Source organism: Papaver somniferum, chromosome 4 (genome assembly GCF_003573695.1).
Source record: "Papaver somniferum cultivar HN1 chromosome 4, ASM357369v1, whole genome shotgun sequence".
Classification (NCBI taxonomy): domain Eukaryota; kingdom Viridiplantae; phylum Streptophyta; class Magnoliopsida; order Ranunculales; family Papaveraceae; genus Papaver; species Papaver somniferum.
Window position 1 is genome coordinate 140,386,350 of NC_039361.1, and position 60,948 is coordinate 140,447,297.

Genomic DNA, 60,948 nt, shown 5'->3' on the forward strand with positions numbered 1-60,948 from the left:
TATTACTAACCCATGGAATTCTGCTGGGAAACCATAAATTAAAGTAATGAAACATTTGAAGAATCGTAGAATATAGTTGAATATTCATCTACGATTAGAGATAATTAATTGAGGGTTCTATACTAGCAGGGCTTCCTATCTAGGAGCATTAATTATCTGAGAGTTGAGCAACATGAACTTTCTGGAGTGTCATATTTCTCCTATATAGTAAGGGAAAACCTGGTTGCATCCTGAAGATGTTGTTGCTCTATACTAGCAGGCATGCTATCAAGGAGCCATCCAATCTTTCGATTCTATACAGAAATAATTACTGAAATTGCTCAGTATTCATGAGATGTGCCGAGGCCTCAGCTGGGAGACTACACATCTACATATACTCTGAGATACGGCCTTCTCAGTCAGAGGTTTTATAACATGAGCTTTCACGCTTTATTGAGAGACATGAGTCTCAATACTCATCTGATTGCCAGATTCGGAGTATGTATAATTATGGTTTTACGATTTTGCCCTTGTCGAAAATCCACCATCTACATTAAGTCCTCTGCTTAGTGAGGGAAAGTCATGTTCCTCAGTCAGCACTGGATGGTGATTTTCTAGTTAAGGACGAAATAAGTAATTGAAATTAGTCATAAGATAGAATGTTACCGGATTTTCGATTGCTCGAACGAACCATGGCTTGAACGAAGATCCCAGTAGCATGATAGAGCATCGAGCGCAAGTTGGTGTAGCACTGCTGATTTGGTGATGGGACCTTGGTCGATTTAGGATTCACGGGTCCGGGCCCATGAAAAGAAATCCTTGTCTTAGGAACAGACGCTCGCTCGTTTGTTAGTTTAGGATTCACGGGTCCGGTCCCATGATATAAAATTTTGTCTATGAGCTTTCTCGAAAACCAAAATTTTATTTTTTCTAAATATGTGAGATTTCACAAAGTGGAATAAACTCTCATTTCAAAGGTGGATGCTCGTACGGTGAATTTTTTTTTTAATAGACGTGCGTCTGTTAGTAATAAAATTTTGTTTATGAGCTTTCATGAATTTTTTTTATCTTCGAGCTTTCAGAAATCTTTGAAAATATACTCTCGCTTTAAAGACAGATGCTCGTGCGAGGGAGCAAAAATATATAGATATATTTTTCAAATTTACGTGAGTTTCACGTTAAATATTTATATATTTTATAAAATCATGTTTTGATTTTGAACAACTGTTGAAAGTAGACCATTATACCTGGTGAAATAATGTTTGTATGTGAGTTTTCACAATTGCAGAATGGACGTCTGTCTAGTTTTTGAAAAACCAGTGGATGTTAAAATTCACGTAGGTTGTTCACGGTTTTATGAAAATCAAATCATGATTTTGAATAATGAATTTTGCTCGTCTTTGCAGGTTTGAGGGAACGAGCAAATTTTCGAAATTCTGACGTTATAATCACTACAGCTAGTGAAATTTTAAATAGGTAAGAGTTGGATTGTTACCATTTTGTTAAGCGTTTGTTACGGGTATATCCATGACTCCATGTCTTTTGGTTCAGATAGTGGTGACTTCTGGTTACAACCACTCTTCTGGCCCTTCCGGGGAACTCTCCAGAAATATCAAGTCAAAGATGAAGACTTCTGCAGATGTTCATGCCAAGGTGAATCAACCTTTCAGAGATGCTGGAAAGCTAATGAATTGTATGTCTCTCGATCATCTGGGAGTCGTCCGTGGTGGAATCAACGCTTTCTTAGCCTTAGCGGATGCAGAAGAGAAGCAGGGACGATATGATTTATTACTAAGAAGGAAAGCTGAAGATGAAAGGCTTGCAGCTTATCAGCAAAACGCCACCGGCTTCAGCAAATGAGACTAGCATCTGAAGATGAAGTCTGATCTAGCGCGGAAGGCGTAGCTTCTGATTCAGATGTAGATGAATGAAGAATTTCGTCATAATTCGTCATCAGAAAATTCATAAGTCAGGTCTTCAGTAAAAATGCTATAGAATCTTCGTCCGATGTCGGATTTTCGTGATCTACCTTTGTTTCTTCATCCTCAGAAAATTTCCAAGATTTATCTAAGGAGATTTTTGGATTTTGAGAACGTTTAAGGGCCGAAATTGACGAAACAGTAAACTTCCAGGAGACTTCCAGAAAAGTTTCAGCTGGTATATAGTCCAATGTTTTGGCCACATCTTTTTGCTGGTTTCTCCAATTGCTATGAATTTTGAATATGTTGTAGAGGAAATCCATACGAAGAGAATGGTATATGACCCATCCTTAGATTCTTCACCAATTTCTCCCTGATCGCTGCTTTGTGCGTGACAGTGTAAAATCATCTCAGGCGAGCTTGTTTAAAACAGTCATGTTGTGTCTTTAGGCCATTCGCTTGTGTCTGGAACGGTTGGTGAAGGATTTTAATGTCATTGATTCATTTGAGATCAGGACCCCTTGATTTATGCATGAGCATGGTGCTTGAAGTGTCATCTTGTTTCTGTCAGTCGTAGAAACATCACTTCTGAAACCCTGGTCATGGGACCATAACTAAGGTTGCTCTCAAGGAATGATGTAATGACCATGATTGCCTGTCCTGGTGGTAGCATTCCTTTCATGATGGATGATTAGCACATGAGAGTCTGGTGCCAAGGGTCTTGGACTGTGAAACTGGCCTCCATGATCAGTGGACCGTCAGTCCCCAATATTTTGTTAAGTCTCTCCTTTTCGTATTCCCTTCTTCTGGAAAGACCTAGATAGAAGAACCGGGTACAAAAAACTTGATGTAAACTTCTAGGTAGTCAAAGTTGGAGGTACCTTGATGAAGAACTTAGCGAAAAGACCTGGTGGACATCAATCGACTGTAGAGGTTATGAATCTCGTACATGAATTTCTGCTTGCATGTTGTATGCTCTGGAAGCTGTAGGAACCTCATACGACGTTGGAATTTGGTGATTGACCCAAACTTTTGAATCTAAGAGACTAGGTTATCACATGAGAAAACAATCACTCAATTTGGAGTTGTAGAGGTCAGCCAACGAAGCGAGCACATTTGTAACTTGTAATCCCGTACAGATTTTTCAGATATCATAGACCTGACAGTAAAGGCCATATCTTTCAGATCGTATGTCCGACTGATGCGCCCTTTTGGTATGTTGTAGAAGAGACATAGACGAACATATTTCGTTGAGGAAGCATTATGCCATTCCTCACCCATTGGTACGTTTTTGTAAACCCACGGGCTGAAGTATGTTGTATCTCATTTGTAGAGGTGATGAGAACATATTGTAGAAGACTTGGGATTGTGCCCGCCCGTTGTGCAAGCTTCGGAAAGACTTTCATGTGAACATATTTCATGTATACACACTTTGACATGAATCATTAGTGCTTGGAGAAGTCCGCTTCATCAAGCAATACTTTAGAGAATGGTTAATTGATGAAGCCATGTCATGAGGATGTTGTTATTGAGACCGTTGTTGATGCTGGATCACGATAGAATTTTCTGCAGAAATGCTTGTTGAGGCCGATACTATGGTCGGAGTTGCTCTAGAGACCGAAAAGGCTAGATCCATGATTATTGACATAGTCTTTACTCCTTCATCCAGTGAGCCTTTACATTCACGAACTAATTAATGAGTTGAGCGTCCCTAAGATGAGGGTGTAGGGTTTAACCCAAATTCTCCCGAACTTTTACTGTGAAGTGCCTTTTCAGGGAATCGATGTTGTTGCGGTAGATAGCAGCGGCAGTTTCCATTCTGGATGTGATCGGTGAAGAGCTCAGTCGTGCAGGGGCTTGCGATGTAGAGAGACCCGTTGATGAAGTTTCATGGAATCACGTCAGGTCGCAATAACTTGTTATGTGGATAACATTTATTGAAATAGAATTGATTTCTCCAATAAGATCAAGTCCCCGGTGTATATTGAAGGAGTTTGTGCCATCGATGGATGAATGATGTTGCATCTGCATCAGAAGTCTTATGGGATAATGAAGACTTACGATTGTAGTTCAGTTGCACTTCGATCGTGCTATTGTTGAATCAGTGTGTCATCGTCGAGATATTTGTGCTGAAGCCAGATGCGCCATTATCGAAGGTGTACTCTTTGATTGGGAGTACAATTTGAAGGCTTCTTAGATGCTTGAGCGTTGAAGCGTACAATCCTTGAGCATCGAATTCCTTAGGGGATTGATCATCTCGGCCTTGGAGTATCTTCTGTTGATTCAGCATCCCTTTCGTTGCGGTAGTGGGATTCGACACTTGTGTAGACATTGGATCTTTCTGATTTTGTGGAACACATGGACTTGCAGGAGAAACTCCCAAAGTGTTCTTTGCCATGTTTGGACATCATCTCAGTAATGAATGTTCCAGTGCTTGATTCAGAGAAACGTCAGATTCAACCACTTGGTAAAATACTAATGCGGTGAAGCTACCATTCATAATGTCTTGGGGAGTTGCTAGCAGAATTGAGTCCCCATGTTAGGATAACATGTGAGGAAATAAATGACATAGACATGAAATGAGACTTGCCTGAGTGTGGAACCTCTTGATGAATTTCTATGCATCTTTTGCAGGTTCTTTCTTCAATCCCATCAAAGTTTGAAATTCCTCCAAGTACTCTAATGATGGAATGTCTGTCAAATCTTCTGGATCAGAACTTTCTTCGTTGGAGATATGTGCAACCAAAGGCGCTTCGTCAGTACCCATCTTTTCAGCGTGGATCCACGCTCGTCTGAATGACATGTCATATCCTGGATCTTCCTGATTATGTGAAACTTGGTTTCTGTCCAGGTTGAACTTGTGTTCACTTTGAGAGTGATGTAGCCATAAGTATTTCCGAGCGTTCCTTCAAGGTCTCTGATTGAGATGGGAGCATGAGTAGCTTCTTTTCGAGTGATGCCTGTGGACCGATGTTTTTCAGTGGAATGTTGTTGATGGTGGTGCCAACATGTTCTTCCAAATTCGTTTCTTCTGATATTGAATGTGGTAAGCAATCCCCAGCCGTACATCTCTTGGTCAGTGGCTGGAGGCTCAATAAGTATTTCCGGAATGGACTTCTTGACATTCTGTGTTGTTAACATGTCTCTCCTTTGTGCCTTCGACAGATAGAGAAATTCACGTTCGAAGAAGGATTGAACTGTCTCTTTGATAGGTTGTTCAGAGAGTGTAAAGGTTCTGATTGGGAGACGATTCTTGTGTACTCCTTCAGTCCCCAGTTGAATCTATTGTGGATCAACCTTCTCTTTGAAAATGTTCTTCAAAATATTGCAGTTGCTTGTTGGATGATTGATGAATTTATGAAGGTGACAGTACCTGGGATTCTCCATTTATTCTTCAGTTGACTCTCTCCTGATGATCAAAAATTTGATTGCACCATCTTGAACCCAGACTTCCAGTAACTCGATCACTCCTTCATGATAAGAGAGAAGTTTGAGTATGTCCGATCATTTCCCCATTCGTTGATGTCGGGTCAAGGTTTGTGCATTTCAAGATTGGTTATCTTTCTTTGGTGCTTTCACAGGAGCTGGAGAAGCGTGCTTGCGTTGTGACTCAGCTTTGAATTTGCTCCCTTATGCAACAACACTTGTGGAAGATTCGAGGTTATACTGTTTGTTGATCAAACGTCCGTTACCTCGAGTTTCTCGTGGTTCCTCAGTTTTTGTAGATTGATCTTTCCAGTAAAGAGGTGCAGTAGTTGATGATCGCTTAGCTGCTTCATGAAGTTCTGAAAAAGTCTGGAACCGGAGATTTTCCAGTAAAGATCTGTAGACCGGGATCGTTCCGTTGATGCATAAGTCTACAAGTTGATGCTCTGTGACATCTGGATTGTGGCAATCCAAGGCTTGAACTCTGAATATTTTCACATAGTCATTGGGATGTTCATTGATCCTCTGAAACATTCTTCCCAGATCATAGAGAGTAATTTGCTCTGACATGAAGAAGTACTTTCTGTAGAAGGCGTTAATCATTTCTCCCTAACTAGTGATGCTTCCTAGCGCGATGTTGTTGTACCAGGTATATGCCCTGCCTTTCAGGGATTTTTAAAATTCCTTTAGACGGACGACATGATTGTGCTCATGTTCGCCCAATGCTTCCAGAAACCGAGAGACGTGCTCTCGAGCATTGCCTGTTCTATCATACAAAGTGAAGGTTAGAGAGGTATAGCCTTTTGGAAGAGGAATTTTTTTGCATAGCAACAGGATATGGAGGCTGGTGCCGATGGACATGTGGTGTCCTGTCTTTTCCACGGTTCTCCAATAGGCGTTCCAAATCTTCCCGAGTAATGAAATTTGGTGATTCTTTCGCTAATGAATCGTCTGCAGCTTTGCGGACTTCATTGTCATCCATCGTATGAACTGGAACGACTTCAGGATCAGCATCCGAAGATGTTTCTTTTCCTTTTCCCTTTTCTTGAGTTTTCTCTGACATCTTGTCAGTGAGCGTTTTGAGATAATTGCACAGCTCCTTCTGTGTTGCAGACATGTCCATCTGATTCTTGGCAAGAGTCTCTTGCACATTCATGAGATCGCCTATGGTAGGTGGATTTTCTCTGACTTCTTCGAGATACCGGCCGAAGAGAGGATGACTTCCGGTGTTGGGTTAAGGAGGCAATGTCACCACCATTGTTGGAAGCAGGAATGGTTTCTGGGATACCATTATTGTCATTGTTTCTAGTGCTAGCGTCGTTTGTATTCGTAACTAACCCAGACCTAAGATCAAACATTTTGTGAAAGTTGAGACTGCAACCGAGAGATTAATCTCCCACTGTGGTCGCCAATCTGTATATGGGGAAAAACGATTTTCATGTTTTTACGGAATTGAAGAGACGTCCGTGTGGAGAATCCTTGAACCGAGCGAAATATTGAACCTCACACAGATACACTGCAAAAAGGGAGTGCTTTAAGTTCGAGAGATCAATCTGTAGGATTCCGGCCTAAACCAAGAACAATGGCCGTTCCAGAGTCAATTCGGTCACAAGAGAGGATGGGTTTATCTGTAAGAGGGAAGATGAGAAATGTGTGAGATCAATGGTGATCTGAGATTGTAGGTGTGTTGTGAATTCGGCGTAAGAACGCTTTGAATGATTGAATTTTACTCAATTGAGAGTGATTACTCAGACGATGAGTTCGTGTAGACGAAAGATTGTCTGTATGAACTTTGCCGAGAAATTCCCTTGTTTTTTCAATCATGATTCAGAGGTATTTTATATTGCTAAGTTGAAAACACCATGATCCCATGAAATATGACAGTTGTTGGAATCATAGAATTGGGAAGTGGGAAATCATGACAAAACCAGTTGCTCATCGTGCGGAGACTTGGTTAACTTTCCACCCACTACTTTTCTGACTCTTCCAACTGATTGCACAAATTTCTCACATTCTCGTCATGTGTATGAACACACGTGCTGTAGACCGCCAGACCAAAACCCTAGTTATTATCCCCCCTATGACACGATTGATGTCTCGTGATTGTTGAGTCAGTTGCTGACTTTATGGGACAATGAGTCCCTGTATTGCTGAGTTGAACATGATTTGCAAATGTTCTGAAACTCATGAATTAAATGTGTGCTAAGACGAGGTATTATTATGTAGATAACCTAAGACGAGCAAGTGTTGCTGAATTGTTGAATATTTATAGTTGAACCAATATTCTGAGCAAATATTGCTGGTCTGAGCAAATATTGCTAGTCTGAGCAAATATTGCTAGTCTGAGCAAATATTGGTAGCAGGGCCAAATAAAATATTAATTTAAGATACTGACTTCTGGGTCGAGTATAATAAATAAAAGTGTTGATCATGGGATTAATATAAAATTATCAGTATTTAAATCTGCTCCGAATCACGTTTTTGCAGAGCTCTGGACCCAAAAACCCTAATTTTAATTAAATTGATGATTTATTGAAAATCAACCGCACAGAGCGAAGGGACCGGCTACCTGGGATGATAATTCCACCATGTAATGTCCAGATGCTCGAATGAGAAAAATACCAAAGTCTCTTGGGGACCAGTTGGTGAAAGAATGATTAAATGCTGGTTTAATCATTTATTGAAATAATGCTCGTGTGAGCGTCAGATAATAAAATGTAGTCATGAAAAGATGAGGGACTGACCAAGAGGTCATGAGACCGGCTCTTGGTGGCCGTGGAACCAATTGATGGTCGTTTGAGCAAACCCTCAATTGTTTGAAAAGAGTTTGATCCTAATATGAGCAATTGAGCAAATTAGGTTAAAATCATTAAAACATGTGGGACCGGATGTTTTCAAGCCTTAGGGACACCCTTGGTCGGTCAATGGGATGTGGCCGTGTCACCATAGTGTTCTTGTCTCAGTCCTGAGAGTTTCAATATTTTTCGATAACAACATTTTGAGAAAATATGCAGAATCCAGGGTTTTGCTGAAACTAGGAAAATACATGAGATGATGAAAAATATTAAATAAAACGGGGAATTGCAAGGCGTGGGACCGGTCACGTCTAGGGCATGGCTGGCTGACAAGCACGGTCCCACACATTTTTCCCAGTTTTATGTAATTTTATGTATTTTCTATGAATTGAGGGAAATTCCATGAAACTAGAGAGTTTTATGAAATTAGGGAACTTTCATGAGATGAGAGAAATAAAATAATAATAAAATAGGAAATGATGGATTGTGGGACCGGCAATGGACAAGGGCATGGCCGGCCGGCCAACGGGCACGGTCCCAGGGCACTCTTCCCAATTTTATGTAATATTCATGATTTTAGGGAATTTTCATAAAATCAAAGAGATTTGTTGAAACCAAGGTATTTTGTTGAAATCAGTGAGTTTTCATGGAATGAGGAAAACAAAACAAGTACTAATAATAAAATAAGGGGTGTGTGGGACCGACTAGGGCATGACCGGCCGGCTAGAGCCCGGTCCCACGGTTTCCCTAGTTTTACAATAATTTTCATGAGTTTAGGGAAAATTCATGAAGTCAGGGAATTTCATGGGATGAGGAAAATAATAAAATAATAAGGAACCGTGAGGTGTGGGACCGACCACGGACAGGGTATGGCCAGCCGACTAGTGGGCTTGGTCCCGCGACACCTTTCCTAATTTTATTATTTCTTTGACATAAGGAAATATCATGAGATTAGGGAATTTCCTTGAAACAAAGGAAATTTGCTCAAATGAAAGGATTTTCATGAGATCAGAGAAAAATAATAAAATATAAAATTGAGCGTGGGACTGGTCACGGCATGACTGGCCGGCTTGTGAGCGCAGTCCCCTGACGCCTTTGTAAATATTTTCTTATTATTATTTTTCTTCCTATTTTGCATAGGTTCATCATTCCTTCGTGTTCTGAAATGCTCGTTCGCGCATTCAGATGCTGGTCTGTGCATTATTGCTAAACACACTTGCACTATTTAGTCAGGGCTTATTCGATGCTCAGATGCCTGTACGTTGGATATCTATTACTAACCCATGAATTCTGCTGGGAAAACCATAAATTGAAGTAACGAAACATTCGAAGAATTGTAGAATATAGTTGAATATTCAGCTACGATTAGAGATCCGGAGTATGTATAATTATGGTTTTATGATTTTTCCCTTGTCGAAAATCCACCATCTACATAATTTTAAAACGGAAAGCTTAGAACATCTGTTTACTGAATGCATATTTTCAGAGGCAATCTGGAGAGGTATGTCTTGCACCTCTATATTTTATAATGTTGCCAACTTGAATTATAAGAATTGGTGTATTCAATGGACGGAAGACAAGGAAACTAGAGATTTATATGTCTACATTATGTGGCATATATGGAAATACAGATGTTGAGTGGTCTTTGATAAAATAAAACCAAACCCAGTGAACCTGATAAACCAGATAGAGATGCCGAATTACTTAGACAACTGTAAATATTCAAAAGTCAAACAGAAGGAAAAAGCCAAATGTGAAATCTATTTTCCAGCTTGCAAGATGGGAGTGAATAGAATAATAAACTGATGTAATTTTATTTTATTTGATGCTGCTTATAAGAAAGAAACAAAGGAATTTGTTTATGGTATTATGTTGATAAACATTAATGGTGAGATTTGCGATTTTGCAGGAGGAACAGGTAGATGTTGCAGCTCAAATGAGGCTGGGGCAAGAGCCTGTAGATAAGCAACCAGATGGGCAAGAAGAAATAATCTAGATAACCTAGTCTTTCTCAACGATAACCAAAATGTAATCAATGGAACGAAACATAAGTATTTTACTTTAAAATGGAGGAGTAAAGCTTGCGTGGTTAAAGCCTTGGAAGACAAAGAACTTTTTGCTAGTGCTTCCTATCACTTTATAAATAGAAGTTGTAACTTTCTTGCCAATAAGTTAGCGAAGTACTTGTTCAATCATAATAGAAATGTAATAGACTTTAGAAACATGGATGATCAGAGTAGCGCTACTTGGATAGCTAAACTCAATGATCATAGGCTTGTATTTTTCTTTCCTTAGTTTTTAATATATTTCCTTTTATCAAAAAAAAGGAAAGAAAAGAAAGAAAAAAAAGACTATCATTGATTAGTTACCACGTTTTCTATGCCCACGTGATGGTAAAGTTAAATCCACATTTTGGATTGACACAAAACTTAACAGATGGACTTCTCATCTTAGTGCCACTTATAGGCACACGTGGAGATTTCTCCCATCGGACGAACCTAGTAAACCTGAGAGGAAATATAATCGGATGTGATAAAAGGCAACGAAATAAAAAGGATACAAAGTGATTGAGATACAACACCTAGTGAACCTGGTGTTTATGCTAATGCCACTTATTGTCTATCTTTCTTATAGACTTGGTTGTTATATATTTTTTGTATCACCCACTTACTACCATTAATGTACAGCTGCTCTAACATGATGGTTGAGATACAACACCGGACTTTTTGTCTGTTAACGGATCATTTCAAAATGAAAGTTCCGCTAGCAAAATGTTAGACTCCAAGTAGCCGAACATCTCACTGTACAACCAAAATTTCAAGTTCGGCTAGAGATTTTGCAGAACTGGTAACCGAACTTAAACCAGTGCACCATCAAATCTGGGTTCGGTTATCTGTTCTTCAATTTTATAGCCGAACTCCAAAAATTTACTTTCAAAAATTTTCATTTTCACTAAATTTTAACCAAATTACGTAACAAAATGAGCTTAATATCATGCTTGAGTTTACGAATAGTTCGGAGCTATCACCGACTCCCTCATTTTGATTCAAAAATCGTGAAGTGTAATTTTCCAAAATTCTTCTCCCCCTTCTTCTCTCCCAATAATTCTAATTCTAAAATTAACACCAATTCACATCACTTATCCAACTCACTCGATCAATAATCTAATCTAATCTAATCTGATCTGATTAAAGTAAACTTAAATACTTGATAGAGAGTATCTTGGCCATTAACATAAATAGCTAGATAAGGGGCACTAAAATTTACTTCATGACCTTAGTCAAAATTGAGGAATTGTCCCCTCAAAAAAGGGATGGTCCCCAAAAAATAGTTCTGTAGAAATGTAGACTAAAAACTTTAATATTGACGAAGCCCACTAGTCACGATGAAGGCATTGCCCCCATCCTATCCATGGCAACAGTTTTTTTTTTTCTTGATCGGTAAAGAATTTGATGCTGGTGAGTTTCGAACTCAGGTCATTGATATTATGATCCAGAGACTTTACCACTGTATTACAGTGACACCGGCTTCATGTAGCAGTTGATCAAGAAACTTCCCCGATGGCTTTGAAAAATAGTGGTGGTACATTCCCCTCAAGGTTTTGAAATATCATATCATCTGGTTGTCTGATATCCTCCACTGCATTATTTGCCCTATAGAGTTGAAACTAGATTGTAATGTGGGGTACTTCTACTAGTTTGTAATGTGGGGTGTATACAGAAGAATTAAGCTAATACAACCACCTTTGGAACCAGCAGTTTATTAAGTTCCCCAGTCATGTTTAGCTTTATTCGTTGAAACTTTGGCGTGATATTATAAAAATTAAGTTAATACAACCACCTTGGTGGCGGTAGTAGGTAATGCTATATTAGCCAACATGTTTCTTTCAGTTGTGAAGTCAGCTTAGTTTGGTGGTACCCAATTAAAACAAAGATTATGAGTTTTCTATAGTATTAGGGGGTTGGTAAGCGTAACACATTTGACTCTTTTTTCAAACTTACGTTTAAATATTATTCTTTATTCTTCTTTAGCTGTTACAATTATATAGTTTGTCCTGTGTTCATCTGATTTGATCGCATTTGATGACATGGTTGTAATTGGTATAGAAAAATCAATCAAGTTGTGGCTGCCTATGTAGGAGAAGCTCGTTCTAATATCACATCGACCACTCGTATCGTAGATTCCAAATAATATTTTATGCGGGTTGAAACTGCTTAGCGGGGATGGTGAGATACAAAATGTTTCGAATATTGAATTTTATTTTGGAAGGAAAGGGGGAATCATTGGACCGGTGAAATTGTTAGTGGAATGCGATTCTTATCAACTTATGGATGGAAGTAACAATCGAGTCAATTGACGACTTAGTTTCAGGACCAATTATGTTAATTTTTAGTGGTTCTAAAAGAGTTAAAGGCACTTATGATACTCGTCATTTCTACTTATTCACCAACCAACAAAATGATCTTACAAGGCACTCATAAATGGTTTTGAAAGGCATTTTCAGGGCACACAGATGAAATGATTCAAGGGATGTGCTACTGATTTGATACTAGTATCAGAACATCTGGAGAGCGATTCCTCGATGAATCACTGGGACAATACATATCAATATCGGATATCGGTTTATTTCGGTCGGGACCGATGCATTAGTACAACTTTGTATCAGGGATATTAGCGATGAAATATCGGCGCAATATCGGTTCTAAATGTTATATCTATAATTTTTATAACAAACATTCTTTTCGCACATTTTATGTTAAGATATTATAAATACCATCAACTTTAGGAAAAAAAAAACAATTATTCATTAAAAACACAAGAATTGTCATACGAAGTTCAAACGGGAAATAGAAGAGCAACTTTAACAAGTAAAATTCGATTGGGATTTAGGGATTTATCCATTCCCTCCACCTAAAAGACCTGAAATATCTCATTCTTCGCCTAAAATGCTTAAAATATCCTCATATCGAAAATTTCGGTTGACTCATATCGGTGCATATAGCCCGATATTATCTGACACATTTCGAGACGCGGTATTCTTGTTTTAGTATCGCTCAAGTGACGATACCGATATTATCGGCCGATGCGGCCGATATTGATTACACTGCATTGAACTTTGAATCGTTCAATAATGGTTAGTACTTCTTGAATGATACTCCCTCCGTCCTCGTATAGGAGGAATTTGCTAATTCCCTTTGAATAACAAAAAATATGAACTTTATAAATATTTTTAAGTTTTCCTGTGATACGCATTATCTTATTTCCATGACAAGAAACATTAAATTATTTGTTGTATTACCTATGCATAATAAATAAGGGTATATATAGAAAAAGTAAGGATGCAGAAGAATAAGCCCAGAACCGGTATATCGGACAAGAATCGAAAAAACCAGTCCAGAACCGGTGTATGTGGTAAAGGGAATGAGATTGAAAATGAGAACCGGTAGAGAAGTGGGTACATGGATCGGTTCCATACCTATTTCAGGCTAGTACTGGACCAAAAAAACGGGTGATTAATAGCCTTTGATATATATTAATCCTAGCCATTTGTGCTAGGCCTTATATACCAACTGTCATCTTTTCTATTATCTTTTCTATTCAGCTTCTCTCGTTCTTATTTTTCTTTTTCCTCTCAACTGAAGTCTGAAGAACATGTTGAAGAGAAATCAGTTCACCAGCACTACCACCTTCTTCTTCACCACCACCACCACCTTCTTCTCCACCACCACCACTTACCATCATCGAAAAGAAATTAATTACTTCTTCTTCTTCAATGAACAACAATAAGTCAAGGTAAATCACTAATCTGACATTGGGTAATTTGTTTGATGAACTCTGGATTTTTAATAATAAACTGCAAGATTTTTTAATTGCATGTTTGAACATGATATAGGGTTTTATTTGAGATGGATTTGGATTGATTTGTTGTTGCAGGGTGTAGATGGTGAAATTTGGATAAGGGGAAAAGTATCATTTCAACCCTATAGACAGAATCCAACTCTCACGGGAGATATTAAGCCCTTGTCCCTCAAGGAATCCTTAACCACGATTTCTAGTATATGTCCCCGCGAGACACTGCTGGTCGTGATGTCGTGATTCCTAGCGCACATCCTCGACGAGAACTGCTGATCACGTAGGTTCTGTAGAGCGTAAAACGTCCCGGCAGACTTATGAACCAGAACAACCACAATTCCAGCATGTCTTCGCGAGAACAGCTGATTCTGATGTCATGATTCCTGATAGACACATTTTTGTGTCTAATTTGTCCTCAATGTCCGTATTGTTGGAACTCTATTTTTGTACTAAGATTGTGTTTTTATGTATTTTTAGAAAAATAAACATTTTTGGAAAATTCGGCTCGAAAAGTTGATTTTGGCACCCGGAGGACAAGTGTTATTCGGAATCTCGCTTTTGGATAAGGGGTAACCTAATTACTAAGGGGCACCCCGAGGTCACCCCCAAGGCAGCTGATATTCGCGCCCCTACTCTGGATAGGGGGATACCAGTTTCTTCCCCATTTGAAACGATTTTGGCGGGAAATTTCTAAACAGTTCTGGCAGAATTTCGATCGTCAAAATGAAGGGGTTATGGGTCGATTCAATGGCTGAAATTTGGTATAGAGATGTGATATAGGTTAAGGAACATAGTATGGGTGACATGATCGATCAAATTTGGCTGGAATTTTCGGTATGATTCACACACCCAAAACAGAGCATGTGGACTGTAACACGAGCAAAATTGAAGTTCTTGTGTGCATGGAGGAGTTCTGCTGGCGTTGGAAGAGTGTTGAGGCGTGAATAAGTCGAATTGGAGCGTGATGGACCAGAGAAAACGCGTGAAAAGCTAAAACAGGAAAGAAAATATCCGAAAATATTTTCTTTCACTGCCGAGGATTTGTGGAGTTATGGAGGAGATTCGATGCATGCTTCGGGTTTAAATAGAGTCCTTGGAGGTCAGAGAAAGGTTGTCGAGAGTCTGGGGGGCTGAGGAGAGCCAGATAAGAAGAAATTCGAGTTTTCCCAAACTCGGTTTCTGCTGCTGTTGCTGCTGATGAACATGAAGAACGCGAAGAACGGACCTGCAACAACAGTCGTTTTTCTACAAAAGTAACGACTAACACCTGTGGGTCGTAATCAGGCAGTCTTATTTTCCACAGCGTTTGCGACAGGGCTTCAACAGTCTTATTTTGTCACTGAGGGTCGTAGTTCTCTGGTTTTATTGTATTTCTCATATTCTCATCATTTATAAACCATTTTTGAGCCATAATAAATTATTTTGAGAGTATTTTTACTATGATGAGTTAAACCCCAACACTGGGACGACGGAGGAGGCCGAGCTTCATACATGGGTAATTTTATTAATTCTTTTTAAGACTTTTGCATTAAAAATTAATTGAAATATGATTTGATTAAATTGGGTGTTATTTGATTAGATGGGTCATGCTTAGCTTAGGTGATTTGATGTTCCATGCTTAACATTTACAATCAATGTTTTGAGAATCTACTTTGCAAAATAAGAGTCCATATATGTTTGGAGCGATTATTGTTGAGAATAAATCATTGACCCCTATGTTATGAAGATTGGCCGAATCATTAGTCACAGTACCTCTCACCATTGTTAATATTTTTGTATATATATTTTTATTAAATCTAAAAATTACATTTCCTTCACAAGTCTGAAACGAATCCTATTTACTACAACCCCAGAAAATCATTAATTAGAGGTCTATCTAGGACACTGAAAACTCTAAGTTTGGGGGTGATTATCACTTCCCTATTGCCTTACCTTTAACTCTCAGAAAGTCCCCACACTTAGGACTTGATATTTGTGCCTCGACCATTTTACAAGATTACCTTCATACTCGTTTCCCCGAGCCTAATGATGTCCATGAAGGAGTTCAGTTATTAGAAACCCATCCTCTGGTTGATGAGGTTTTCCCAGGCTATGATACCCAGATTGACTTTGTTTTCCCACCAAATAGTTTTCTTCCAACTGTGGGAACGTTTCAAATGAGTCGAATATTAAGTTCTGAGACTAAGTCTAAGTACTTTAGGTTAATAGAATCGACACATTTTCCTAAGAATGACCACTACTCTCACTGTGGTCAACTATGTAAGTCATATCTGATTGACTTAGAGGATCCGCAATTATTTAGGTTATTACTTCGTGATTCTAAGTTCGTATTTGAGTTTTTACAGACTCTAAGAACTAGTGATTCAGATCCCATCTATGAAGAAACGCAGCCAATGAAAATATTCTATTTAGACCCTTTCATAGAACCTGAACCTGAACCGCAATTACTGATATTTTTCAGGAAACTAGGTAAGGGAATGCTATTCTTGTCCTCTTTCTTGGTTCATTGCAGTTTCCTTTGGTCAGCTCTATTTAGTTTTGAAGACCCACAGTTATTTCGACTGTTACTTTATGGTTCGAGTTGACTAATCCTTTCCTAAGTCTGTCTGAAGACTTTAAACTTAGCACTTCTTGGGAGGTATCCCATGCTCATGCAACACGGTAATATCTTTCCTTAACTCTTTCGCTTCAAATGGTAACAGTTTCTCCTTATTCATGCTTTTAGTTTCATCTTTAGAACATTGAGGACAATGTTAGATTTAAGTTTGGGGGTATGGGAGAAACATTTTAGTTGCAATTAGTAAACTCCAGAGCCTAGAAATTTATGCCTATTAAGGTTTGCACTAACCAATCTAAGTGGATGGGAACATCTTGGTTGTAGGAGTTGAGGAACCAATCTGATTAGATGGAAACATCTATAGAGTCTATTCATAAAAGCACAGAGCTCAGGTGTTAGAAATAACATGATAGTTGCACCATATCTCGTTGAGTCCTTTTCATTTTATTTTTTTCATTTTAAACTATGTTTCTCTAAGTGATTAGGTGGGGCACACGATTCAAGTTGTTACCACTGCTAGGGTGAATTAAAGTGACTGAGTTACTAAAAAAAAAAGTTAGACCAATCAGAATAAGTATTAACACTTGGATAGAAATATGCGTGTGTTCTCCCTGTTTCCGTCGCCTAAGCAAGCGTGGAATGCAGGACCCGTGGGAACTATCGTGTAATCTGCTGACAAGAAGCATGCGGTTGGATCAAAAAGATCTATTCATGACGTTAAGTTAAAAATAAAAAATAAAAAAATGGTTATTGTTCTGTGTAGTCAACTGCTGGTTCCCTTGTATTTGCCAGTTGTGTTGATATTAGTCAGACCGGTATCTCAGTCCATTAGGATAGGTTCATTCTGGCAGTGGCCTTCAGACAGATATGTGAAACATCGATCATTTGGTTAACATCAAAACCATCTACATTTTTCTATTTCCATCTCCTTTTTCTATCCATATGATTAGCTTGACTCCGAATATGATGTCCATAGTGCAACTATCTTAGTAGAGCTCTGTCACTTTATATGAATTTTAGTATGCTTGAGTGCAAACTCGTGTACAACAATTGGAATTTCGCATCAGGGTACTTCCTCCTGTAGTCAGTGATTGTAAGCCAACCAAGGAGATTCTTTAGTGCCTTCCAAGGTTCTGCATAGATAAGCTAGGGTCTGGAGTAATGGTTTTGTGGGCACACCTCTGGTAAACCCTCCCGAGATTAACTCGGTTTTTTTTTTATTAGTTTTGCTCGAGGACTAGCAAATAATAAGTTTGGGGGTATTTGATAGACACATTTTTGTGTCTAATTTGTCCTCAATGTCTGTATTGTTGGAACTCTATTTTTGTACTAATATTGTGTTTTTATGTATTTTTAGGAAATAAACATTTTTGGAAAATTCGGCTCGAAAAGTTGATTTTGGCACCCGGAGGACAAGTGTTATTCGGACTCTCGCTTTTGTATAAGGGGTAACCTAATTACTAAGGGTCACCCCCAAGGCAACTGTTATTCGCACCCCTACTCTGGATAGGGGGATACCAATTTCTTCCCCATTTGAAACGATTTTGGCGGGAAATTTCTAAACAGTTCTGGCAGAATTTCGATCGTCAAAATGAAGGGGTTATGGGTCGATTCAATGGTTGAAATTTGGTATAGAGATGTGATATAGGTTAAGGAACATAGTATGGGTGACATGATCGATCAAATTTGGCTGGAATTTTCGGTATGATTCACACACCCAAAACAGAGCACACGAGCAAAATTGAAGTTCTTGTGTGCATGGGGGAGTTCTTCTGGCGTTGGAAGAGTGTTGAGGCCTGAATAAGTCGAATTGGAGCGTGCTGGACCAGAGAAAACGCGTGAAAAGCTAAAACCGGAAAGAAAATATCCGAAAATATTTTATTTCACTGCCGAGGATTTGTGGAGTTATGGAGGAGATTCTATGCATGCTTCGGGTTTAAATAGAGTCCTTGGAGGTCAGAGAAAGGTTGTCGAGAGTCTGGGGGGCTGAGGAGAGCCAGATAAGAAGAAATTCGAGTTTTCCCAAACTCGGTTTCTGCTGCTGTTGCTGCTGATGAACATGAAGAACGCGAAGAACGGACCTGCAGCAGTCGTTTTTCTACAATAGTAACGACTAACACCCGTGGGTCGTAATCAGGCAGTCTTATTTTCCACAGCGTTTGCGACAGGGCTTCAGCAGTCTTATTTTGTCACTGAGGGTCGTAGTTCTCTGGTTTTATTGTATTTCTCATATTCTCATCATTTGTAAACCATTTTTGAGCCATAATAAATTATTTTGAGAGCATTTTTACTATGATGAGTTAAACCCCAACACTGGGACGACGGAGGAGGACGAGCTTCATACATGGGTAATTTTATTAATTATTTTTAAGACTTTTGCATTAAAAATTAATTGAAATATGATTTGATTAAATTGGGTGTTATTTGATTAGATGGGTCATGCTTAGCTTAGGTGATTTGATGTTCCATGCTTAACATTTACAATCAATGTTTTGAGAATCTACTTTGGCAACATAAGAGTCCATATATGTTTTGAGCGATTATTGTTGAGAATAAATCATTGAGCCCTATGTTATGAAGATTGGCCGAATCATTAGTCACAGTACCTCTCACCATTGTTAATATTTTTGTATATATATTTTTATTAAATCTAAAAATTTCATTTCCTTCACAAGTCTGAAACGAATCCTATTTACTACAACCCCAGAAAATCATTAATCAATTCCTAGTATACATCCTCAACGAGATGCTTCTGGTCCTGTAAGCTCTGCATGATGTTTCAATAACGATCCAAGAGATATCATCAAAACACTTGAAGGAATTGTTGCTAAATAGGTCTGGATTCCAAGTTCAACTTCATATGGACATATCACCAGAAAAAAAGATCAAAAACCTAATTTTTCTCCAATATATGAAGGTTGAGTCTTTTCTGTTCGATAGTTGGGGTCAACCACTGAAATCAGACATCAAACGAAGTTTTTACAGCCTCTGGAGTCAGGATCGCGCAAGGAAGGAACTTATATTACGAATTTAACTTAGGGTTTTCACTTACTCTCATACCCGATGGAGAAATCTAGGTTTTTCATCAAGTTCGAACTCATGAGGGTCCCATTCATTTACCAGATGCATATGGAAAAGGTTCAGAGAGAGAAAATATCAACCCTGGAGAAATCTTCCAACAGAGCCCCCTAGAGAAAATCCCTTTCTTCATGTTCCTATGCTTCACTTTGGCCTCTGTATCTCGAGCCACCATCTTAGCATGTTCCAGATCTTCATTTACCATGCTTCATTCCAGATTAATAAACTCTCTAAAATACGAGGACCTGAACTCAACTCACCCCGACGGATCCTAACAGAATTTAGTCCAAAGATTCTTACGGGTTGTCACCAAGTTTCCCAGGTTTACAAAATCATCAGAAGCAAGACCGTTCGGAGTTATCATCATCATGATATAATCCATCATAAGTGTCTCATCCGAAATCAAGATATGGGTTCTGTGAAATTACCCTCATGCCGGTCAGTTGTCTCTGCACCCGAATCTCTTCCTGAAATCCCTTTGAAAAATTGTTGAAACCCGCCTCATCCGCATTCTACCAAGATCTAACTCGTTCTCACCATGAAGAGGACTCTACAAATAAATAGAAGATCATATATGGATGCAAAGTTCAAATTACATAAGTTAAAATCAAGGGAGCAACAACACAGGACTAGGGTTTGATTTACATGAGGACTGGCCTTTCTCCCTAAAACCTTGTTCTCCTACAATCCTTTCAAGCCTTGTCTTCTCATATTCCCTTCAAGCATAACCTCATGCCTAGAGTCCTATACTTATCAATAAGTCCATCTCACATCTCATGAGATGCTCGTGGAATTTTTTGGGTCCACACTTTAACAGGGGATCAAGCAAAATACGTTTTCTGGAAACCAAAGAGTAAAAACGACTAATCACCACAGACGTGTCTCTGGCCTAAGAATACAAAATTCACGACCTAAACCAAGATAAGGAAAGTTATTTAAGTCATAATACTCCAAGGGGTTGTGCTTGAAGCAAGAGAACGTTAAGAATCCAACTGAAACAAGGATTTCTTAGGTAATTCAGATTGATGAACATTGCATCACGAAAACTTGGAAACTGATGACAATTCATAAGGAATTTTGGGGTACTTTCTAAAGGAAATGTGTTCCTCTATGTCTTCCCAACAACATACCAAAAGTGCGTTTCATATGGACAAACGAGCTAGGATATGTGGTCCAAACATCAAAGTAAGTGCAATATGAAAAGTCCTGAAATTTTTATACGGGATTTCTGAAGTCAAAAGTATGCATGGATTTGATTGTCCAAACGAACTCGGAATCGAGTCATTCTTTTTGTGTTAGAAATCCTATCTCATTTTATTTCAAATTTTGGGTTGGGGACTCAAATCGGAGTCCATATATAGGTTTTACATCCATTCTCCCCAAGTGTCTTAAATCTGAAGTTTTATGACGAACAACTAAACGACGAGAATCCTTGAAAAATATGACTACTTCTATTCATTCAATGATTCAAGAAGTATGCATCAGAGATGATTAAAGAGAGATAAAGTTCATGACTTACCGAGGATTCCTCAATGAAGAAAGAACGATGGGTATCTACATCAGAAAATGCAAGATCGTTAACTATTAGTTTCTACATCATCAATTTGAAGATTAATATCATTCTGAAAGACGAACAAAGCTATCATCTAAGCAAGAGGAATATGTTCATCACATTCATGCCACGCTTATAATTCATTGGTCAAGAATTAAATTCAAACATTAAGTATACTAAAACGGTTTTCTGCAATACCGGTTATACTTCGAACAGAAATAGGAATTCCGCTCAAACAAGGAATTTCAATGCAAGTAGAATTCGTGGGAGGAGGTGGACCGGTTTATATATATTATCACATGTAAAAATACTTCTATTTTTCAATATTATTTCAAAAAGGAAGCGTTGAAGCGAAAGGAAAGGAATTAGAGCAAAAAGAGGAAATTAAGAGGAATTTGGATCAAACAAGGAAACTGAGGGTATTTATTTCTTCTAAAATACCTCCAAGACATGGCCAAGATCTTCCCTTGCGTAAGAATTCTCTCCTAATCTAGTGGGACGTCACTTATTCTCTCAGATTTTTTTCAGAGAGATCAAAGTCGAAGAGAATTAGGGTTTTGAGGAAAATAGCCCTAATTTGGCTCAAATAAGGAAACCAAGGTCTTTTCTTCTTCTAAAAATTCCCCCAAGCCGTGGACAAGCCCTTTTCATGCGTGAATATGCTCTCCTAGGCCAGTGCGACGTGATTTATTTTGTTGGAATTTTTTCAGAGGGACCAAAGTCGAAGAGAATTAGGGTTTTGACGAAAAGCCCTAATTTTAAGAATTTTGTGAAAAGGGAATTATTCTAAAAGAGAGAAGACCGAGACTCTCCCATTATCTTAAACGGTTCTCTAAGACTCTCTCATTCCCTTTTAGCTCATTACTCTTCAACAAAAACGAGCTCATAAGGGATTTTGACCAAAATACCCTTATATTACGATTTTGAGTATTTTCAAAGAATGGTGCCTTAATACGGCTAGGGACCGACCAAGATCTCATATACTCATTCCAAAGCCCTCATGCACGTGAAAATTGAGTTCTATAAGTGTCCGAAGAAGAACGGGATTGAAACGGAATCCAGAAAAACAGAATTTCAGGGAAAATAAAGGGAATCTGGCTCAAAACAGGGAATTCGGGTTCATGATTTCCAAAAGCAGAACCAGAAGCGCCAACCTCTCTTTCAAGACGTGAATATTCCTTGGGAAGTTACATGCCTCTCTCATTCTAAAGAAAAATCAAGCTCACAGTGGTTTTTGATGAAAATACCCTTAGTTTCAAAAGTATGTATTTTCTCTAATAAAAAGGATCCTGATTGGTACACAAGCTCTCATCACGCAAGGTTCCGAACCCACAAGATAGATTCATACCTTCCAAGCCTCGTCAAGCCTCTCCGGAGTGTCTGAAGGAGTCATACGCGAAGAAAAGAGAAATTAGGGTTTAGGTACAATACAAGCGTGAATACAGAATTTACATGGGATATGGACTCCGTAACTTCAAAAGTAAGTACCTACCTTTTCTCATGGACCTTCACCAACATCAAGGCCATCTAGGAGACCGTTCAAATATTCTCTCTTCCCCAAGCTATAAATAGGTCCTCTATTTTTCCGAGCTACGATCATCTTTCTTATAACCTCTCAGAGCAATAACTGGTTCTATGATCTCTCTCTTCATCTGCTTCCCTCCCTAAAACCAGCCCTAATCATTTTTCCCCGTGACTGAAGCAGCATTTGAACTGCCACTGTGCGTGGTTTAGGCGAAGACTGTTCGTGCTCAACCTCTCGTAACTCACTTTCAGAAACCCTAGAATCCCACTTCTAATCTCTCTCATATTTTAGGTAACTACACAGGGAAATTAGGGAATTGAGTTGTTGAATTGCTGATAGAGGATTAAAATAACAAGGAAGAAGAAATGGAGACTTTAAACAGTGTATTGAATCTGTTAGTCGTGATTGGGATGTGGTTTATTTGAGTAACAAATGGAAATTAGGGTTTTTAGGGATGATTTGTGCTGAAATTGAAGAATTGGGTTACGATACTTGTATTGAAAGAAGCAGGAGATCGAGTGTAACAGTTTTGTTGAAATGGTAGCTTGTTTAGCTTGAAGTTAGTGGTGCTGAGATATGTGTAACTGGTGTTGGTTGGTTGTGATGGAAATTATGGTTAAGGGATGATTTGTGTTGATATTGAAGTTATTGGGTTCCGATGGTTGTTGGTTGTGTATGTTACATTGTGAAAACATTGTTAATATGAAAATTAGGGTTCTTGCTACTGATTTTTTAATTTGTTTGATGATATTGATTACTAAAATTATCTATTTTTGTGATTTCGGATCCATTATTCTGTATACTTTGAAAACATTTTTGTAATAGATAATAACCCGATATTGGAGTGGAACCAGACTGGTCTTACAGGTACAGGTACAGACACCGATATAGGTACTTAAATGAGAGAACCGGCCAGTAGGAGGTACAATTACCGGGTTCATAAGAAAACTGGACTATACCGGCCCATATGCAGCCTTAGAAAAAGTCATCTTAAAATTGTAGTAACACCTATCTAATTGGACAATCAAAATCCAAAACTCCCAATTTGTATATGGGAAAAAGGGAATACTTATTGATAATAAAAATATAGCTAACATACATGTGAAAATTCACAGATTTTATTATCTTGAACGAAATATTTTTTTTTACCAAGAGAAAATCCCAGAAATTACTCCAAAAAAGACAAGCAGAGGTTCCACTTTGCCTAACATCTACTCACTTTATAGAAGGGTTGTCCAAACTACCATCTGATTTCCTTTTGGAAGTTTCCTCGAAAATTTCCGCGTTAGGTCTAACAACACCGATTTTATTTTGGGAATTTCCCTCGCCAGCAGTAAGTCTAACAACACCGTATCTAAACCAATTCTTAGAGAAAGGGCTATGGAATAGTGTGTTTTAGCACACTAACTCTTTATAAGTGGAGCAGAGAAAAGAGGTGAAATAATGTAAAATTAGGGTTGTCAATGGACCTGGTTCCTCCCAGGTACTTGTGGACCCAGAATTAAAGCATATAAGAAAAAGTGGGTCTGACTCCTAACCGTTTCAGGTCCTAATTTAATGGAACCGAAACCGGACCCGATAAAAAACTAAATATCAGTTGGGTTCGGGTATCCGTTGGGTTTTGAAAATTGATTATACTTTTTTCTAAATTTCTTTTATCTTATTCATGTTGGCTGGACTTAAGGCTGCGCATTGCTCGGTTCATCTCAATTTTTGAAAAAATCAGAACCGAAACCACTACTCTTGGTTATTGGTTTTTTTTATCTACACCGTTTTAGCTGAGCCAACTCAGATGGTGTATCCACTCGGATCCAAATAACCGACTGTTCTGTTAGTTTTATATAATTAACAGTTCAAAAAAAAATACCCTGCATAGTAACTGACACATAGAAAAAAAATCACATTAAAAGAGTACTTACATTTTACATGTTGCACCGTGGTTTACAACTTGACAAAATTCAATGCTATACGCTCATCCCTTAGTAAACCCAAGCTTCCTGATGGCATCAGTACCACCTACTTATAGGGTATCAGCTGGAGTTGAAAGAAGTTCCAGGCATTCCAAGATAAGCACCTTCAAAACCACACGTTTCCAGTGACCTGTTCAACATATATAATATTATTAAAACATCTCCAATTAGTCTCCTCTTCCTCCTGACGAAAACCAATTCTTCTTACAAATTGAGCACCTTAAGTTGCTTCAAACAAGCATTATCCATCTGCAAACTGAAAAAGATACAAACCCAATCAACGATTAATAAAGAAGATCTACTCCTTAGATACAAAATAAATACATACCCAAATCAATATATTTTGGTAATTAATCAAATAAAACTCTCAAACTTCCAAAACAGTTTCTCAAATTTTGAAAGCCTAGCTTTCAATTATTTCAGTTTCTAAGCAAAAGAAGTAAAATTGAAAAATAATTTATTAATAGCTTTGTTGAAAACACCTAATCAACCTTCAAATTTATCTTATTACGATCATACATTCTCGTGATGGTGATGGTGATGGTGGGGGGTGGAAGACAAATGGAGAGGATGTGATGGTGGTGAAGTTTTCTCCCTGATGATGGAGTGGAGGTGGTGGTGCTGCAAATAATTAGACAAGAAGAAGTGTAGAATTATAACTATTCGACGATATATTATAAAAATAAGAAAACTTATAAGTGGTATAAACGATAGGGATTAAATTATGGATATTACATCCTATGAACAATATAATCTGTTAACCGTTGGTTTTTCAGTACGGTTATATATCAAACCACAACCGAAACCATAAATATATCTTGATTTCTAATATATTAAAGTCAAGCCTCGAACTAGGTATAAAGGTTGGTAGTTGAGTAATAGACATCCCTGAGTAATCTTCGAAGACTGAAGATCGACGAATACATTTGGAGAATGATATGATTTTCAATTGAGTTGTAGTAATAAGTTCGTTGAGACTTGTGAAAGCAATGGATTTTAGACTTATAAAGCTTAAAAATATAGCAAACTTAAAATGAAAAGTGATTTCAAGATTTAAAAATAGACCAAGGCTCCGGACTCCACTATTCCTCCCAATTGATTGGTTTATAATGATATTTCAAGAGTTATTATTTAGCTCTTTTTCTCATTAATTCACTATTAATCTACAAGGTGTACAAACATTAAATTGTAATCCCTAAGCACGAATTATCAAAGAATTGATTCTAAGCATAACACATCGAATTGATTCACAACTAATTAAGTTTATCTTTATGTTGATCCTAATGAATTAAACAAAATAAATAATTAAAGAAATTGTAAAAGAGATTACCAATCAAGCATGAGTGAATAGTTTCCTCCGTTGCCTTAGTCACCGGGTATTTAGACTCTTATCATGTTGGGAACACGCTCAAAAGTGGATTTCATTGCTCAAAGTGTTTACAATTGATGGAAAATGGGAGAAAATGATAAAAACCGGTTTGTAACAAATATATCTGTTACAAACCGAACGGTTACAGAGAACGATAAATGATAAATGTCACTGACATTGTAGCATAAACGACAGTTGCATGTGCGTCTTATGTTCTTGGTGTTCTTCACAGCAGCAAAAATGGTGATTCTGCAACTTGATTTTCTCAGCTCTGTAATGTACTAAGTATCTCCCAAAACCTTCGTAACCCACTCTATTACTCCTCCACACCTTATATAGCCTCTCGTGCACAAAAAATATCCTCCATAACTCCAAATAATTCTCCATTACTCGACAGTAAAGGGAAAAAAATATTCAGATATTTTCTTCCCTGAATTAACATTTCACGCGCTAAAATGATGCATAAACATTCCAAACATGATCGTACACGCTGTAGGATTGATTCAACACGCCTCAGACACATATAATCTTTCCAAAACAACAAGATATCCCGTGAATACCTCTCGCCTGAACGTGTTACCCTGTTTTCTTCTCGCGGAATATCCAGCCAAACTGGATCGAACCAAAGGCCTTTACCAAGCCTGATAAGCCCAATCACGTCATCCCAAAGAGTTTCAGCCGTTGAGTCTCTTTCTAGCACTCCCACAAATCAAACCCTAATCTGCCAGTTGACTGCTCCATTTTCCCGCCAAAAACTCGAATTTGAAATGTAGAGGATGAAGTGCCCTGATCCAAATCACGGGCGCCTTTAACATCTGTGGTGCCTGGCGATGCCCTTATCCAAAATGGGGTGCCTTTAGTATTTTTCTCCGAGGGTCCAAAAAGCATTTTCGAGCAAAATTTTCCGCACAAGTGTTTATTTCCAAAAATACCTAAAAATACATAAAAACACAATATTAGTACAAAAATCGAGTTCCAACAATACAGACAGTGAGGACAACTTAGACACAAAAATGTGTCTATCAGAGAACTTAATAAACAAAGAGGTACGTGAAGACTAAACCATTCTATTTACTCACATGTATTACCATTCTGTCTTTGTAAGACTATCTCGTATGACTTCTATCTAGTATATTCAATGTTACAAAGAAAAAATTTCGAGTCAAACTTGTCTTGTTACACATCTCGAAATATGATTAAGCAATGGATGTTCGTTGGTATTTAGAAATCTTTGTTCGAAACAATTACTGTTCAAGAACTATTTTTATGTTATATGGACCATTTGAAAATTTCCCACACAATGATATTTAATATCCGCAGAAAATGGGAATGTTTTCAACATCTAAATTGAGTGTATCAGAACTGCTGAAATATGGACTCAGGGCATATTAGCAAACCATCTCGCAAACCATGGACATGTGAAGTTTCAGAATATAAGTAGGTTTGTGAACCTAGTTCGCGAACCGTAGAGCTCTAAATGAGACAGTTCACGAACCCATTTCACGAAATATGGTGATCTTAATTTGTGAAATAACCAACGGTTTACGAACCCAATTCAAGAACCGTAGACATCTTAGTTCGGGAATAGATGAAAGGTTCATCAACCGTAGCGCTCTGAATTCACAAACTGACTACCGGTTCATAAACCGTTTCACAAACCGTACAAGTACGTATTAACATGTGCTCAAAGACTATTTTCATAAATATGTTTAGCATTTATCTGACTCTCATAAACAACTCTAATACATCCATGATCATTAAAAACGCCTAGTGTATGTGCATCATGATTTGATTCTTAAGTATTTAAATGAACACAATATTTCTTACAAGTTCGAAAGGCATATTTGAAAAGAACTATCATTGTACATGGTTCCATAACTCGAACCACAGTGTATATTTTTCTATGTGATTTAAAGACAAGTTTCTCACATTCTTACTTGAAACCCTAACTAGAGTTTCATCTAAACAAAGGAAGTATTTGCTTGATTCTCAAGTTATCTTAGCATTAATTCTAAACCTCCGATCTTGAAAATATATAAATAGAGAGACTTACTCAATTAGGAAATTCAGTCCCTGACACTTCTGTGCCGTAGTAGATTGATAGAGTCGTCCTCTATTGACCTAGGTTTCCCCGAGAAATATAATTAGGTCTACGACTGAAATACATCACTTAGAGATTTGTGAAGCAAGATCCAACTAGCTTTACCAGGATAGTTCGTATATCTTGATATTTTTCTTTCTATTATCGAGGTTTAATTAATCTGTTTCGGGAACAAGATAGAAAGATATTAAAAAGTTCTCTTTATCTCAGACTTTGTGATTCCTCAAGATAGATATTTAAAAACTATTATTAGTTGATTAGTTCACGGTCGTTCTTGAGATGTGGTTAACAATCCTGGATCCCCAGATAACTGAGTGTAAGTATTACGGATTTGTGAGGTTTGCTAGCTTTGTCTATCGCAAACATATTTCCAAGCCTTGATCCATTCGATCTAAAGGAAAATCAAATAGGCTTATATGTTAGAGGAAGATTGGTATCAAAAGTCTTCACTTAGGATTTTGATATCAGCTAAGAGAATCAATTGTGTAGAGCCTTTCGAGGTTCAAGATATGTAAGGAACACGACTGCAACTGAATTGGTTGGAGGGTGAATTTTATCTCAACTACATTCATGTTCGAAGTCGGTTAGTAGGCTAGTGTTTATATCAGCTTAATACAGTTAGGTAATAAAATATGGACGAGGTCCCAGGTTTTTTTTTCTTTTTTCCATTGTGGTTTCCTCATTAACAACACTTTTGGCGTCTTATATGTTTCTATTTTATGTATTATATTGTTTATCTTTATAATAAAAATAGAACAAGTAATACACACTTAATTCTTGCAGATAAGCCTATATTAATTGTAATCGATTATGAGACATGTTTATTGTAGAATTCGTATCTTGAAAGATAGATAACAAGTTTCATACTTGGAAGAATTATGATTTAATTATTTGAATACAACTACATTGATCTTGGATATTGATTTTTGAGGTCATCCAAGTAATCTTCTTAATAATCAGGTTCACAGACCCTTGAGTCTAGACATTCTGATTTGGCAGAGATAAAGATATAAACTCTACATACATATTGTCAAGGATCATTAAGTTGATCTACTTGCAATTTTATTAGGTTTGGTCCATACAGGTTGTCAAACGAAAAAGTTGTTGGTATACTTGGTACCTTTTCCTTTCGACAAACTATAAAAAACAAGTGGAATAATTTATAGTTTTAGTTCTGTTGTGAATCGAAATCGACTGAGGGGTGAATCAATGCTGAAGTTGTATTGAGAGCTCGGGAGGAATTGCGAAGATGAAAAAGAACAAAAAAATAAATTATGAATCTCATTAAGCAATCTTAAAGGATTTTTTTTATAGCATGTGTGCGATGTTAAAAATTAGACAACTACTCGAGAAATATGTTGTTCTAAATTTTAATTGAATGTTAAATATTATTTAATATTAAATTCCTTTTCTTTCCTTTCATTAGTTAGTTATAATTATATAACATAGTCTTAATCTCAATTCCAGTTACAAATAATGAAAATAAAACATAATTATAACTACTTAGTTCCACTTCAACTCCGCCGTATGAACGTGCTCGTTGCTTCAATCTCCCAAATCCATGATATGATCCTGTAGCTTGAGACCATTCACCAGCAAATACTTCACTTTGATTTCCAATCCATGGACATGTTCCTTCATCTAGAGAGCCATCGAAGTTTGACGATCTTCTATAATCTTGATAACCTTGAGGAGGTTGTTGACTGGCCTGACGATATGGAGACTGTTGCACTGGAACCGCCATATAATATGAATATTATGGCCGAAGAGGTAGTTGTAAGTGTAGCACTACTTTTTGGAAATGTGGAGTTGTTGAATGGTGAGAAAAATACGGATTGAAGCTCATGAACTCCTTTTTTATGTGAATATATTGTAGGTACACAAGTATAGTTTTAGTAACTTTTAACTCCATTCGATTCAATTGTTCTATCAATTGTGTTTGACTTGCCGATATGCCTGTATAAAAATTTGGATGGTCGAGACCTTGTGAGACAATGGAAAGCATCTGACGCTCTCCGGAAAGATTAAAAGTCTCTAGTTTCCAACTTAAACTACCAAATCATACCCCGATGATGAAGGAGAAGATCTAGACCACTGTCCTTTTGAAAGGGACGATGAAGAAGAAGCTCCTGCTGAAGGATAACTGGCCAAAGTTGGAATCACTGGTGGTGGATGTGTTGGAAAATATAATTTCGGTAATGCTTTACCTAGTACGACAAAATCCAGCCTATATATATATATATATTTAAAACTTCTTCACCAATTATCGGATTTGTGACCGATTTACACCATTGGCCATATTGGTTTTCGTCACAAGGGGTGAATAATGTCTCATATATTTTCCAGCCTCTTCTCTGCGGTGATTTGTATGCCGACCCATAAACGGTAGCTAAACGTGGATGGTTCTTTGACTCTCCAACTCGACGAATTAACTATCTAGCACATCTCTCCCAAAAATAATTTAGACCAATACTATTCTGCAACACGGCTGGTTCTTTGGGCCTTCTCAGTATTGAAGTCCTCAAAATCCACATATGGCATCCAAATAACATTATGTTTGTTCCTAATCATGAGTTAGTATCTCCACACATGAATGTTATCTCGCTCAGACTTGTTTGTTTTGGGTGTCAATTACTGTCTTCATACCTTACTATGATTGGATAAAATTTTGTCGTGTAGTCAAAAAGTCTTGGTAAACCAATGATGAAATATGTATTCCACCAAAGCTGAAGTAAAAGACACATAAAAGAAAGTAAACAATACTCCTTCCGTCCCACTAATAGATGACCTATTCATTTTTATTTTTTGCCTCAAGGAGATATTTTCAAAACTACCCTTTTAGTTGATTATTATTAGTATAAAAAAAACATGTACAATTTAATAGAGATGTTTATATTCTTTACGTGGGTGTTTTGAGAGATATACCATTTCTAAGTTTTATTAATTATTATCTATGAGGATATAATTGTAAAAAACACTTAAGAATACTGATCCCTCCTATTTTCTTAAAAATTATGCAAATTTAAACTAGGTTATCTACTAGTGGGGCAGAGGGAGTATTTAATCTAACTTGTGAGATATTTGAAAACCGATTTAAAGACGAAAAAGTATTATCGTATTTACTTCAAGAAGGCCCCATAGACCATTGATGCTTGACGAACCTAAACATCCGATATCGTGACAAATGTACAATTCGACTAATATAGTGGAACCCCAATCATAATTGGCCACCTTTTACATATCTCACAACTCCTGTAGCCATCCCACTTGGGTATTTGCGCTTAAATTTGGGAAAAAACATGAACCGAGTATCCATAAAATAAATACATTGGCAATTTTTGTATCTTTATCAGAGTCATAAGCTCCTACCGTGTAATTCGTTGAATACAAATGTCTTTAAACTGGAATTAGAAATTCCACCACTTCTTAGATTATTATGCTTCTGATATCTTGTTACCGCAAAGTACAACGGAACTTCATCTTTATATCGGTCTTCTGCCAACCAACTTCTTTGGTCAAATGAAACATGATCTTTCGCCCTGGATCAGGATACTCATAACTAGAGGATACCTCCACAATTTATTTACTGAGAATGTATTTCTTCGGAAATAAATAAAGAAGGTTCAATAGATGCGGTCCATGCGACACCAAGTTCCTGGAAATACGATCAAGTCTTGGTGTTACACCCACTTAAATAGAAGAAATAGTTTATTAAGGCTAAGTCCTACGGTGTGCTAATCTAGAAGCTAGATTAGCAGTCCATGTAATCTAGGACTACCTCCTAAGTCCTATGGGAGTGCTAATCTAACAACTAGATTAGCAGTCCACATCAGCTACGTCTACGCTCAGCGTTATTTGGTTCAGCGCCCAGCGTTGTTTGGTTCAACGCTTTAAATTTCAGCCATCATATCAAAAAATAAATCATCAAGTGTTGAACCATTCAACGAAAAGGTAATTTTTGTAGTGTTGAACCATTCAACGCAACTATTTCGCTGCTAGTTCAGCTGCGAGCAAATGCTAAGAGAGAGAACTAGTGTTAACAAATAGACAACACTTTTTTTTGAACTGCAGCAATATTTGGCTAATCTAACAGCTCAATCTGGCCCATAGGACTTAGCCTAACTGGTTACTGGTCCATGTCAAATTGTCTAAGAGTTCTTTGTTTTTCAATTTTGTACTGTGTTTCTTTCTCTTTTTCTCTTTTTTTCACAAAAAACCCCTATTTTTCATTAATAATCTCAAATAAAATTACTTAGAAGTCAAGTAGATCGGAATAGCATTCACATCGGAATCGAAGATGTGGAAGATTAGTAGAAGATGGGCATCTAATTCCAAATAAGCCTCTATTAATCCAAGTTAGCTAAATAGTCAATGCTGTCGGACAGAACAAGAGAAGAAAAACCGATTCAATGCTTCCGAAAAACAAAAGCACATCGATCAATAAAATAATAAGAACACAATGCTTGACGTAATACATACATTTAAATAATCAATTTTGGGCTGTTGTCTTGTGTTTTTGCTGCATTTGGTAGGCAGAGTTTTTCTTTTCTTGCTTTTCCCTTGATATCCGATTCCTGATTCATCACGAATATGATTTTGGATTTTGATCCGACGGCATATACAAAGTTACAAACCAGCTACTTTCAAAGGTACGTCTCTCAAATTCATCCAAAATCAAACTTCACACAAAATAAAAATACATTGATGGATACACTTTCTTTTTCTTTTTCTTTTTTATGCAGCCAAGTAAACAAATAAAAAGTACACATAAGAAAATTAAGGTATCTCGCCAAAGAGAAAAATGGTTTTCACTTTTCACTTTTCAGTGACACTTACCGGCCAGGATTATTAAAAATCTCATGTTCAATGACCATAGAGTTTACACTCTAGGTACATATATCCCTTCCCGCTAGACTTGGTCGATTAGTTCTTGAAAGATTTTCATAGTTGAAGCAGGCAAACTAAGACATACATTTATGGCTTTCCCATGAGGCAAGAACAAAACCATATCTTTAGCGACACTTAAAGGGCCTGAGTAAATAGGTTCTCCCCAACCGAAATCCACATTATGAAATCCTAGCCTAGACCAAGCATTCAAGAAAATGGTATACGTTAAAGGCTTCCATTCCATTTTTTCCTCGAAAAAATCCAAGGTTGATCTAATGTAATCGTTTGTCACAGATTTTATGGCTTCTTGAATTCGCTCTACTGTTGATGACAATGGGTTGTCTGTCAACTCCCTCGCGCTAAACTGGCAACTCACAAACACAGCTGCATTTCCGAAGTATCCTTTTGGCAACGGCGGTTCTAATCTAGACCGCCCATCAACCGTAAAGAGTACCCTTACTTGTTGATCATGATGAAGTTTTAACGATTGAGTTCGAGCTCTCCACATGAAAGCGGTGAGTGCTTCAAAAGTAGTACACCTTTTCAGAACCCCATCTTCCAAGGCTTTTTTCTTCAGTTGTTCTAGTTTCCCCGGCGGCAAAACAAACGACTTGTTGATAAGAATTTCTTCTTCCAAAACAGCCAAGGTGCTGTTCGACATGTCTACGATTGGTTCAAGTCCATGGACGAATTCAACGGTAGGTGGGTCTCTTGCTTTGAGCAAGGTTCGATCTAGATATGGTGGATTCGACAGTGGCAACCCTCTGGTGACTTCACCCCATGAATTCACAAACTCCATCGCACCAATTCCGTCAAAGACTATGTGATCCATGCACAGTCCAAAAACAAATCCTCCGCACTTGAATTTGGTTACCTTCGAACACAAATTTTAGGAAATCAATAACAAAGAAAAAGAAATATTTCATAATTAAAATTAATTGATCTTTGGATTATAAGAACCTGAGCCACAAGTAGAGGAGGATTTTGTGTGCCATGACCAATATCATAAACAAGCTTCTCGAGAGTAGCAGAATTGGGTTTGGTGAAGTAGCTATGGATATCTTCCAACGTACAGTCGGCCTCAGCCTCAACAAATAGAGCACCTTCGCCTGTGCAATTGATCATAAAGTGTTTTTCCCTTGTTAGACGTCCGGCAAGAGGATAGTAATGGACAAGAACTTTCGCTAAACCATCTTTGATAGCTTGAGCAGCATCTAATTCGCCGTCAATTGCTTTGTAATTAAAGCACTGAATAGTTTTAACCATGATTGATCCAGCATCGAAGTTAGACAGGAAATATAAACCACCAGGTGTTTCCTTTGCTGGAGGAATCAAAGTAGGTTCTCCATCAATCTTGATGTTAAGATTCAGAACACGATCACCATCGTTGGTCGTCATTGAATCTTAAAATTGCAGTTCTCCTCCGTTACAACAACACCAAGGATGGATATGATATGATATCGTTGTCGTTTCAAAAGAAAACTTTTAAATGACAAAATGACCAGACCCTTTCACTTAAAAGTATTAATCCAGAATTATAATTACTTATAGCTTATAGGTACAACTTAAATTATTAAATCTTTTTATCTGCAGCATAAAACAAAAGTATGATTCACCCACTGATTTTTTTTCTAAAATCTATTTCGAATGATCTTACCAATGATTTAGAAATTTTACTATTCCAGAGTCCTTTGGAATTTACGATCCTTAACCTATGTCCTCCAAATTTATTTTTTCTTTTTCGAAGCATGCATTTTATTAAGTTAAACTGAGGTGGGAATGTTACGCGCATAGAGTTTGCTATTACAAAAGAATTTATGAGTGGGGCAATTACATTGTCCCACATTGTTGTTGTGAGCTTCCCTATGAAGCAATCATCTACCGCTTGATTTGTCAGATCGTCCGCTGCTTGATTTCTTTCTCTATAGACGTGCCTAATGGTATATTGCTGAATTTGGGTAACCTATATTTTATTTCCACAATCTGATTAGAAATAAACCATGTAGGGTCGGCGTCCGAGGTTAGAAATCTCGTTAAGTTCTCCGAGTCTGTTTCGATTTGAACTTTTGGCCATCCTCGTTCTATCGTCGTTCTAGAAGAGATGAGCATGGCCCAATGCCAGTGCAATGGAGATTCCCAATGATTGTGTTATTGCTAAGATTGTACTGGCTCCCTCGTTTCAGCATATAATTCCTTCTCTCGCTATTCCGGGATATCCTCTCACCGCTCCGTCCGTGTTATTTTGATCCAATCTAAATGGGGTTTGATCCATCCCATGAAGATGGTTGTTGTTGATGTTGTTGTTTGCGCTGAGTTCTAATAAGATTGCATCCCGGCTAGTACTGGCGGTAGGTGGTTTTGGGCCCAGGTATATTCCTGCTGGAGTTTGATGGCCATCTGCGTTATATTCGTTGGATTTGGCAGTTGTTGGCGATAGACTGCGCCGTTCCTGGATATCCATAAGGACCAAAAAGGGAAGAAAAAAGCCGTGATGACTGGGGAATGTGCTTTTGTTTTGAGAAGTAAGGAGACTGTCGTTTGATGTGGCAGTGAGGTGGGCATGCTATGAATGAGGTTTTGGTTATTTGTGAGATGGGTAGTAGGAGGTTCCAAGAATCAATGGATGTGTGACAATGAAGCAGAATGTGATTGGACGTTTCAGGACTAGAATTGCAATGAGACCATAAGTTGGAGTTGGTAAGTTGGATGCAATTGAGAATGTTGAGGATTGGTAGACTCTCATTAATTGATTTCCACAAGAAAAGTTGTACTTTTGGGGGCCATGTGAGTGTCCAAAGGAAGGTAGTTGGTGGGAGAGGGTTTTGATGGGTTTGCGCAGCGTCGTTGATGAGGCAGTTATATTCGGATGTCGTCGTATATTTTCCGCTTTTGGTAAAAGACCAAATGATCATGTCTGGTTGGTTGTTTTGTGTGATGGGAATGCTGACGATTCGTTGAACTATGGGATGGGGAAGTAGATTCATCCTATCATGATTCCAGTTCCTTATTGACGGGGATGTCAGCAACCGATTGTATGAGATAGCAGAGGGCTGGGTTAATGTTGTTATTGAATTGTGGAATCCAGTTTGATTGGATAGGGATGCTTAATCCGTCTCAAATTTAATGGAAAAGATGATGGTTCAAGGTTGATATAAGCCATGATAATTGTTTCCATTGTGGGCTGGGAGATGGCGGGAGGGGAGGAATGTTTTCGAAAATGGGTGTAAAACTATTCAATACGAATAGGATTTTTTCTTAATCTTAGGTCATTAACAAGGTCAGGGTCCAAAAGTTTCCTCAATAAGTTATTTGATTCAACGATTCTATATGAACCCTGAAAACAAATTAAAACCGTCCACACACGAATGGATAGGCTCCACCCTCCAGTAAAATTAAGAGTTCTCATTATTGGATTGGATTGTGAGTGTGTGATTTTTGTGTAGTTTTAACTTCCGCAACAACGAGATCACCATACCAATATTTCCCTTCATATTATACTGCTAGACGATTTTCTAAAATTTTCCTCAAATCAAAATAGTGCGAGATATTGGGTGCTAGTAAGGATAGTGGGGAGGTTCAATTTCCCCAAACTCATTCACATTTTTTCGAGTGAAGAAATGTCCAACAATGAAGATTAAGATGTTGATCTTCAACTGTTTGGAGAAAAACTCTTAAGAGGAGCTGAACATCTCAAGTATTTTTTTTTCCAATTTTTTTATTTATTTTTATTTGAAATTATTTAAAGCCGATGCTACACTAATTTTATTTATAAAAAATCTAAAATATATATTTGGGCGGCTAAAAATTAACTGCCAAGTGAGTTTTTTTCTCAAGTGGTTGATATTCGTCTCTTAGTTTGTTTTCTTCACTATATGGTGCAAAAAAGGTTGTTTCACCCAGTATCTCATTTGATGTGGTAGGGAATGTCTGAATGAGTGTTAGTAACCTTTACTCTTACTAGCAGCTCCTTTAGTTAATATGTGAGCTACACAATTAGCCTCCCTGCATCAACGCATGCAAATTACAATCTAAAATAATATTGTTCAGCTAGGAGTAGCTAGCTCTTTGCACAATGAATTACATAACTAAAGTCTCTTTCAATATCAAACTTACTCATTCACGATTCTTCTTCCAGATTCCTCCCCGATCCTTGATGCCACAAACTTCAATCATATTACTGATTGCTCCTACGGTTGAAACTGTTTTTTGCATAGCAGTCAATGAATCTTCCATCATCTTCCCAGAGTACTTCTCCAACTCCTGTATGAATATAACCATCATCACACTGTTTGGGTTTAACATTACAAACCCAATCTGAGGTGTTGAGATTATTAGTCCCACATTGTCTGGGCCACCTAAGATCCTACAGTTTATAATTCGGGCAACTCTTTTCATTTCCAATTCGTTTTGAGTTGGAAGTTCACACACTTCTAACATGGTATCGGAACAGGATATTTGCGGCGAGTCATTTGTGCCTTTACTCCGCGTCATCCGATTTAATCGTCTTGTCCCCAACGAGGCTACACGTGAGGGGGCGTGTTGAGATTATTAATCCCACATTGTCTGAGCAATCTAAGATCCTGCAATTTATAATCCTCCTTCTGTCCGCTCCACTCATTGCCAATTAGTTTTGAGTTGGAAGCCCACACACTTCTAACATGACGATTATCCCAGCTAACATGGATATTGAAGTTTTCTTTTTCTTGCAAAGCTCTGAAGTTTTCTTTTTCCTACGAAGCTTTTTTGTTAGAAAAAAACTAATTCTTTCAGGAAATAAATAGCATGTTTAATAGTTTATTTTTCAGCATTGCTAATAGTGAGGAGGTACCAAAGTGCATATAAGACAAAAAAATTTAGTTTGTCCTATATGAATTTTGGTACCTTCCCAGCGATCTGATACCCCATTAGCAGCCAAGTTATTTTCGAACAAAATTCGTTCCTTTTAAGCTACATGCTCCACAACAGACAAGTTAAAAGGTCCGCCACTGAATGTCGTTGCAGTTTTAAGTGTAAGAATAATATGTACCCGGAGGAAATCTTCAAACATGAGGTAGAAGTGAAGTAAGAGTTTTTTTCTTCAGGAAATGGGATATATGGCCAAAAGGGAACCTTTTCTGGGCCATATGGACATGTAGGAATTAGGCCTGGGTCAAATGACCAGAAGAATCTTTTAATGTGGAGAGACCTTATTACCCTTTTGTAACCGTTCGTCCAGCACGTTCTCCTTCTCTTCATCAAAACCATCGCACTCTTTAACAAAAACCATAACAACCAACTCTCATCTTCATGTTCTCAAAAAACTCTGTGAGTTTCCAAACACAAAACTCTGTGAGTTTTCAAACCACCGACGTTCATCTTCATAGTCACCAGAAAATACCAAATCGATTTCCTCCACCGTCTACTAACAAATCATCACTAACAGAAATCAGTTTCATCAACCGGTTCAGCACCATCAACTCTACCAGAAATTGGTTTCATCCTCCGTCTGTTAAACACCATCAACACTACAAGAGGGGTTTCTGAGAATTAGGGTTTCAAGCATTTCAGTGTATTGGAAGAGTTAGGGTTTCAATCGATCCACAGAATGTCTCCTAGAACTCGTAAGTTTTCAAACCCTAACTCTGTTTTGTTCTTAATTTCAGAATTGCATGATTAAATTATTGAATTGGTTGTTATTATTTTCATTTCAGTAGATTAATGTGTTGAATTGCTTGTTTTATTTTCATTTGAATTAGTATCTTTTGGCTATGAAACTGGTTTGCATCTGGTTATTTAAGTATTTCCACTGTGAAATTGGTTGAAGTGAAATTGGGTCATCTGGTTATCCAAATTGTTTCAACATGTTTAACCAGGATGGAACTGGTTTCATCCAGTGTTAATCTGCAGTGTATATTTTTTCAGCAGATTAAAACTGGATGAAACCAGTTTAGTTCAGGTTTGAAGATACATCCTATATTGAATATAAGACTATTAGCATGATAGTATTGTATGTTGTGAATTTTGGTAATAAATTATATCATGATTTAATTTGGTTGTTGTATGAAAATCTATGTTATGGATTGAATCTGGTTATGTTTTGGATGGATTGCATGAAATTGGGTTTGCATTTGGTTACGAAGTGATGCTCAGCAGGTGTTTGAAACTGGTTTTCATTAAACTTTAAGTTAGGATGTAACTGATCTGTTGGTGGTATTAAATTTAATGATTATGGGACTAATAACATCATAATGTAATGGTGTATTTAGGATGTAGACTAATTTCAGATGATGGATTAAATCTGTATAGTTAGGATGTAGACAATATAAGTTGATTCATTTTGGAAAAACTAAACTAAACATCTCAGTTTAAGTTAGGATGTAACTGGGGTAAACACGATGAAACTGAACTAATCGTTGGTCTTAATTTGGTGTTAGGAAGTGTTTGATGGTTTTCATATTTTGGTGGTCTTAATTTGGTGTGATTATGGGACTAATAACAGTGTAAACTCCTTTTCTTTGCCTTCTTCAGACCATGTTAACATGTATAATATATAGGATGTAAGTGGGTTTCATCTGATACCTGCAGAAACTTGGTTTCATCTAACTATTATATATAGGATGTAACTGGGTTTCATCTGATACCTTCAGAAAATGATTTTCATCTAGCATTAAAGATGGGATGTAATTGAGTTTCATCCACAGATTTAAAATATGACTTAACTGGTTTCATCCAAATTGTTGCAGGAAGCAGTAGCAAGGAGAGTAAGAAGAGTGCCGGTGCTGAAAGAAAATCCAAGAAAAAGCATGATGTGAGCGTGAGTGGTGAGTCTAGCACAGGGAATGTGGATGATGTGGGTGCCGAAATGGATGAATACAAGCCAGAGAAAATAGCTGCTGGAAAGTTTGATGTGTTTAGGTTGTTTAGAAAAAATTTATTAATGTGGTTCATATGGAAGTACCTTTTTTTTTTGTTGGACTATGTCTTCGCATAAATTTGTGATCAGTGGATTCGTCTTAATTAAAATATGAACTTTTTTAGTGAAAAATGTCTATACTTCAATTTCATGATAGTTGTGTTTGAATATGTTAGCCATAAATGATTAAATTTGCAGGTTGAAAAAAGATTTTTTTGTCAGAATGTAACCAGGCTTGCAGGTTACATCCTAGCCTGTATAAAACTGCAATTTTTTGTCAGAATGTAAACAGGCTTGGATGAAACTGGTTACATCCAAGCCTGTATAAAACTGCAATTTTTTGTCAGAATGTAACCAGGATTGGATGAAACTGGTTACATCCTAGCCTGTATAAAAACTGTTTTCAGAGTGTGCAGGTTAGAAAAAATAGTATTTCTGTCAGAATGTGAAGGATGAAACCAGTTACATCCTGGCCAAAAATCTCATTTTTTCCAGAATAGGCAGGATGAAACTGGTTACATCCTGTACATTTAAATTTGAATCTTCGCAAACTTTCAAAATTTACAGTGAAAACTGAAGGAAATGTACAATTAAACTAAATCAACATAAGACTATAATATATATACTATAAAACTGAAGAGAAATACTTGAAAAAATAATACCATAAGATATGTTTTTATGAACAAAAGAAAAAATCCAAGGTAAATACTAGTTGCGAAAATATATTTCCAGGTAAATGAATCTTAAATGTGCAAAAAGAGACTACAGAAAAGAATAAACTAACAAAGATATCATGGTAAAACGCTGCAGAGAATGAAGGCTGGAGATGTTCTTAAGCAGGTTCTTAACGTTGCTTTTTCGCAGGAGGATGAGGACATGTCGTCTTGTTATGATGAGCCTGAGTATGGCAGTTACCGCATGTAATGAGTCTCTTGAATGCGCATGCGCTACCAGCGTTAGGAATCCGCTTCTTCTTCGGCCTACCATGTTTTTTTCCTAGGACAGTTGGTGGATTCACGAGATTTCCAGCAGCAACATCAATAGGCTTGTCTTAATCGGGAATGGGCTTGATAGGACGATCATACGAAGCACGGAAGCTAGCAATGCTGAAATACAGATTAATGTACTCGTAAACATTGATCTTATTTGAATGCATACATGCAATAGCGTGATCACAAGGGAACTGCTCAGTAAACCAAACCCTACAGATGCACTGAAACTTCACAATATTAACAACATGCGTGTGATTTCCATCAAAAACTTCCCACTCCATGTCACCAGACTTAGTTATTCTCCACTGGACACCAACACGAATGGAAGCCATTACTTTTTTCTCTATCCTGGGACAATGAATCCTTTATACTTCTCCCCCTTAAACTTCCTTTTACTCATCTGATCCATAATTTTAAGTCTAATCCAGTTAACAAGTGTTGCAATAGGAATACCTTTTGCTTCCTTAATCCAAGAGTTGAACGACTCTGCAATGTTTGAACACATGTCGCCATAACGATAGCCAAGACAATGTGCATTGGACCAACATTCCAATGGAAGGTCACTCAAGAATTTGTGAAGACCATCACATCCCATATCCTTCAACTTTTGCATACCTTGATGAAAGCCTTCATGCGTTGATGAATAGAAACATTGTTTGAACAAATCCATCGCAGCACCATGCTCTCCCTTTTTCTTGTTGGTCTTACCGCGGACATTATTCTTCAAATACTGGTAACACCAGCAATGAAGGAAAGTTGGAAAAACATCATGAATCCCTTAGATCAAACCCTCATGGCGATCCGAAATAAAAGTTAGTATACGAGGACCCAAGATAGTTCTTAGCTTTTCCAAAAACCAATGCCAATTCTCAATAGTTTCACCTGATACGAAACAAAACAAACACAAAAATAAAAAATCATATTAAACTGACTGAATCTGTGTATATTGTTTAAAATGTGATACTTTTCCAATTAAAAGTCACAAAAAGTGGAATTCTGAGTTCAACACAATAGGGCACTTACCAAGCCAGTTGCATATCAAGTCATACTCCCCGGCATAAGCTAGTAACTGGATGCCATCATTAAGAAGAGTTGGGATACCAACTTCTAGATTCTTCATCCAGTCAGCTTGCATTTTGGAGTACACAGCAGGGCTGCATGAGATGAATTCAATGTTGCCAACTCCAAGAGCTTGCCTGACAGATTTCAGATTCAGAAATTTCTCCAAGTTGGAAAAATCATAACAGAGGCTCCCTTCACATTGCTTCCTTATGTCATAGTACTGAAGACCAATAAAAACATTCATCAAGTTCAAATTCAGTCAAACAACAAACGAAAGCATAAGCGCAATAATAAAACCAAAAGGCTTTCCTTACATTGATATCTCCAGCAATGTTGAGGATACTATTGAATATCAAATTGCACGTGGAGTAAGCTCTGAGGCATTCGACTTCGCCTTCTACAGCTGAAAATGAGGTAAATATGAGACATATGGAATACGTTTAATAGACTACGAACAACATTAGAAAACAAGGAATTACCACAAGCTTGTATTGTCCTTTCGCATTCTGGAAGTCTCTGATTGATTTCCTCGTAATCAGATTCTTCAATGGGAGCTTATCTCTCAGTTCATCCATCATCTAGTTTCATATCTCAGTTAACATCTAGTTTCATCCATCATCTAGCCCATTTTCTGTTATCACTTTAATCAATTTGGTTTGAATCTTTGTATATTGTTTCAGCAGGTTTAAACAATCAATCGATTGGATATAAACAAATAATCACGTTTACATGCACCAACTAAAACCAAAAGATAATTGGTTATTAGTAGAACCCTAGATAATCAAAATCAACAACTAAAACCAAAAGATAGTCAAAATCCCATAATAATTGATGAAGAAACTTCAAAATCGACATATCCAGATATGCATTACAAAGAATTAGACAAAAACGAAATCAAAATTGGATTAATTGAAACTTGAAACTTACTGATTTGTGTTACTGGTTGTTGATGATATTAGATGACTTGAAAGTGGAGTAATCTAATCTTCGATTCAAGAATCGTTAATCACCATGATTGATCAACCAGATATGAAAAAAAGAATACACGAGCTCTGAATTTTCGATCGAATTCTGCAGGTGAGGAATTCTCAGGAGCTCAGGGACGAGGAGTTATGAAAAGACTCAAAAGAGAAAGAAATTCTCTTTGAAAAGAAAAAAGTTCGGGGGTATTTTAGGTAACACATATTTTTTGTTTTAATTTTCTTGGGTGCAATATCCAAATTGGCTATATAAACAGTATATTTCTTACTTTTGATTATATGAACAATATCAAAAGCTAAGAATCTATTTCACCCAGGATTTTTCATTTTTGGTCTTCTTGACCAATTTTGTGTTTTTTCTTTTTGTTTTTTTGATCGGTGAAGTATGAGCTTTTTCATCGGTAACAATTTCGGATACATCCAATAATATGTATATAACTATATACCACCTACTACCATTTTTTAAGGGTTGTATACCAACCACCAACTACCGAGCCATCGTGCCAACATGATCACATATAATGTTCGAAAATAAAATAAAAATAATTAATACTAAATGTCTCCTTGCCAACGGGAAACAAATATGCTCGAAAAATGAGACCAGATGTAAATTAGAATTAACCAGGGTTGAGCGTGTCTAATTTTGTCCATTCTCTTCTCCTTCGCTATGCCTTCTTCTATCTCTCTGTTCCTCACATTCTGTGTCCTTGTATCTACAGCTAATCCTGTATTGGGGTCCTACAAGTCCATTTTTAGCTTCGGGGACTCGCTCGCTGACACAGGGAATTCACTCTACTCCGGACAGTATACTCCGGCCGCCCAGTTACCTTATGGAGAGACCTACTTCCATCAAGCTACCGGTCGAGCTTCCGATGGTCGCCTAGTTATTGATTTCATTGGTAGGTAATTAAACCATTAACAAAAAGTTAGAAATTTGCATTTGCTTGTACATCTTTACTGACGCTCTATTTTGCTTCAGCGCAATCGTTAGGACTGCCATTGCTACCTCCTTATCTAGGAAAAAATAGTGGCAAGGATTTACAACAAGGAGTGAATTTTGCTGTTGGGGGAGCTACAGCTCTAGATGTTTCTTTCTTCGATGATAAACAGATTGCATATAGTACGAAATACACTCTTGGAGTTCAACTTGGATGGTTTCAAAAACTTTTGCCTTCCCTTTGTAATTCATCTTCAGGTATATATGTTGCACTTTTAATTTCTTGTGTCATCTAATGAATAATATATGTACTTGCACCATTTAACTTTTGGATTTGTTGATTCATGATTTCCAGATGGTTGCCGCAGGTTCTTCAATACATCTTTGTTTGTCGTTGGAGAAATAGGAGGAAACGACTACAATTATGCATTCATGGACGGGAGAAGTTCAACGGAAGTTCGCACTTTCGTACCTAAAGTTATTGATGCCATTAGCTCCGCAATCAAGGTAATAAAAAGATGTTAAACACCAAAAGTCTCACCTTTTGTGAGGCAGATGGAGGGACTAGGGAGTATATTCTAATACATTTGATTAATGAATACAGGTTCTGATAAATGAAGGTGCGGTGGCATTCATGGTTCCTGGAAACTTACCAATTGGGTGTTCAACAATGTATTTAGGTCTATATCCGAACTCTAAGAAAGCAGATTACGACAACAGTGGTTGTATTAAGTGGTTAAATGATTTCTCCATTTATCACAACAGCTTGTTGCAAAAAGAATTAGATGTCTTGAGAGAATTATATCCAAATACCAACATTATGTATGCTGATTATTATAATGCTGCCATGAAGTTTTACCAATCTCCCGATTCATTAGGTATATTATCTTTCTCTTATTGGTACCACATGACATAAATTTGTTCCCTTGTGTTCCTTTGTCAATTCCATGTGTTAAAACAGAACTACCCAAGCTCAACCCACTAATTCGACTTTCCCCCCCTTCAGGATTCAAGGGTGGAGCTCTAACGGCATGTTGTGGGGGAGGTTTAAGTCGATGCTGTAATGATCCATCAACATATGTGAATTGGGATGGAATTCATTTTACTGAAGCTGCATACAAAGTTATAGCTATTGCTTTGTTACTGGATCATCAACAGTCCTTTCCCGATGCCCGTAACATTAGCGAGGCCAGCCCTTACAAACCACAAGCAAGTGACGGCTTGCCGCCTAATAGTGCAGGGGCAAGCACAACCTTCTTTTTCATATGGACATTTTTGATTCTCAGCTTTTTTTGCAGTTTATTCAGATAATTTTTATTTTTACATGAGAGAAGCTTTTTTCGCAGTTTATACAAATAATTTTTATTTTTACACAAAAGAAAATAGAATAAAGTGGATATTAAGGAAACTGGCTTTAATAAATCATGTCACTCATTTATTATGTGGATTGCTCTCCACCATGAGTTAAAACCAAGGTGAAACTCTTCAAAAGAAAGAAAAGAAAAATATACATATATATATATAGTAGCACCTATTCATTTGTGTAACCTCGCGAGGAAATATAACAGAGAAAAAAGGTCTCAAAAAAAGGAAAAAGCAACACAGAGCATGTACTGCAACAAAAACAGCCACGAATCATCCTTAAAAATTGTGGTCAAATTTGGTTGTATGTGATCTTTGCTCTTATTGATCTAAGGTGTGATTTGCAGATCACAGTTTTGGTCTCTGATTTTTCAAAACAGTCATCTACCTAATGCAAAGAACACAACAAGGCTTTTAAAAAATGAGTCCTACAGGCACGGTTTTAGAAGACTATTTAGAGATATCAATCATCTTTTATTTGAGTTTCAACACAAGATTACCCCCATACAAACAATATAATTCATATCTGCACTTGTAATTCAAATTCAAAACTAATATAAACAAAATCCAAAATTATATACATAAATGAGAAATAATGTCAATGAACAGAAAATGTGAAATAACTAGAGAAATTACACATTTTTGTTAAGTCTACTTGTCTAACTCAGATTAACCACAAACCAGATCTAATTCCAAGATAAGAGCAAGCAATAAGTGTTCTGACAAGATGTTCGACAGACCATATATTATTCCTTTTATGTCTAACTCTGATTTATTTGTCAAGTTCGATCTTTACAACCTTGATACTATGGAGAATGAATCTAAATATGAAAATCCCAAGAAGATTTGCAGAATCCGTAACAACCTCGAGACAAACAAAGATTATTTTACACGCCTTTTTGTGCAGTGGACCTTCACTACCCTGCGAGTTGAAAATCATATATAATCAAGTTTGTACAAGTGACTCATTTTAATTAAAATTGATAAAGACAATAGATAAGAACATAAACATATCACTAATGCCGAATTTATTCATTAACTGAGACGCGGGCGGATGGACAAGTACCCTGAGAAACATTGACCTATTTTTAAACAATAGATTTAAATGTATCTAGCAACCAAAAAAACAAGATCTGGAGAACTCTCCTATTTCTTTCCTCTGGAAAGAGATCCGGGAGCCCATGTAGCGACACCCTGAACTATTGGTATTTTAGAAATCATGTAAGGACAAATGCATATATAAATATACAATGATGTCTAAAATATAGTGAAGGGATCTTTACTTGCAAGAGAATATCCAGAGAGTATTGTGGATATTTTTTAGGACTCACCGAGCCTAATCAAAAGGCTAAGGACCATCCATAGTATTTCAGGATTCGTTATAACATTCTCAACCTGATGAAAAAAGAGGCATTAGTCGCCAAATTATATCGGTTTTGTGCTACGTAACTAAAGACAATCTCCTACTGACTGAACTGTTAGTTGAATAAATTTTACAACCTGTATCCAAGGAAAAAAATTTGCAGATTAGACTGCTAAACTATATCAGAATGTACATGGGTTAAATTATTATCCATGCAACCTGACAACAACATAATATGACAAAAACTAGAATTTTGATAATTTTACCTTACAGAGCTAAGGACAAGTTTCACACCTTGACCACTAAGTTACGACATCATTGCACGAGCATTACTTTTAACAGCTAAAATTTGAACCGAGAAAGAAATAGAAAGAAATAGAAAGAAATTCAGATATATGGAAAAACTTGTTGTACATAACCAATTTCTCCAATGAAAAAATTCCAACAACATTGACGACCCCAGCATGTCCTAATGGAAAAACTTGGTGAAACCACGACTGGTGCAACCGTAGTGGAATGCACGGTTATACCCCTAGCAGGGGCCCAATCTGTAGAGATTCAGTTCAAAAAACACATCCCATCCACATTCTATAATGTGGACTTCAACAAAAAAATATTGGTGAATCACCATGCTAAATTGACGTGATGACTTAAACAAGAAAGTTTGAGCACTAAACTGTTTTCTGGAAGATGCGGTAATAAGAGAATCAAAAAAAACAATTGTTTTAAGAAGCATGGAAAGAGGATTTCATAAAATAAAAAAAAAGGATAGAAGCAGTGGAAGTTTACCACTGCTTTGAACCTCAAATATCTATTCCTCAAACTTAGGTGCAAAATAAGTTTAAACGGTTTACATAAGACTTTCACTGAACAAGCTGGAAAAAATCTTATCTCTTCACAAATTCTATGAACAGTGGATATTGTCCGAATATAATCGTCTAAGAGTCTCAGCACCTAGAAGAATTGAGCTTAGCTAATTCAAAAGAAAAAAAAAGTTAGGATCAACTGGTACAAAGCATTGAAAATTATATCAGAATTTTGAAAACCTCAATATATTGCAATATGATGAGCTGATATCTTGTGCAAAAAATAATACCATCCAATACAACATTAGTTATATAAGCTGCTTTGGCACATGTTGGTATAAGCTATTATGAAGTAGAAGACTCTTTTCTTAGAGAATGTGAAGTTTAAAGTGAATAATGGTCACAAAGTTAGGTTTTGGGAAGATAACTGGTTGTATGATGTTCCAATCAAAAATTGCTTCTCAAATGTTTATGCTCTGTCAAGAGCTAAACATTCTTCATTTATTGAGATGTGTACCTCTGACAATGGATTTGAAGTATGGAATCTTATCACCCCTACAAGACTTAATGTTGCTGCTAGAATGGAGTTCCAGGTTTTTATTTCTGATCTTTCTGCTGTCAGATTCAACAGAGACATGGAGGATGAGCTGCAATGGGCTGTAACAAAGATTAAGCTTTTTACTGTTAATTCTCTTTATGACAAATTTTTTGTGGAGGATGTTTTGGTGCAGAACATTTCCATCTTTACTTTTATTTGGAATTTAAAATGCCCATGAAAGATTGGCTTCTTTTTATGGTTGACAGCTCACGATAGATTACCAACAAGAGATTTGCTTAGAAGGAGACATATGGAGGTTTCAAGTGATAGTTGGTTCTGCAATAGTAATGAGACAAGTTCTTATCTCCTTTTGCACTGTACTTTTTCTAGAGAAGTTTGGGAGGAGTTTCTTAATAAGCTAAAATGGTTCTTTTGCATGCCTAGTGATATTATTCCTTCTTTACAAGCTTGGCATCTAACTCAACATGATAAAGATAGTACTGTAGTATAGAACTTAGTTCATGTGGAAATCATTTGGTCAATTTGGAAGGAGAGAAACTCAAGGGTTTTTACAGATAAGAGGAACAATGCTAAGGTTGTTGTCAACAAGGCTGTTTATTGTTTGTTTTGCTGGGCTCTTGCTATCAAAAATTACATCTCAGTGAGTGTTTCTGATGTAATGAGAAATTGGTGTACTATTTTCTTTAATCCTGCTTAAGCTGGTAGTCTATTATCATCTTTTTCTCTTTCCTTTTATTTTGTTTCCTTTTGTTTAGGGTGGTATAACCTTTATACCCCTCTTTTTTGATCAATAAATCTTTTTCTTTACCGATCAAAAAAATAAAGAACACCTGCAAAGATCATAAATCATATAATCTGAAAATCAATATATCATGGATAATGACGTTAACAAGACCATATAAAGTGAATGGAAAATCATGTCTCTTAAGGTACGTACAAGCTATAATGTTCTTGCAATCAAGCATGTTAGAGGGGCGGCATGGTTTATTAGAGGGGCGACATCATAATAGGACAAAAAGGGTCATTAGATGATAATTCAAGTGCCCCTTATCCAAAAAAAATTGGAAATGACAAATTAACCCTTACATAGTTTAGTGTTGATAATCTAGTTTAGTGTTGATGATTAAGTTTCACTTCAATTAACTCTAAATCAAAACAAAATCAGATTTTTGAGTTTAAAAAAAAAACATTTTTTGTTACATTTTCAGAGTTAATTACGGTTGGAATTTTACTCGTAACCAATCATAAATCTTAGTTACGGTTCGTAAAAGATGAATTACCAACCGTAACTGGTTAAATTTGAAGAAAACCCAATCGTAAAACCAGTTATGGTTGGTAACTAAATGCTCGATACGAACCGTAACTCAGTTACGGTTGGTAACCAAATGCTCGATACCAATCGTAACTGAAGAAAATTCTTAGATATAAGAACATACGGTTGGTAGTTGAAATATTACCAACCGTAACAACATCAAAATCTCCAGTTACGGTTCGTAATAGAGTTAAAATCAACCGTAACTCACATAAACCCAGAAACTTCAATTTCAGTTTTCATCTAAAACCCTAATTTTTGATAGAAATTAAACTTAAATCGAACAAAATAAACTAAACCCTAATTGGGTTTTTCAAAACATACTTCGTATAAGTCATTACACTACACTTGATTAATTTTTGAATCGTCGATTAATCGAATACGATGAAATTTTGAGTTTTAATGGAGGTTACGGTTGATGGGATGAGGAGAAGAGAAGAAGAAAGAAAACAAATTTTCAATTTAGTTTTGATTTAGGTTAAAAAATGGGGAGGGTAATCTAGTCAATTTACATCCCATTTAGGACATCCCCTAACCAACTAAAGGGGCATTACTATCACACTGTCGTCCTCTAATAAAACATGCCGCCCCTATAACAGGCTTGCTTGCAATACTCCATATCTTTTTATCGGGTTTAACTTAACCCATTATTTAAATTTTATATTTACATTGTCTACAACTTTAATTCTTGAGTGTTTATAAATCTTGTAGGTTTCTTACTAGAAAAAATTTAATGCCTAAATAGAAATGCCTTCCCTACTTCAAAACCTTGGGTGTCATAATAGTGACACATGCAGCTGAGCGCATGTTGCGCCAAAAAGAAACGGAGAAGAAAATGAGAGGACCTATTTTTAGATTTTTTGGAGAAATCAAGGATGATATATTTTTGCTCATTTTTTCTCACTTTCCCTCTCTTTCTCAATATTCTCTCCAAAATTCAACCCAAAAGTTCAGATGAGGTTAAATTAAACCAACACCTTCACATTAAAATTAAAATAGTAAGAGGTATGATTTACAGAGAAATAGGGAAAGGGATGTAAATGTCGTGTTCATGTCCATTATCAGTAAATAATAAATAATACGGGAGATTGAAAAAGGATGATTATTTTTCGTTTCATTAAATTAGTCTCTTTTTGGTTGCATGAGTATTGTATATATATGTTAGTATCTTGATGATGTAAAAGTGGAAATTTTTGATATATTAGGGTCTTTCATCTTTCCATCTGTATTCTTCTTATTATTATTGATTAACATGTATTTAAAGTTTGATAAAGATGATGAGTTTGTATAGTGACTATACTACAGATACATTCAGATTTAACAGTAACATGAAATATGGAGGGTTAGAGAATAAATATTTAGATAAAAAGGTGGGAGGAAGGAGAGTTGAAGGGAAAAGGGGAGGAGAGATTCAGAGAAGAAAGAAGATAAATTTTTACTCATTCATAATAATCCAAAACAATAAGCTGAACATCTCATATAGTCACAATAATATTCACGTAAAACATGTGAGTGATTGGCTAAAGTCAATTGAAATAACATAGAAGCCACCCGGTGTCTTAATAAGAAATAGGTCCCCGTAACAATTTAGTTCTAACTACTATTTTACGACAAATACCTGCCCACCAAATGATTCTTGTCCTTAAGTATCAATTTAAGAAAATTGTGTTGCATAAAGACTGAATCTTCCCAAGCTTCTTCTACTGGAGAAGAATGATCCCAGTGAACCATAACTTGAGCTACAGATTGGTTATTCTTCTTAACTAGACGAGATTCCATATTATCCCGAATGGAATCACCTTCATACAACCATCAGAATCTAATATAAAAAGTGTAGTTTATGGTATTAACCCTGCACCTAGTTTTGTCTTAAGTTGAGAGACATGAAAAAAATGGATGTATCCTAGAGGTAGAGGGTAGTCGCAGTCTGTAAGATACCTTCCCTAACCTGCCTAGCACTTGATAAAGACCAAAAAATTTAGCTTCCAACTTGATATTCCTTCTGAGATGAATCGTAGTCTAACAACATGGTTGTATTCTCAGATAAACCCAATCACCTACCATGAATTCTCTCTAAACTTTCTTCCTATTAGCTTGTTGTTTGATTCTGTTCTGAGCTTCCTCAAAGTGTAGATTTTATAACAATTCCTAGGGTTTGTCTTTTCTATAAATAGTCTTCCACTGAGGCACTGATGGTTGGAGAATAATAAAGTCCATATTGTGGTGGAGTATACCCACAAAGAGCCTAAATTGAATGAGCTTTAGGTTAGTGTGATAGGTAATGTTAAAACACCACTCTACCATAGGCAACCAAATGACCCATTTGGTTTTTCTATAACTAATCATGCACCTAAGATGAGTTTCTAAGCATGGATTCACTCTCTTTGTCTGGCTATCATATTATGAATGATAATATGTACTCATATGCAGTGTAGTGCCAAATTTAAAGAAAAGTTCTTGCCACAATCCGGTTACAAAAATACTTTCTCTGTCTGACGCTACAGAAGTAGGGAGTCCATGCAACTAATAAACATTATTTAAGAATACCTTGGTATATAAAAATATGTGAATGGATGGTTGACTAGTATGAAGTGAATTCTCTTCCTTCTGAATTTAGTATTCCAGTGATAAAATCCATGTTGATGTATTTTCGAGCTTATTCTAGAATAGTCAAAGTTTGTAAAATTATTGCTGGTAAAATATTGGAGTTCTTGTGTTGCTGACAGATATCACACTCTTGGATGTATTGAACTAATTCCTTCTTCATACTAACATAGTTGGGAAAAAAAATTGATCTATGGTAACTTGCTTGCTGTAGTAGAGTGTACAATTGTCATTACTTGTTGTCTCAATTTTTCACCACCACCAATGTAGATTCTATTTTTCTATCCAATCACCCCTTGTGAATATGAGTAGTTGGCCAAGCTTGTAGGAGCAAGCATTAGTCTAGAAAACAATTCTTTTTCCAATGGGTCTGAGATGTAGATTTTGAGGACTTCATCTATCCAAGTAGGTTCTATTTGGGTGAAAGCATCACACACTGAAGGGTTTGAATGCCCAATCCTAGATATGGCATCTGCAATACTATCTTCAGTTCCTATCTTATAGCAAAGCTCATAGTCATAACCAAGAAGTTTAACGAACCATTTTTCTTACAATGCAGTATTCAACCTTCGCTACATGAAGAATTTTGTGCATTAATGGTCAGTGAAAATCTTTAAATGATTTCCTAACAGATAAAGTCTTTATTTATTTGATGCCATGACAATGTCTAGTGCCTCTTTGTCATAAGTGGAGTGTGCTAGAAATCTTGCACCCATGCCTTTTCCAGAATGAGCAATTGGTCTTCTTTTTTGCATCAATACATCACCTACTCCTGATTCACAAGTATCTATTTTTACTTCAAATGGTTTAGAGAAGTATGGAAAAACTAGAACTAGAGTAGTGGTAACAGCTGTTTTGAGTTGTTCAAAAGCAATTTGAGCTGAAGAGTTGTTTTTATTGAGTAGGTCAGTCAGTGGCTTGCTGATAAATCTATAGTTTCTAACAAACTTCTTGTAATACCCAGTTAATTCCAAAAATCCTCTTAGATCTTAAGACTTTTTGGAATAATCCAATTTCCCATGCATTCTATGTTGATAGGAGCTTCATCAGAAATAATATGAACAAGATACTCAATTTGAGTTTGGCCAAAAGAGCATTTACTAATTTTTGCAAACAAGGAATGTTATTGGAGTGCACTGAAAGTTGTGTGAAGATGTAGTAAATGGAACTCCATGTATGGACTGCAAATGAGTTTGTCATCTAAAAATACAAGAATAAATTTCCTAAAGTAAGGTTTGAACACTTCATTCATCAATGCCTGGAATGTCGAAGGAACATTGGTTAAGTCAAAAAACATTACCAGAAACTCAATATATCCTTAATGGGTTTTGATGGCTATCTTGTGAGTAGTAGCAGGACACACTCTGATATGATGGCAACCAGTCCTTAAATCAATCTTGGAGAACATCTTAGAACCTTTAAGGGAAACACTAAAGAAGACTTTATCAACTAGCATATTTCTTCACGAAAGCGTTGTTTTCTCCAGCGTGAAAGAAATTTCTTCATCGAACTTAGAAAGTCTCGAATCTCGACTCAAAAATTACCAAGCCAACATTTAATTGAAGTACTCATCAGGGGAGCGCCATCATAGTAACAGGTATTTTACTGCACTATCACGTCGTACTCTTTTTCCTTCATCAAGGTTTTGTCCCATTGTATATTCCTTGTCAAAGTTTTAATGAGACAACATGTGCTTGTCCAAATCTATCCTATGTTAAACTCTTTTCCCTTCGATCTGGTTTTGTCCTTTCATATTTTATTGACAGGGTTTTATCGAGGATATTAGCTTACATAAATTGGTTATTTATGGGGAGTGTTGTAAATAAAAGTTTATCATGTAGACGCCCACGTTAGTGGGACCCTATTACTAGAGGCATCAAGTATCCGAATTCTGTAAGCAGAGCCCTTAAACTTTTGTAATTGTATAAGTATGAATAAAATTCTCTCTTCTTCTCCACTTTGTTTCTCCTTCTTCCTTTCTGGTTTTATAACAATTATATAATTACAGTTTCTTTGATTAATAATTCGAGCCAACAACACATAAGAAAACTCGCCAAATTTGGGTATACATGAAAAACAAATAGGGTCAGTTGGAAGTAAAACTCAAATCCCATTAACCACCCTTGTTTAACTAGCACCAATTAGTTAGTTTAGTTTAATTAATATAATTAGAGTAATTAGTTGAGTTATAAATTGTCTAATCTTGTTTTGGTTAGATTTGACTTATGGACTTTGTTGGAAGGTTTTTTGAAAAAAAATATTATTTTTTCTTGAGAAGTTTGCAATGAGAATGAAACTACACTAGCCAAACGCTTCTAGAAAAGGAATTTCACATCTGTTTAATGGTTTCATTCTTCAAATTATATAAGGAATCAACGATTTCAGAAATCACAGGATAAAAAGTGGGCATGCTCGACTAAAATAGAAGATAACGATCCTTATAGCCGGCATGTTGACAATAAACCATAATACCGATCAAATGAGTTTTTCCTTACAGGAAAGATGTTACAAATGCATGATTAATTATTCGGTAAGGAATTAATTTCATAACCTGCCGACTAAGGCTAAGCCCGGTCCTGAGATTTTGGTGGCCTAAAGCAAAAAGTTTGTGTGTCTCTGCCCCGGATCCCGGAAAGGAAGCTCTAAAAATAAGTAATTGCCACTGCTAGTTGATTGTCTTTGTACCGTTTTTACAACAAACTCGTCGATAATGGATGGAAAAGCGGAGTCTTCCGTACATTTTTTGTTTATAGACAATCAAACTAACATATTTGCGACATAGAGACAATTTTGATATACATCCATGTGCACCTGCACTACGCATCTATGGATAACAAGCAGAGGTGAGAGCTTAACTAGCTAGTACCTTGGTTACATACAACTACAAGTCTATGGATTTGCATATATCTATTCTATTATATAAAGGGAACTACCCTTATTGTAGCTGGATGGAGCTGTAATTTTTTTTCTAATTTTACCCTTATCTGTAAGGCAGAGAAATGAAAATGAAAATATAATTCGAGGGAAAAATAATAATAGCATATGACAAAAATGATGATGTAGTTTTACACGGCTTATTTTGGCCTGTTAAATTGGGGTCTATGCCACTTAATTGGGGTCCATGGATTTTTTCATCCACCCCATAAAGAATGATAAGAGGTGTCTAAGTTTGATGAAACTGTCATTTTACCCTCTATCAAATATTAATACTACTAATTTGTCCCCATCAAATCATAATCATAAAATTAAAAACTAAAATCAAAATCATAAAACTAAAATCATAAAATTTAAAAACTAAAATCAAAATCAAAATAATAAAACTAAAAACTAAAATCAAAATCAAATTCATTTCCATTTCCATCTCCACTTCAACTGATTCTTCTTCTTTTCTTCTCAACCCAATCCTATAAACTAGGTTTTAGTAACATAAAATTGCTCAAAAATTAAAAATTTTGAAATCAAATTTTCCCTGGTTTATCAGAATCGGTTAACGTTAATGTATATGTGATCCGATTGCAAATATAAACGGTTTATGTTCATGTCCACAAAGACCGACTGTCTTTGATATGTTTTATGGTTCGAGAAATTTGAACTAGAATCGGATTACATTAGCACTTACAAAAATCGATTGTTCATGTATAGTGTTAGAATCGGATTTTATATGTGTGCCGAGTAAACCGATTGTTGTTCTCAATTTTTCTGTATCTTTTTTTTGTTAGAACGGATTGCATGAGCTTTCTTATAAACCGATTCCTGTTGTGCAATGTCAGGAATCGGTTTTTACATATGTATCGTGTAAACCGATTCTGGTTAACCCATTTTTTTCTCAGTTAATACTCGATCATAAAATGAGTATGAAATCATACTCGATTTCATTTCAGGATATAGAATGAATTTTAATCTTATTTGATGTTTAATAACACATAATTCACAGATAAAAAGGAGAAAATTTACCCACAATCGGTTTACGTTCATGCCAATATAAACCGATTATGGATAATCGGTTGATTTTCATGTCCATATAAACCGATTCTGGGTAGAAGCTAGTTTCAACAAATCTCTGCATGTTTTTGAGGTTACAACATATACCGATTCTGAGTTGGTGTTCTTCAAAAAATTTCAAATTTTCAAATTTTTCATGTTCAGATGATTAATTAACACAAATTAATTTCACAACTAACACTATACTTTACCACTAATCACCCGAATTAACACTATTTAATCAGGGGTAAATTATCCATTAAGAAAATAGTTGGTTAAGGAGTTTCTATGAATTACTTCTTAATGACCCTATTTTGTCATGTAGCTATAGACCGCAATTAAGTGGCATAGATTCCAATTTAGCCAGATTTTTTTTTGCCCCTAAGCAAACCTAAAATTATACTTTGCAAAAATAAAATAAAATCGGAGGGCGTGTTAGTAATTAACAATATTTTGATGGAGATGAAGTTGATAATGGCTTTTATTCATTTCACCATTGTTGGATCTGAAAGAAAACTTTATTGAGAATCAAATAGAAAATACCAAATCCAAAGAAAAAGTGTAAACAATTTTGTGAACCCATAAAAAGATCTACAACTTACGGGAAATCTCTGCATATATATATAGACTAAAAGAATTAGTTGGGTCTTCGATATAATTAGTTGGGAAATCTATGTTTGTTTTCCTTTCTTAGTGGTGATGGTAAGGAGAATCATGGTGGTGGCGCGGGCGAAGAGACAAAAAGAGTTTCGAGAGAAAAGGGCACAGTAGACGGAGAAGTGGAGATGAGTCAGTTATAGCACCAACTCTAGAAGAACCCATTGATTTCAGCACGTGCGTATGCATGTGCCAAAAATTCTTGTAGGGATAAATGAGAAGACATTAGGGCGGCAATGGATAACCGATATCCGATATCCATTTCCGAAATCCGACATCCCATAGGATTTAATCCGACATATCGGATATCGGATATCGGAATCTGATATTCTATCGGATATTTCCTCTTAACGATATCGATATCGGAATAGGCTGTTTCCGTTAGGTTAATATCCGATATCCGACAGTCTAGGGGTGTAGTTGTAGTTTCCTACCCCTAGGTATATGTGTCGCATGTTGGGAGAGAATAACCCATTTCATTCATTCTACCAAAAGTCCGTTTTTTCTCATTCTCTAACAGTGATTCACTGGTTCGTGATTTGATCGAGAGAGGGGGACTGAGCGATCGATTTGATCGTGATTTGGTCGAGAATATTGATGATTAGAGACTCTCAATCAAGAAGTAAGTCATTGTTTGTGTTTTCTATTATTGTTTCGAAGTTTAGGTTTTTTTCCCCAAATCGATTGCGTATTTAATTGTTTTTGTTGTCTATTATTGTTGCGAATAGCGGATTGTAGGTGGGTTTGATGTATATTTTGAATTATAAAATTGTATGCTGTTTAATTTTGATTTTAGAGAGTTAGGGTTTGTGATGTTCTTCCCTAAATTAGAAATTAGGGTTTATAAGAAGAACTTAGAAGGGAAATAACTGTTTGAGTTTCTATTGGATTTATATGAATTTGAAATTCTTTGTTGTATGGTATCAAAAAATCAAAGTATTTGAGAATTAATTTTGTTGATTGTTAACAAGTTACAGCAAAATGTAAATATCTAACAATACACTTTATTTAGATTTCTAAATATTTGATGCTAACCAAATATTTTGGAACCCACGTATCTATCTTGTTTAACCTTATTTCTGTCATATATATACACAAGCAGAAACCTGTTTCTCCCTACAATTGTAAAGTTCTGCGCTTCGTTTGCCTTATCCTTTTTGAACTAAGTTTCTTAGCTTTTCACCTGATCACAATTATTTTGTCTTTACTTCCTTTGTTCCTTCAGCAATAGCTAGTTGCCACAAGAAATAGTTTGAAGAAGCAAGATTGATCCAAGGGTTAAATCTTTTGTATCGTCTGGAGGATCATCTTCTTGGCACATATCAAGTAGGTTTTCTATCTGTTAGTTTTCTATCTGTTAAAGCAAGTTAATGCCTAATCGATTATTTCGAATTTGAATCTTCCTTTTAGTTTAATTTTGTCATTTCTATGTTAATATGTCAACTGATTTCAAGAAATCTTTGTGAGATTTTGCCCCTGCTACTTTCATACAATTTTGATATATTGAGTTGGTGGAAGTTAAGTGCCGCTAAGTACCCAATTCTATCAAAGATAGCAAGGGATGTGTTGGCTGTTCCGGTGACCAGTATAGCATCAGAGTCCATGTGCAGCGATGGTGGAAGGGTTCTAACAACACACAGAGCTTCATTAAGTCCAGAATTAGTCCAAGCACTTCTATGCTTAAGTGATTGGCTGCCAGGCTCCTTTGATGCAGGTAAATCTTCTTTTCCTTTGCTTAGTTCTTTTCCTTTGATTTTCTGTGATGCATCATGTACCATTAGCTGATCGAACAACAATTGAATCTTTCATTTTCTGCAACAACCAAGGAAAGCATAACCATGAGAATGACCATGAGTACTGAGTAGCATGAGTATGGACAAACATGTATAAACCTTGTTGCTAGTATAACTCCACCTGCAAATGCGCTTTTATCATAAAGAATATATTGTTTCGTTTTGTTTCGTTTAAACCCTGTTGCTAGTATAAACCATGTTTTCTTCTATTTTGTTTCGTTTGTGAATGCAGATATGGAAGTCATCGACTGAAGTTGATGCAATGATGCAACATATAACCAGGAATCCAAGGAAGATCATCACTAGCAAGTTGTTTGACATTATTGTGAAGTCTATGTACAAGAAGACATGGTTTTTTCTCTTTTGCTGTTGTGTACTTTAGTTTGCAGACTGTTTAGTTGGGTGTTTGTAGTTTTTTTCTTCATGTGTAATGTGACTGAGACACTGTAGTAGTGTTTGTGTGGGTTTTTCTGTCTTTCAGTTAAGCTAAACACTTGAAAATTCCGTTAAATTTCAGATTTTGCTTCTGTCCAACAAAACCGGATATTAATGGATAAAAATCCGATATCCGATAGGTTAACCTTAACCTTATCGAATTGGATTTTTGATATCCGTCGGATGTTATCAGATATCCGATAACCCTTAACCTTAACCTTATCGGTATGGCCAATATCCGACGGATATTTATCCATTGCCAGCCCTAGAAGACATACATTAACGGTTTTAATTAATTTGTGGCCCCCCCAATGTGTGGCCTCAAGCAAGGCTTGGCTTGCTTAAAGGGGAGAGTCAGCCCTGGACGAAGTTATAGTCGTCAAGGTCGAGCATACCAAACACTGACGACTAAAATTTTTATACACAAGATCTTCAAGATTACAGATTAAACAACATGACAACTAAATGAAAATGAGAGGACACAGAAAACGGTTAGTTGTTATTGGTCGTCATGGTCGAAATTGCAGAAAGTGACAACCAACACAAAGTTGTCAAGGAAGTTTCTTCAACCATGCCGACTAATAGCAAAAATACACACAAAGAAACTGTTTTATAATAGTTATGGTCGGCAAGGTTCAAGTTTTCAAAATATGACGACCTTAATTACTACAACACTAGTTGGCAAAATATAAGGAATGGATATTGTGACGACCCTGTAAATGTTTATTATAGAGATGAAAAATCATCATGATACTCAACCTAGGAAGATAACGACTAATACTAGTCGATAAGGTTGACGAAGAGATACCTTGAAAACCACACAACTGCAACTAAACAATTTAGATCTTTCCAACCTAATATGGCATTCAAACAACATATTAAAGTACTAGATATAACTTGAAAGAATTAATCGACAATAAAAAAATTCTTAATCGACAAATTTTTTTCATTTAAAAATGATGAAATATAGAGAAGAAAAAAGAAAATGATCTTAAGATTGAAGAATTAATCGATAAGAAAAAAAAAATTAATCGACAAATTTTTTTCATTTAAAAACGATGAACTATAGAGAAGAGCAAAGAAAATGATCTTTAGATTGAAGTACAAGAAAAAAGTAAACGAAATATGTTAGATTTAATTAGAATTGATGACAAGAATACTAAAACAATATGTTAGAATTGACATCGGCAATATTGCGGCTTTACAAATTAATTTGAATAAAATCATCATCACTTTTTTTGCAAGTCATAAAATCACATTTAAACCTGCGCCCCTCTGACCTGATAAAATCCAAAGGTAAGCTGACTTCATCTCTTGATTTCTCTCATTCTTTTATCTCCCGTCTTAACCTTTTTCTGTTTCGTCGTATCTTCTTATATTCAAGATATTTTGTGTATGTTTATGATCTGATTGGTGCCTCATATACTTAGAAGCAAAGGAGGGTCTCCAGAAGTTTGGTTGGCTAGTCAGGGACCATTCTCTTTATCTCCTCTCATTGAAAATTTATAAATTTATAATTTATTTCTTTAGTTTATGATGATTGCTATTCAGGTTCACTAGTGTTAGGAACCTTAATGTCTTGTTAGTTAAAAATTTACTAATCAATAATGAACCATACATAACGCATTGAACCAAATCATTGTATATGGTACTGTTAGTGGAACTCCAGTGACTTAAGTTTAACTCAAAACAGTGAACTTTAGATTTCAGGCCATAGTATTGTAATGAATTGTTTTTCAGAGGTAGTTGTAAACTGGATAGGATAATCTCTTATTTCCTTTATAGCTAGAGTGTGGTATACTAAACAGACTAAGTAAACAACAAATTAGTTAAGAGCTTTAGAAAAGAAACTTAGATTTGATTGTTATTTGTTCATCTCCTTGTACAGTGGGTCATTTGACTTTTTCTTGTTGATTTTAACCACTGCATCTTGTTATTTCTATATTACTAACCTTACTGCCTTTAGTTAATTTACTCCATAACATGTTTTTTCTCTTCTTTTTCAAGGTTGGATTATCTAGCCTTAATCTTGCTTTCCCTTCTCTTATATTTGGTGTTTTGCATTTGAATTTAATGTTACCATCCATATCTGATATGTTCTGTGTCTATGTGATGTTAGTTCGTAACTTAATCTATTTTTGGGTTTCTTATTTGACTAGGAAAATGAAGGCTCTTTTGAACCATCATGATGTTGAAATCAAT

General features: G+C 36.4%; 3 protein-coding genes across 3 annotated transcripts; 1 reads left to right on the plus strand and 2 right to left on the minus strand.

Annotated features, from left to right (window-relative positions):
- Positions 1–32,702: 32,702 nt before the first annotated feature.
- LOC113362826 (omega-hydroxypalmitate O-feruloyl transferase-like) lies at positions 32,703–34,714 on the minus strand. Its single transcript, XM_026605325.1, has 2 exons — positions 33,972–34,714; positions 32,703–33,885 (listed from the first exon to the last, which is right to left on the minus strand). The coding sequence occupies exons 1-2, from the start codon at positions 34,407–34,409 to the stop codon at positions 33,034–33,036; spliced, it is 1,290 nt and encodes a 429-aa protein (XP_026461110.1). The 5' UTR covers positions 34,410–34,714; the 3' UTR covers positions 32,703–33,033.
- A 6,524-nt stretch (positions 34,715–41,238) lies between these two features.
- LOC113273210 (serine carboxypeptidase 3-like) lies at positions 41,239–43,396 on the minus strand. Its single transcript, XM_026522968.1, has 6 exons — positions 43,384–43,396; positions 42,437–42,511; positions 42,272–42,360; positions 41,919–42,177; positions 41,685–41,777; positions 41,239–41,522 (listed from the first exon to the last, which is right to left on the minus strand). The coding sequence occupies exons 1-6, from the start codon at positions 43,394–43,396 to the stop codon at positions 41,239–41,241; spliced, it is 813 nt and encodes a 270-aa protein (XP_026378753.1).
- A 157-nt stretch (positions 43,397–43,553) lies between these two features.
- Positions 43,554–45,197, plus strand: LOC113274322 (GDSL esterase/lipase At1g28570-like). The gene is made up of 5 exons (XM_026523740.1): positions 43,554–43,836; positions 43,917–44,132; positions 44,230–44,381; positions 44,479–44,752; positions 44,881–45,197. Exons 1-5 carry the CDS (start codon positions 43,605–43,607, stop codon positions 45,183–45,185), a joined length of 1,179 nt encoding a protein of 392 aa, XP_026379525.1. The 5' UTR covers positions 43,554–43,604; the 3' UTR covers positions 45,186–45,197.
- Positions 45,198–60,948: the final 15,751 nt, after the last annotated feature.

Excerpts from the sequence above, each read along its gene's own strand:
- LOC113362826 (XM_026605325.1), bottom strand. The coding sequence starts at position 34,409 with ATGACGACCAACGATGGTGATCGTGTTCTGAATCTTAACATCAAGATT. Across the intron at positions 33,886-33,971 it reads CTCCTCTACTTGTGGCTCAG|GTAACCAAATTCAAGTGCGG; the intron begins GTTCTTATAATC and ends TTGTGTTCGAAG.
- LOC113273210 (XM_026522968.1), bottom strand. Across the intron at positions 42,361-42,436 it reads AAGGACAATACAAGCTTGTG|CTGTAGAAGGCGAAGTCGAA; the intron begins GTAATTCCTTGT and ends CCTCATTTTCAG. Across the intron at positions 42,178-42,271 it reads ACATTGCTGGAGATATCAAT|TACTATGACATAAGGAAGCA; the intron begins GTAAGGAAAGCC and ends ATTGGTCTTCAG.
- LOC113274322 (XM_026523740.1), top strand. The coding sequence starts at position 43,605 with ATGCCTTCTTCTATCTCTCTGTTCCTCACATTCTGTGTCCTTGTATCT. Across the intron at positions 44,133-44,229 it reads CCTTTGTAATTCATCTTCAG|ATGGTTGCCGCAGGTTCTTC; the intron begins GTATATATGTTG and ends CATGATTTCCAG. Across the intron at positions 44,382-44,478 it reads CCATTAGCTCCGCAATCAAG|GTTCTGATAAATGAAGGTGC; the intron begins GTAATAAAAAGA and ends TAATGAATACAG.